Raw genomic sequence first — 72089 nt, 5'->3', positions numbered from 1 at the left:
CCTTTTATTTCTTTCTCGTGCCTGATTGCTCTGGCAAGGACTTCCAACACTATGTTGAAAAGCAGAGGTGATAGAGGACAGCCCTGTCGTGTTACTGAATTTAGAACAAAAGGCTTCAGTTTTTCACCGTTAATTATAAGATAAGCTGAGGATTTCTCAAATATGGCCTTTATTATGTTGAGGTATTTTCCTTCTATACCTATTTTATTAAGTGTTTTAATCATAAATGGATGTTGTATCTTGTCAAATGGTTTTTCTGCATCAATTGATATAGTCATATGATTTTTGTCCTTTATTTTGTTTATGTGATGTATCACATTGATGGATTTGTCGATGTTAAACCATCCTTGTGCCCGGGGATGAATCCCACTTGGTCGTGATGAATAATCTTTTTAATGCCTTACTGCATTCGATTTGCTAGAATTTTGTTTAGGATTTTTGTATCTGTATTCATCAGAGATATTAGTCCGTCGTTCTCTTTGTGTTGCCCTTGCCAGGTTTTGGTATGAGGGAAATGTTGGCCTCATAAAATGAGTTAGGGAGTACTGTACCTTCTTCAATTTTTTGGAAGAGTTTGAGCAGGATTGGTATTAGATCCTCTTTGAAGGTTTGGTAGAATTCACTAGTGAAGCCATCTGTTCCCAGACTTTTCCTTTTGGGAAGGGTTTAGATGACTGATTCAATTCCGTTACTGGTGATCTGTCTGTTTAGATTTTCTAGTTCTTCTTGGTTCAGTCTTGGAATGCTAGATATTTCTAAGAACTTGTCCATTTCTTTTAGGTTATTGAATTTGGTGGCATATAGTCCTTCATAGTATTCTTGGATGAACCTTTGTATTTCTGTGGCATCCGTGATAACTTCTTGTTTTTCATTTCTGATTTTGTTTATTAATGTCTCCTCTCTTTTTATCTTACTGAGCCTAGCCAAGGGTTTGTCAATTTTGTTAATCTTTTCAAAGAACCAGCTCTTTGTCACATTATTTTTTTCTATTTTCCTTTTGTCTCCATTTCATTTAGTTCTGCTCTGATTTTTATTATTTCCTTTCTTCTGCTTATATTGGGTTTCATTTGTTTTTCTTTTTCTAGTTCTTTAAGGTGTAACATGAGGTTATTTATTTGGGATTTTTCTTGTTTCTTGAGATAGGCCTGTAACGACATAAATTTCCCTTTTAAAATTGCTTTCACTGCAACCCAAAAATTTTGATAGGATGTATTTACATTGTCATTTGTTTCTATGTATCTTTTGATCTCTCCTCTTATTTCTTCTTTGACCCAGTCGTTCTTTAAAACTATGTTGTTTAATCTCCACGTGTTTGTGTTTTTTCCTGCTTTCTTTTTGCAGTTGATATCCAATTTCAAAGCCTTGTGATCAGAGAATATGCTTGGTATGATTTCAATCTTCTTAAATTTGCTGAGGTTATTTTTGTGTCCCAATATGGTCTATCCTTGAGAATGTTCCATGTACACTAGAAAAGAATGTATAGTCTGATGTGTTAAGATGAAGTGCTCTATATATGTTAATTATGTCCATTTCATCTAATGTGTCATTTAGGGCTGCTATTTCGTTATTTATTTTCTGTTTGGATGATCTATCCATAGCTGTCAGTGATGTATTTAGGTCTCCTAGTATAATTGTGTTTTGGTCAATTTCTCCCTTTAGTTCTGTTAGTAGTTGCATGGTATATTTTGGTACTCCCTAATTGGGTGCATAAATATTGATGACTGTTATGTCTTCTTGTTGTATAGTCCCCTTTACCATTATGAAATGTGTATCTTTGTCTCGTTACTTTTTCCACCCTGAATTCTGTTTCATCCCTAATCAGTATAGCTACACCTGATTTTCTCTGGATACCATTTGCTTGGAGTGTCAATTTCTACCCTTTCACTTTGTGTCTATATTTGGCCTTGTAGCTGAGATGTGTCTCTTGGAGACAGCATATGGTTGGGTTTAGTTTTTTGATCCAATCTGCTACTCTGTGCCTTTTTATTGGTGAGTTCAGTCCATTTACATTTAGGGTGATTATTAATATCTGAAGATTTCCTTTCATTCTGTCTTTAGTTTTCTGGTAAGACTTTGTCTGCATTGTTTTTTTTGCCTTTTTGTTTTTGTCTGTTATTTCTGTGTGGTGGTATTCTATGATGTTTTCCTCTGTGTCCTCTTTTATTACAGTATATATTTCAGTTCTGGATTTTTTTTGAGTGTTTAATCTTAAGTTTATGTAAAAGAGAGTTTGATATTTAGAGTATTCCATTTTCTTCAGCACGCTTACTTTCTCCATTCCCATATTCCGGTCCATGCCTTTACTCTCCCCCTTTTTATGTTTTGGTTGCCACAAATTGCCCCTATTGATGGTGGTAGAATAGCCTCTTTTAGTATTTCTTGTAGTGCAGGTCATGTATTAGAAAATTCCCTCAGCTTCTTTATATCTGGAATGGTCTTTATTCCTCCTTCATATCTAAAGGATATCTTTGCTAGGTATATTATTTTTGGTTCATAATTTCTCTCCTTTAATAGTTTGAATATTTGGTTTCACTCCCTCCTGGCTTGTAGAGTTTCTGCTGAAAAATCTGATGATAATCTAATGTGCTTTCCTTTGTCGGTTTCCGTCTTTTTTTCCCTGGCTGCCTTGAGGATTCTTGTTTGTTGTTAATTTTTGAAAGCTTCAATACATGGTTCCTTGGAGTAGGCCTTTCAGGGTTGAGGTAATTAGGTGTTCTATTTGCTTCTTGGATTCGAGGATCCAGTTCTTTCCAGAAGTTTGGGAAGTTCTCTTCGACTATTTGTTTGAAGATACTCTCTGTTCCCTTCTCTCTTTCTTCTCCCTCTGGTATGCCCATTATTTTTGTATTGTTCTTTCTGATGGAGTCAGAAGTTCTTGCAGAGTTCTTTTGTTTCTTTTAAGTCTCAAGTCTCTTTCTTCTTCCATCCGTGTCATTTGCAGTTTTCTATCTTTGATGTCACTGATTCATTCCTCCATCTGGTCAATTCTACTACCTAAGCTGGTTATTTCATTCTTAATTTCTTCTTTTGAGTTCTTAATCTCCAGAAATTCTATTTGGTTCTTTTTTAAAATGTCAAGCTCTTTGGTAAAATATCCGTTTTTTTCTTTGATTGTGTTTCTGAGTTAATTATACTGCTTTTCTGTGTTTTCTTGCATCTTGTTGAGTTTTTTCAGAATTGAAATCTTGAATTCTTTGTCATTTAAGTCAGATCTTTCCATGTCTTTAAGTTCATTTTCTGGAGACTTTTCACTTTCTTTCTGAGCTGTCTTGTTGCCTTTGTTATTCATAGCAATCAATGATTTATTATTTCTGTAACTATACATCTACAGGAGTGGGCTCTGCAACAGATTGATAGGATGAGGTCTTTCTTTTGTTTCCCAATACGTGTCTGTAGAATGTTTTATTTTCTCTCCTACTGCTGCTTTTTTTCTGTCTCACACTGTAATGTTATGTTTTCTCTGCACTATTCCAGCTTCTCACACAATGGGGGGATTCCCTGGAATTCGTGCTTCTCCTCTGTTAACAGTTCACCTGGGTCATTGGGCACCTCGTCTGTGTGGGGATGCAGAGAGCTTTTGAAGTTCCAAACTCTTCCTGCACCAGATTGAGAGCCCGTGTGTTTCAGTAATTCTGCTTACACCTGCAGGGATCCGTCTAGATAGGTGGAGACAGGGGTGGGGTGGGTTTTGAGAATTGGCTCAGAGCAATAGCAGTGACCACCCCCACAGCCGTTCCTGGTTCCACAGCTCCCTCCTCTTTGCCGGAACAAGTTGGAGTGTGAATCTCTGTCTGTGGACCACTGTTCTCAGAACTGTAAATATTCTGCTCTTTTGATCTGACACTGCTACTGTTCCACTTCTAGCACTGGGCAGGTGGGGGCGGGGTGAGCTCTGGGAGGGTATGGAGGGGGCGGCTAGTCTCAGTGCCTAGGGCTTCCGTTCTCTGCTTGGCAGTGAGGGCTTAAACCACTGTTTTCAGCCTTCTTCCCTCAGTCTTTTCTCCGAGGTCTCTGCCATGAGCATTGGGTTCAGCCGTGTTATGTGCTGTCCCCTTAGCCCTGTGGGCCATAAACGGAGCCCTAGCAGTCCGAGTTCATCCCTCTTCCGCAGCTGCAGTAGTTCCGGGATGCAACGAGCTTGGAGCACTGAGCTAGGTCTGAGAGGTCTGAGTCCTGTGCCTGCGTGGCTCCGTCTCTGCACTGCTCGGTTCCTCCCTCCCATGCTCGCGCAATTTGTCCACTTTTAGGTGAATTCAGTAGTGAGACTCTTTGTGCTGCCTGTCTGCTGTGTAGGGAGTCCTTTGTGGAGTTTAAGTTGTTCAGTTTGTTGTAAATTCCAGGGGAGATTTCCAGAGGCTCACCTCACACTGCCATTTTGACGATGTCTCCCGATTTTGGTCATTCTTATATTAATATCTTCAAGTGTAGTCATTAAGGTCTTATTACTTATAATACCGTGTGTGGTTAAATATAATTGGACTGATAAAAATTAATAACTGAATTTATTAAAATGATAATTACCTCTCTGCACTTTGCTATATACATTTGATTGGGAATATGTTTAATTTTCCTGCAAAAATTGGAAAAGGATGAGATTCTAATTGGCAATAAATATCTTGAAGTTTAAGTGGGAATTTCCCACAAAGGTCACATGAGAGTCAGCTTTAGAAAACAGAGGTTAAATTGAGTGATTAGGAATCATTAAACTTTATGTTTAAGTTTGAAACACACCCAGTTGTTCATCCCTAATATCCATTATAACTCTGAATCTTGGAATGATTGTGTAAAATGTTCTTGTTACTCCAAGAGTGGATATGCACCAGCATCATCAATAATCACCTGGGAACTGATTAGAATGCCTCACCCAGACTTAATGTATTAATGATATATTGCTGTGTTGCAAATTGCCACAAATTGAGCAGCTGAAAACAACACAGTACTATTTCATATATTTTTAATCCATTTTTTAAGTTTTCGTTTTCTTTTTCTTTTTTAAAAATTATTTTGAAACATACAAAGCAACATAATAGACATTTACACCCCTCACAAAGTGATAACCCATCTCCCCCAAGCTATTACCCCTCGATCTGGTTACAGCTTAGCTGGATCCTTTTGCTCAGGATGCAATCAAGGTGTCAGCCAGGGCTGGGGTCTGATTTGAGACAAGGAGTCCTCTTCCAGGCTTACATGGCTTTTGGCATAATTAGTTTCCTTGTAACCGTAGAACTCATAGAATCTTATATTTTCAAGGCCAGCAAGAGAGTCTCTGACGTTCCATCTCTGATCTCTGACCTCTGGACACTCTCAATGGGCTTACTTGATTAGGTGAGGCTCTCCCAGGATTTGGGACCTTAAATTACATTAATAGAATTCCTCATCTTTACTATCTAACATGACCTAATCAGGGGAGTGACATCTTATCATATGCTCCCGGTCTTACCCCAATGCAATGGGAGGGAATTATACCAGGCAGGTACACTAGGGGGCAGGAATCTTAGTATTCTGCTTATTATAGCTACTAAATCAGAGCCTGCATTTTAACAAGACACCCAGATAATTCATATACATATTAAATTTTGAAGCACTGTTATATATCACCTTCTAAGATATGAAAAAAACCAAAGCAACCACAAGTTAAGTAATTTATTAATGTTATAGTTTGTTAGTAATGGAACCACTTAAACCCAAGTCTTCAGTTATCAATTAATACAAAGTGTGTTCTATGTTGGGGAGCCTCCAGATAATTAAAGAAAAGAATAACGTCTCTGGGGATCTGGAGTTTATAGGAAGACACTATAAAAGAGAAGAAGCTAATATTTATTGAATATTACTATGAAGAGCCAGAAATCGCATGGTGCCAGAACCAGTGAATAAGGTGGATGAGGACATACCATAATGTTTTTATTTTTTTATTAGCTTCAGGTGTACAAAACAATATGATAGAAATCTACACCCTCACCAAGTAATAACCACCCTTCCCCAATCTACTACCCCTCTGATATTGTACATTGCTGTTACAATTCCATTGACTCTATTTCCTATGCTGTACTCCATATCCTGTATATATATATATATATATATATATATATATATATATATATATATAATAGTTGACATTCCGTATCCCATCTGACCCCTACAAAATCATTACATTATTGATTATATTCCCCAAACTGTATTTCAAATCCCCATGGCTATTTTATGATTACTAGTTTATACTTTCCAATCCCTTTACCTTCTCCCCCAACCCCACCCCCTCCCACCTTGCAATCCTCAGTTTTTTCCCCTAAATCTCTGAGTCTATTTCTGTTTTGTTTGTTCGTTTATTCTATTCTTTAGATTCCACATATAACTGATATCATATAGCATTTGTTTTTCTCCATCTGACTAATTTCAATTAGCATTATATTCTCTAGGTCCATCCATGTCATTGCAAATGGTAATATTTCATTTTTCTTTATGGCCGAGTAATACTCCATTGTATAAATATACCACAGTTTCTTTTTTTTTTTTTAATTTCAATTTCTTTTCTTTAACACAGTTTATTGGGGTGACAATTGTTAGTTAAGTTACATAAGTCTCAGGTGTACAATTCTGTAATACATCATCTATATATCACATTATGTGTTCATTCCTTCAAAGAGGACATACAGATGGCCAACAGACATATGAAAAAATGCTCAACATGACTAATCATCTGAGAAATGTAAATAAAAACCATAATGAGATATCACTTCCCACCAGTTAGAATGGTGATCATCAACAAGACAAATAATCACAAGTGTTGGAGAGGCTGTGGAGAAAAAGGAATCTTCATACACTGTTGGTGGGAATGCAGATTGGTGCAGCTGCTATGGAAGGCAGCATGGAGTTTCCTCAAAAAATTAAGAATATAATTACCATATGACCCAGCAATCCCTCTCCTGGTTATACACCCAAAAAATCTGAAAACACTTATTGGAAAACATATATGTGCTCCGATGTTCATTCCAGTTTTATTTATGGTAGCCAAGACATGGAAATGCATCTAATGTATCAAAGTGTGTTCAATAGATGGTTGGATAAAGAAGTTGTGGTATATATACCCAATGGAATACTATTCTGCCATAAGAAAAGATGAAATAGTGCCATATACCACAGTTTCTTTATCCAATTGTCTATCGATGGACATTTCAGTTGTTTCCATATCTTGCCTATTGTGAATAGCACTGCAATAAACATAGGGGTGCATATATTTTTTGAATTAGTGTTTTGAATTTCTTTGGATACATATTCAGGAGTGGACTTGCTGGGTCATAAGGAAGTCCCATTACCAGTTTTTTGAGGTACCTCCATACAGTTTTCCATAGTGGCTGCACCAATGTACAATCCCACCAACAGTGCAAGAGGGTTCCCTTTTCTCCACTGTGGCGTGCCAGCCGTCACAAATCGATCAGTACCTAAATGGGGGAGTGAGAATGAAAAAAGACACTCACACAAATGATGATGCGATAGATCGGTCTCCAGTGATGCTGAAGCACCGGGTTTGTTCTCCTTCACCAATTTATACCATCTGGGTACGTGCAGCTTAACAATCACAAATAAGCATTACCTCATTGAAAGTAAATTTTTAACTTCTACATAGAAACTACAAAATCACTGAAACTACCCCAAAGTCATTATCCCATGACAGAGCCCACCAATTATCCTGATAATCATCAGTCCTCTGTGTCCGGGAACCGGCCATTCCTACCCCATACCTCAGCAGCTTGTAAGCACCCTCCAGGCGCAGGCAAAGACAATGCCTTAGGAGCAAAAGCAGGTTAATCATAAGCCGAGCCAGTCTGTAAGGCCCAGAGTTACAAGAAACCTTGGCTCCCCACACTCCACATCCTTGCCAACACTTGTTTGTTGATTTATTGATGATAGCCATTCTGAAAGGAGTGAGGTTGTATCTCATTGTGGTTTTTATTGGCATTTCTCTAATGATTAGTGATGTTGAGCAGTTTTTCATATATCTGTTAGCCATCTGTATGTCATTTGCCCATTTTTAAATTAGGTTGCTTGTCTTTTTTGGTGTTGAGTTGTATGAGTTTTTTTTATAAAGTTTGGATATTAACCCCTTATAAGATGTATCATTGGCAAATATCTTCTCCCTTTCAATAGAATGCCTTGTTTTATTGATCGTTTCCTTTGCTGTGGAAAAATTTTTTAGTTTGATGTGGTCCCATGTATTTATTTTTTCTTTTGCTTTCCTTGTCTGAAGATATATCAGTAAAAATGTTACTAAGGGTAATGACTGCAAATTTACTTCCAAAATTTTCTTCTAGGAGTTTTATGGTTTCAGGTCTTACATTTAAGTCTTTGATCCATTTTGAATTTATTTTTGTATGTGGTGTAATAAGGTTGTCCAGCTTCAGTTTTTTTTCCTGTGTCTGTCCAATTTTCCCAGTACAATTTATTAAATAGACTATCTTTACCCCAACATAAATTCTTGCTTCTATTGCCATAGATTAAATGAACATATAGGCATGGATTTATTACTGGGCTCTCTATTCTGTTCCATTGATCCATGTTTCTGTTTTTATGCCAATGTCACGTTTTGATTACTATAGCCTTGTAGTATGATTTGGCATCAGGTAATATGATACCTCCCACTTTGTCCTTATTTATCAAGATTACTGTGGCTATTTGGTGTCTCTAAGATTCCACATAAATTTTAGGTTTATATTTTCTAGTTCTGTGAAAAATGTCATTGATAACTTCATAGGGATTTTGTTGAATCTGTATATTGCTTTGGGTAGTATGGCCACTTTAACTATATTAATTCTTTCTATCCATGAGCATGGTATATGTTTCCATTTATTTGTATCTTCTTTAATTTTTCTCTTTAATGTCTTATAATTTTCTGAGTACAGGTCTTTTACTTCCTTGGTTAAATTTACTCCTAAGTATTTTATTGATTTTGAAGAAGTTGTAAGTGGGATTGTTTTCTTAATTCCTTTGCAATAGTTTGTTATTGGTGCATACACATGCAAGAGATTTCTGAATATTAGTTCTGTATCCTGCTACTTAACTAAATTCATTTATCAGTTCTAACAGCTTTTTGATGGAGTCTTTGGGAGTCTCTCCATATAGTCTCATGTCATCTGCATATAATGCCAATTTTACTTCTTTTCCAGATTGGATGCCTTTTAATTCTTTTGCTTGTCTGATTGCTGTGGCTAGAACTTCCAGCACTATGGTGAATAGAAGTGGAGAAAGTGGGCAACCTTGCATTGTTTCTGATCTTAAGGGGAATGCTTTTAGATTATCCCCATTGAGTATGATGTTAACTGTGGGTTTATCATATATGTCCTTTATTATTTTGAGATATGATCCCTCTGTTTCCACTTTTCTGAGAGTTTTTATCATAAATGGCTCCTGGATGTTTTCAAAAGCTTTTTCTGCATCTAATGAGATGACCATATGATTTTTATTTTTCATTTTGTTAATATGGTGTATCACATTAATTGATTTGTGGATATCATACCAAGAATGAATCCTACTTGCTTGTGGTATATGATCTTTTTAATGTATTGCTGAATTCTGTTTGCTAATATTTTGTTGAGGACTTTTTTGTCTATGTTCATTAGAGATATCAGCCTATAGCTTTCTTGCTTTCTTTTTTTTGTAATGTCTTTGTCTGGTTTGGGGATCAGGATGATAGAGGCCTCACAAATGAGCTAGGGAGACTTCCCTCCTTCTGGAGTTTTTGGAATAATTTGAAGAGAATCAGTGATAGTTCTTTTTTGAATGTTTGCTGAAATTCACCTGTGAAGACATCTGGTCCTGGGCTTTTGTTAGCTGGGAGCTTGTTGCCTACTAATTCAATTTCATTGGTAGTAAGCAGTCAATTCAGATTATCTGTTTCTTCTTGATTCAGCCTTGCAAGATTCTATGCTTCCAGAAATTTATCCTTTTCTTCCAGGTGTTCTAATTCGTTAGCATATAGTTTCTCGTAGTATTTTCTCAAAGTTTTTGCATTTCTGTGGTGTCTGTTGTCACTTCTGCTCTTTCATTGTTGATTTTATTAATTTGGATCCTCTTTCTCTTTTTTTTTGATGAGTCTGGCTAAAGGCTTGTCAATTTTTTTTTACCTTTTCAAAGTACCAGTTGTTGGTTTCATTGATCTTTTGTATTTTTTTTGGTTGTTGTTTGTTTGTTTGTTTTGTTTTTGGTCTCTGTTTCATTTATTTTGGCTCTGATCGTTATTATTTCTTTCCTTGTATGCACTTTGGGCTTCGTTTGTTGTTCTTTTTCCAGTTCCTTTAGGTGTAAAGATAGACTATTGATTTGAGACTTTTCTTGTTTCTTTAGGATTGGTCTGCATCCCATAGATTTTGGGTCCTTGTTATTTCATTTTTGTTTATTTCAAGGTACTTTTGATTTCTTCCTTGATTTTATTGTTGACCCATTCATTATTTAGTAACATGTTATTCAGCCTCCATGTGTGTTTTCTGGTTTTCTTCTTGTAATTGATTTCTAGATTCATAGCACTGTGGTCAGAGAAGACGTTTGATATGATTCCAATCTTCTTACATTTATTGAGACTTGTTTTGTGGTCTACCTTGGAAAATGTTCCATGTGCACTTGAGAAGAATGTATATTCTGTTATTTTGGGATGAAATGCTCTAAAAATATCAGTTAAATCAATCCGGTCTAATGTGTCATTTAAGGCCACTGTTTCCATATTGATTTTCTGTTTGATGGAATTGTCCATTGGTGTCAGTGGAGTGTTGAAATCCCCTACTATGTTAGTGCTACTGTTGATCTCTGTCTTTATGTCAGTCAATATCTGTTTTTATATATTTAGGTGCTCCTGTGTTGGGTGCATAGTTGTTTACTAGGGTTATTTTTTCTTGTTGGATTGATCTCTTTATTATTACATAGTGCCCTACTTTGTCTTTTATTATAGTCTTCATTTTAAAATCTATTTTATATGATATAAGCATTGCTACCCCCACTTTCATCTGGTTTCCATTTGTGTGAAATATCTTATTCCATCCCTGTATTTTCAGTCTGTGTGTGACTTTTGATCTGAGTTTGGTCTCTTGTAAACAGCATATGCATAGGTCTTGTATTCTTATCCACTCACCTACCCTATGTCTTTTGATTGGAGTATTTAATCCATTTACATTTAAAGTGATTATTTATAGGTACATAGTTATTGCCATTTTATTATTCGTATTTCTGGTCTTCATTAGTTAATTTGTTTTTAAGTTTCTTCTGCTTAAAGAAGCCCTTTTAACATTTCCTGCAATACTGGCTTGGTGGTAATGAATTCCTTTAGTTTATTCTTTTCTGGGAAGCTCTTTATCTCTCCTTCAATTTTAAATGATAGCCTCGCTGTGTAGAGCAGTCTTGGTTATAGATCTTTTTTTTTTTTTTTTTTTTTTTGAATCTCTTTGAATATTTCTTACCACTCCGTTCTGGCCTGCAAATTTTCTGTAGAAAAGTAAGCTGATAGTCTTATGGGAGCTCCCTTGTAATTAACTAGCTGTCTTTCTTTTGCTGCTTTTAGGATTCTCTCTTTTTCTTTAAATTTTGCCATTTTAACTATGATGTGTCTTTGTGTGGGCCTGTTTGGGTTTATCTTGTTTGGAACTTGCTGCATTTCCTGGGCTTGCATGTCATTTTCCTTCACCAGGTTAAGGAAGTTTCAGTCATTATTTCTTCAAATATGTTCTCAATCCTTTGCTCCTTCTCTTCTCCTTCTGGTATTCCTATAATGCTAATGTTGCACTTGATGTTGTCCCACAAGTCTCTTAAATTGTTTTCATTATCTTTTATTCTTTTTTCTTTTTGTTGTTCTGACTGGGTGAATTCTACTACTTTGTCTACTAAATCACTGATTCAATTCTCTGATCCATCTAATCTGCTTGTGATTCCTTCTAGTGTATTCTTCACTTCAGTTATTGTATTCCTTATTTCTGACTTGTTCTTTGTTATGGTTTATATGTTCTTCTTTCTGCTTGCTATCTTTTTGTTGAAATCCTCACTAAATTCCTTCATCATTCTTATCATCAGTCTTTTAAACTCTGTATCTGGTAGGTTGTCTGCCTTCATTTCATTTAGTTCTATTCCTGGAAGTTCCTTCTGTTCTTTTATCTGGGACATTTCTTTGTTTCCTCATTGTGGCTGTCACTCTGTGTTTGCTTCTGTGTATTAGCTAGATCACCTATGTCTCTCAGTCTTTGCTGGGTGACCTTATGTAGCATGTGTCCTTTGTAGACAAATTGCTCACTATGAATAATCTCCTGTGCATGTGTTCCAGAGGTGTCCCTACTTTTGTGAGTGTTCTTCTGTTGTGGTTGGACTTTGATTGCTGTTGGCATGCCAGTGGGTGGGATTGACTCCCAGGCTGACTAGCTATGAGGATTGGCAATGCCCACAATGTATGAGCTGCTGTGTGAGGGCTGACCCCCTTAATGGGAGCTTCACCCCTGCAGGCACTTGTGCCTGTTGAGAATTTCCTTTGGGTATGCTGCTTGAAGGTCAAATAAGGTAATGCTCTCATTTGGGCTGAAGCTGGCCACTGGGTGTATTGTTTCTGGTATTACTTGGGTGTGGCTCCCATGCAGGGCAACTTCAGCACTGTCTGTTATCAGCCTGTGACTACCTTATAGGTGCCTCCAGCTGTATGTGATTGGCTGGTCAGAGGCATGTGGGGGTGGCCTCTCCATGAACTAAAAGTGGCTGCCTCCAATATTGGGCGTGAGGCAGCTTAGAAAATGGCCCAGGGCCCCCTAGCCCTGTTGTCACTTGTCTGTTACCTGTAAGGCCCAATTGTTGAAAGAGACTCCTTAGGAGCATGTGTCTGGCTGGTTGACCTCATATTGAGAGTGCCTTTGGCAATGCAGCATTAGCTGGGTGGGCTGGAGTTCCAGTGAGTCATGAAATGTGACCAGTGGTGTTTACAACATTAATGCCGGTTCAGATCTAATGCCTGTACCTGGCCTGTGACCACCTTATATGGTGCCCCTAGGACACTGCTGCCAGCTTCACTGCAAGCTCATAAATTCCCATGAGCTACTCCCAAATGGTTGTGGTGCAGTATTTGTGTCACTGTTCACCATTAAAATCTCACCAGGCTGTTACAGATTGTTTGTTGCTGTAGAAAACCTCTTCTGTGGTTTGTGGGGGCAAGGCCATTCATCCAGGTGCACAGAATGCCCCTAGCAATGCAGTTGTATATGGACAAGGTGAGGTTACAGGGAGATAAAGGGTGTGGTCAGCGGTTTCTGCAAATTTGGTGTAGTCTGAGCTCCTGGACCAGTGCTGGCCCCTTGATGACTCCATAAAACAAAACAATACAAACCAACAACAACACAAAACAAGTACACACTCAAAAATCACACACAACAAGCAATCAAAACAAAGAAAAACACAAAAAAAAATGAAAAAAAAACAAAACAAGAAAATAAAAGCAAAACAAACCAACAAACAACAGAAAAAAACGAAAAAACACCAGAAAAAACAAAACTAGACAAACAGAAGAAACACAACAACAAAAAGAGTAGGAAAAATAAAGAAGGAAAGAAAAGAGAGAGAGTGAGCAAAAAGAGAAAACAAAAAAGAGTTAAAAAAGAATTAAAGAGAGTGACGTCATAGGAATGGCAGCATCAGGGCACACTTTTTGAGTTTTCCTCCGGATCTCATCACAAACGGGACATATAACCCATCAAAGGACTCTCTGCTCATCACGCAGAACAGCTAAGTGACTCGTGCAAGGATTACTTGCAGGCAGGCAAATTGCGCGAGCAGGGGAAGAGGGAAGGGAGCGGAGGGGAGACGCGGCCCGCATCTGCGGCTGCGGGTATGCGGTGCGCATCTGCGGCGGTGGAAACTCAGTTTGCACCAGTGGCTGTGGGGACGTGGCCCGCATCTTCAGTTGTGGAGACACGGCCTGCATCTAGGGTGGTGGAAACGCTGCCAGCATCCACAGCTGCAGAGACGCAGGGGATCCCAGTACGGAACAGAGAACACAGAAGCCAGGAGGTGGGCTCTTTCCTTGCATCCCCCAGCTGATCTCTCCCGCAGAGGGAGCAGCATATCCAGCATTTGAGGCAATAACCTCAGCTGGGACCTCCAGTTGGGCACTAGGTCGGACAAAGGACACAGATTCCATACCTGGGCCACTCACCCCCACTCTTCCAATTCTGCCTCCGCCCTTCCAGAGACTTAAACTGGCCCCTGAACTGAGGAGTAGTGTCAGATTACAGAGGAGCCATAGTGCTCAGGCTCTGGGAAGACTGGTGGGCAGCTCTGACCCAGGGAAGAGGTTGGGGACAGTGTGATTTTTGCTGGGCTAGGAGAAAAGAGACTCCTCTACCCCCAGCCCCCACCCTTTCTGGCCTGCCTAGGGCAGGGAAAATACAACTGTGGAGGCACTCCCAGGGATCAGCAGTAAGTGGCAGATGCAGCTCCCAGCTTTCAGCATCTCAGAAATCTCCCGCCCGCTACACAAACATACACACACACACACACACACACACACACACACACACACACGGAAGAAGTGCCTGAAGGCTCACAAGAACTGGACACAGGGCTGGTGGTTCTACTCTCAGTGTGCATATATGCAGGCAAACACAGAACCTGCACTGACTTTGTAAAAACTACCATCCAGACCCCTCAGCCCAACGCATCTGAATCTGCAGTCCCAACGTCAATCTGGGCACCAGGTGACCGGCTCTGCCTGCACAATACATAGGGGACTCTTTGGTACAGCAGAGGACAAACTGGAGATTACTTGGTGGGCTTAAGCCAAGACTGGCACTGCTTTTGTTTTGTTTTCTTTTGTCTTTATAGCTTTGATATCTTTGCCAGTGTTGAGTGGGGGTTGTCTGTTGTTTTTCACATGTGAATGTATTTGATTTTTTCTTTGTTGTTGTTGTTGTGCTTGGTGATTTGCCTTGTTCTGAAATTGCCCTACCAGGGCCCAGCTTAAGAGGCACAAGATTCAACATATCCAGAGGCCAACTCCAGACCAAACCACAGTAATACTGGCTGTGCCCTACAAGTCACACACCTAGAGGGAATTCTCTACAGGCACAAGAGCCCATAGAGACCAAACCACATTTAAGTGGTCAATCCTCACGCAGCAGAACACCCTGCTGTGGGCAGAGCCAAGTCTCACAACTAGTCAGCCTAGGAGTTAACCCCACCTACTCACAAGCGAAAAGCAATTAAAGATCTTCTTGAACAGGACAATATACACAACACGAGTCACCTTTGGAGCACACACAGAGGAGAAGAAGGAAGTAGTGCAAGTCAAATATAAAGGACACATACTACAGAAGATAACCCAGCAAGAACTAAGAACTCTAGGGGATCTACCTAATACATCAAAGGAAACACAGAGAGTCAGCCAGAATGGGGAAACAAAGAAACATGTTCCAAATAAAAGAAAAGAAGAAACCTCCAGAAATGGAACCAAATGAAACAGAGGTAACCAACCTATCACAGACAGAATTGAGAACACTGATGATAAGAATGTATAAGGAACTTAGAGATGACATAAAGAGGGATGTAGAAATCATAAAGAACAACCAGTTAGAACTAAAGAACACAATTACCGAAATAAAGAACTCACTTGAAGGAATTAACAGCAGGTCAGATGAGGAAGAGTATCGAATCAGCGACTTAGAAGACAAGTTAGCAGAGATCACCCAAACAGAACAACAGAAAGAAAAAAGAATAAAAAACAATGAAGATGGTATAAAAGACATCTGGGATAACATCAAGCACAACAAAGTGTGCATCATAGGAATACCAGAAGGTGAAGAGAGGAAGCAAGGGATTGAGAACATATTTGAAGTAATAATGTCCAAAAACTTCCCCAACCTGATGAAGGAAACCAACATACAAGCCCAGGAAGTGCAGAGAGTTCCAACCAGGATAAACCCAAACAGGTCCACAGCAAGACACATTATAGTTAAAATGGCAAAGCTCAAAGACAAAGAGAGAATCCTAAAAGCAGCAAGAGAAAGACAGAGGGTTACATACAAGGGAACTCCCACAAGGCCATCAAATGACTTTTCTAGAGAAATATTGAAGGCCAGGAGGGAGTGGCAAAAGATACTCAAAGTGATGGAAAACAAAGGCCTACAAACTAGATTGCTTTATCCAGCAAGGCTATCATTTAAAGTTGATGGAGAGATAAAGAGCTTCCCAGAAAAGAATAAGCTAAAGGAATTTATTACCACCAAGTCAGCATTGCAAGAAATACTAAAAGGAATTCTGTAAACAGAAGAAAGATGAAAACAATCTAACTACAAATTTAAAAATGGCAATAACTATGTACATATCAATAATCACTTTAAATGTAAGCGGATTAAATGCTCCAATCAAGAGACATAGGGTGGCTGAGTGGATAACAAAGCAAGACCCTTGTATATGCTGTATACAAGAGACTCACCTCAGATCAAAAGACACACACAGGCTGAAAGTGAAGGGTTGGAGTAAGATATTTCATGCAAATCGAAATGAGAAAAAAGCTGGAGTTGCAATACTTATATCTGACAAAATAGACTTTAAAATGAAGAACATATTAAAAGAAAAAGATGGGCACTATATAATAATAAAGGGATAGATCCCACAAGAGGACATAACCCTAGTAAACATCTATGCACCCAACATAGGAGCACCTAAATATATAAAACAGATATTGACTGACATAAAGACAGAGATCAACAGTAACACTATTATAGTAGGGGACTTCAACACACCTCTGACAAGGGACAGGTCTTCCAGACAGAAAATCAATATGGAAACAACAGCCTTAAATGATACATTGGGCCACTTGGGTTTAATCGATGTTTTCAGAACATTTCACCCCAATGCTGGAAAATACACGTTCTTCTCAAGCTCACATGGAACATTTTCCAAGATAGACCATATGTTAGGCCAAAAAACAAGTCTTGATAAATTTAAGAAAATTGAAATCATACCAATTGTCTTCTCTGACCACAGTGCTATGAAATTAGAAATGAACTACAGGAAAAAAAACGGAAGACACACCAATTCATGGAGGCTGAATAACATGTTACTAAATAATGAATGGGTCAAGCAGGAGATCAAGGAAGAAATCAAAAGATATCTCGAGACAAACGGAAATGAAAACACGACGACCCAAAATATATGGGATGCCGCGAAAGCAGTCCTAAGAGGGAAATTCATAGCGTTGCAGGCCTACCTAAAGAAACAAGAAACATCACTAATCAACAGTTTATCTTCACACTTAAGGGATCTGGAAAAAGAACAGCAAAATAAGCCCAAAGGGAGCACACGGAAGGAGATAAAGATCAGAGCAGAAATAAATGAAATAGAAACCAGAAAAAACAATACAAAAGATCAATGAATCCAAGAGTTGGTTCTTAGAGAAGATAAACCAAATTGACAAAACTTTAGCCAGACTCATTAAAAAAAAAGAGAGAGGACCCAAATTAATAAAATCTGATGATTTTTCATTCTATTTCTTTAAAAAATGCCATTGGGATTTTGATAGGGATTGCATTAAATCTGTATATTGCTTTGGGCAATATGGCCATTTTAACTGTTGATTCTTCCAATCCATGAGCACGGAATGTCTTTCCATTTCTTTGTGCCTTCAATTTCTTTCGAAAATGTCTGACAGTTTTCAGCGTATATGTCCTTCACATCCTTGGTTAAGTTTATTCCTAGGTATTTGATTCTTTTTGCTGCAATTGCAAAAGGAATTGTTTTTTGTTTTTTTGTTTTTTTTGTATTTCTTTTTCTGATATTTCATTGTTAGTGTATAGGAATGCATTGGACTCATGTACGTTGATTTTGTAGCTAGCAACTTTTCTGTATTCGTTGATTGTTTCGAATAGCTTTTTGGTGGAGTCTTTAGGGTTTTCTATACATAGCATCGTGTCGTTTGCAAAGAGTGATAATTTAACTACTTTATTCCCAATATGGATGTTTTTTATCTTTTTCTCTTGCCTGATTGCTCTGGCAAGGACTTCCAACACTATGTTGAAAAGCAGAGGTGATAGGGGAGAGCCCTGTCGTGTTCCTGAACGTAGAGCAAAGGGCTTTAATTTTTTTAACATTAATTATGAGATTAGATGACGGCTTGTCATATATGGCCTTTATTATGTTAAGGTATTTTCCTTCTGTACCTATTTTATTAAGTGTTTTAATTAAGTGTTGGAAGAGTTTGATCAGGATTCGTATTAGATCCTCTTTGAAGGTTTGGTAGAATTCACTAGTGAAGCCATCTGGTCCCGGGCTTTTGAATTTTGGAAGATTTTGGATGACTGACTCAATTTCATTACTGGTGATCGGTCTGTTTAGGTTTTCCAGTTCTTCATGGTTCAGCCTTGGACGGCTATATGTTTCTAAGAACTTGTCCATTTGTTTTATTAACATTTATTTTATTAACTGTTTTAATCATAAATGGATCTTGTATCTTGTCAAATGCTTTTTCTGCATCAATTGATATAATCATATGATTTTTGTCCTTTATTTTATTTATGTGATGTATCACATTGATGGATTGGGGGATGTTGAACCATCGTTGTGCCCCAGGGATGAACACCACTTGGTCGTGATGAATGATCTTTTTAATGCATTGTTGTATTCGATTTGCTAGAATTTTGTTTAGGATCTTTGCATCTGTATTCATCAGAGATATTGGTCTGTAGTTTTCTTTCTTTGTGTTGTCCTTACCAGGTTTTGGTATGATGGTAACGTTGGCCTCATAAAATAAGTTAGGGAGTACTGTCTCTTCTTCAATTTTTTGGAAGAGTTTGAGCAGGATTGGTATTAGATCCTCTTTGAAGGTTTGGTAGAATTCACTAGTGAAGGCATCTGGTCCCGTGGTCTGCATTTTGGAAGGTTTTGGATGACGGATTCAATTTCATTACTGGTGATCAGGCGGTTTAGATTTTCCAGTTCTTCATGGTTCAGCCTTGGTCGGCTATATGTTCCTAAGAACTTGTCCATTTCTTCTAGGTTATTGAAGTTGGTGGCATATAGTCCTTCATAGTATTCTTGGATGATCCTTTGTATTTCTGTGGTGTCCGTGATAACTTCCCCTTTTTCATTTCTGATTTTGTTAATTAGTGTTTTCTCTCTTTTTGTCTTAGTGACTCTAGCCAACGGTTTGTCAATTTTGTTAATCTTTTCAAAGAATCAGCTCTTTGTCACATTAATTTTTTCTATTGTCTTTTTGTTCTCTATTTCATTTAGTTCTGCTCTGATTTTTGTTATTTCCTTTCTTCTGCTGACCTTGGGTTTCACTTGTTCTTCTTTTTCTAGTTCTTTAAGGTGTAACACGAGGTTGTTTATTTGGGATTTTTCTTGTTTGTTGAGATAGGACTGTAATGATATAAATCTCCCTCTTAAAACTGCTTTCGCTGCATCCCAAAAATTATGGTAGGACATATTTTCATTGTCATTTTTTCTATGTATCTTTTGATTTCTCCTTTAATTTCTTCTTTGACCCAGTCGTTCTTTAAAAGTATGTTGTTTAATCTCCGTTTATTTGTGTTTTTCCTGCTTTCTTTTTGCAGTTGATATCCAATTTCAAATCATTGTGATCAGAGAATATGCTTGGTATGATTTCAATTTTCTTATATTTGCTGAGGCTGATTTTATGTCCCAATATATGGTCTATCCTGGAGAACGTTCCATGTACACTAGAAAAGAATATATAGTCTGATGTTTTAGGATGAAGTGCTCTATATATGTCAATTATGTCCATTTCATCTAATGTGTCATTTAGGGCTGCTATTTCGTTATTTATTTTCTGTTTGGATGATCTATCCATAGCTGTCAATGATGTATTTAGGTCCCCTAGTAGAATTGTGTTTTGATCAATTTCTCCCTTTAGTTATGTTAGTAGTTGCTTGGTATATTTCGGTGCTCCCTGATTGGGCACATAAATATTGACGACTGTTATATCTTCTTGTTGTATAGTCCCTTTTACCATTGTGAAATGTCCACCTTTGTCTCTTGTTATCTTTTTCACCCTGAAGTCTGTTTCATCTGATATCATTATGGCTACACCTGATTTCCTCTGGGTACTATTTGCTTGGAGTGTCAATTTCCACCATTTCACTTTGAGTCTATGCTTGTCCTTGTAGCTGAGATGTGTCTCTTGGAGACAGCATATGGTTGGGTTTAGTTTTTTGATCCAGTCTGCTACTCTGTGCCTTTTTATTGCGTTCAGTCCATTTACATTTAGGGTGATTATTGATATGTGAGGATTTCCTGTCGTTCTATCTTCAGTTTTCTGGTAAGGCTGTATCTCCATTGTTTCTTTGCTTTTTTGTTGTTGTCTATTATTTCTGAGTGGTGGTATTCTATAATGTTTCCCTCTGTTTCTACTTTTATTACAGTATGTATTTCAGTTCTAGATTTTTCTTGAGTGGTTACCGTTAACTTTAAGTAAAAGAAAGTTTGATATTTAGAATATTCTATTTTCTTCAACATGTTTACTTTCTCCATTCCCATACACTGGTTCAGGCTTTTACTCTCCCCCTTTTCATGTTTTCGTTGCCACAAATTGTCCCTGTTGATGGTGGTCGAATAGCCTCCTTTAGTATTTCTTGTAGTTCATGTTGTGTATTAGAAAATTCCCTCAGCTTCTCTATGTCTGGAAAGGTCTTTATTCCTCCTTCATGTCTAAAGGATATCTTTGCTGGATACATTATTCTTGGCTCATAATTTCTCTCTTTCAATAGTTTGAATGTTTGGTTCCACTGCCTCCTGGCTTGTAGAGTTTCTGCTGAAAAATCTGATGATAATCTAATGGGCTTTCCTTTCTAGGTTACTGTCTTCTTTTCCCTGGCTGCCTTGAGTATTCTTTCTTTGTCGTTGATTTTAGACAGCTTCAATACAATGTGCTTTAGAGAAGGGCTGTTGGGATTTAGGTAATTAGGTGTTCTATTTGCTTCTTGGATTCGAGGATCCAGTTCTTTCCACAAGTTTGGGAAGTTCTCATCAACAATTTGTTTGAGTATATTCTCTGTTCCCTTCTCTCTTTCTTCTCCTTCTGTTATGCCCATTTTTCTTATATTGCTCTTTCTGATGGAGTCAGAAAGTTCTTGTAGAGTTCTTTCATTTCTTTTAAGTCTCAAGTCTCTTTTTCGATCTGTGTAATTTCCAAGTTACTGTATTCGGTGTCACTGATTCCTTCCTCCATCTGATCAACTCTACTACCTAAGCTGGTTATTTCATTCTTAATTTCTTCCATTGAGTTCTTAATCTCCAGAAATTGTATTTGGTTGTTTTTTAGAATTTCAATCTCTTTTGTAAAATACTCATGTTGTTCCTTGATTGCGTTTCTGAGTTCATTAAAGTGCCTTTCTTTGTTTTCTTGCATCTCGTTGAGTTCTTTCAGAACTGCAATCTTGAATTCTCTGTTGTTTAAGTCACATATATAACTTTAAGTTCCCTTTTTGGAGACTTCTCACTTTCTTTCTGAGCTGTCTTCTCGCCTCGGTTATACATGGCAATTAGTGATTTAGTATTTCTTTTTTTTTTTAATTTATTGGGGTGACAATTGTTAGTAAAATTACATAGATTTCAGGTGTACATTTCTGTATCACATCATCTATAAATTACATTGTGTGTTCACCACCCAGAGTCAGTTCTCCTTCCATCACCATATATTTGATCCCCCTTACCCTCATCTCCCACTCCCCACCCCCTTACCTTCTGGTAAGCACTAAATTACGTTCCCCAGATTAATTTTCAAAACCCCATGGCCATCTTGTGGTTACTGATTGTTTTATAATCCCCTCACCTTCCCCTTTAGCCCCACCCCCCCAGCCCATCTAGCAACCCTCAGTTTTTTCTCTTTGTCTCCAAAACTGTTTCTGATTAGTTCATTCACTTATTCTTTTCTTTAGATTCCGCATATAAGTGAGATCATATGGTACTTATCTTTCTCTGTCTGACTTATTTCACTTAACATAATGTTCTCTAGGTCCATCCATGTTGTTGCAAATGGTAAGATTTCTTTCTTCTTTATGGCTGCGTAATACTCCATTGTATAAATGTACCACATTTTCTTAATCCAGTCATCTACCGATTGGCATTTCGGTTGTTTCCATGTCTTAGCTATTGTGTATAGTACTGCAATTAACATAGGAGTGCATAAAGATTTTTGAATTGCAGTTTTGGATTTCTCCGGAGAGATACCTAGGAGTGGAATTACTGGATCATAGGGTAGTTCCATTTTCGGATTTTTGAGATACCTCCATACTGTTTTCCATAGTGGCTGCACCAATCTGCAATCCCACCAACAGTGCACAAGCGTTCCCTTTTCTCCACATCCGCACCAGCACTTGTTGTTTGTTGATTTATTGATGATAGCCATTTTGACTGGGGTGAGGTGGTATCTCATTGTGGTTTTTATTTGCATTTCTCTAATGGTTAGTGAGGTTGAGCATTTCTTCATATGTCTGTTTGCCATCTGTATGTCCTTTTTAGAAAAATGTCTCTTCAAGTCCTCTGCCCATGTTTTAATTGGGTCGGTTTTTTTTTTGTTTTTTTTTGGCGTTGCGTTGAGTGATTTTTTTATAGATTTGTGATATTAATCCCTTATCAGATATATCATTGGCAAATATCTTTTCCCATTCAGTAGGATCCCTTTTTGTTTTATTGATGGTTTCCTTTGCTATGAAAAAAATTTTTAGTTTGATATAATCCCACATGTTTATTTTTTTTTTTACTTCCCTTGCGCGAGGGGATATACCAGTAAAAATCTTACTCCAGGTTATGTCTGAGAAGTTTCTTCCTATATTTTGTTCTAGGTATTTTATGGTTTCAGATCTTACACTTAAGTATTTAAGCCATTTTGAATTTATTTTTTATATGGTGTAAAGATGTGGTCCAGCTTCATTTTTTTGCATGTGTATGTCCTGGTTTCCCAGCACCACTTATTGAATAGACTGTCTTTACCCCACGGTACTTTCTTGCTTCCATTGTCATAGATTAAATGGCCATATATACATGGATTTATTTCTGGACTCTCTATTCTTTTCCATTGATCTATGTGTCTCTTTTTATGCCAGTACCATGCCATTTTGATTACTGTAGACTTGTAGTCAGGTATTTGAAGTCAGATATTGTTATACCTCCCACTTCGTTCTTATTTCTCAAGATTGCTGAGGCTATACAGGGTCTTTTATTGTCCTATATAAATTTTAGGATTATATGTTCTATTTCTGTGAAAAACGTCTCTGGTAGTTTGATTGGAATTGCGTTGAATGTGTATATCGCCTTAGGCAGTATGGACATTTTAACTATATTAATTCTTCCTATCCATGAACATGATATTTGTTTGCATCTACTTGTATCTTCTTTCATTCCTTTCTTCAGTGTCTTATAATTTTCTGAGTACAGATCTTTTACTTCTTTGGTTAAATTTATTCCCAGGTATTTTATAGTCTTTGGAGCAATTGTAAATGGGATTGTTTTTTTAATTTCTCCTTCTGATGTTTTATTATTGGTATGTACAAATGCAACTGATTTCTGAATATTAATTTTGTATCCTGCTACTTTACTAAATTCATCTATCAGCTCTAATAGCTTCTTGGTGGAGTCTTTAGTGTTCTCTCTATATAGTGTCATATCATCTGCATATAATGATAATTTTTCTTCCTCCTTACCAATTTGGATGCCTTTTATTTCTTTTTCTTGTCTGATTGCTGTGGCTAGAACTTCCAGCACTATGTTGAATAGAAGTGGAGATAGTGGGCAACCTTGCCTTGTTCCTGATCTTAGGGTTAATGGTTTTAGCTTTTCCCCATTGAGTATGATGTTAGCTGTTGGTTTGTCATATATGGCCTTTATTATGTTGAGATATGATCCCTCTATTCCCACTTTCTTAAGGGTTTTTATCATAAATGGCTGTTGGATTTTATCAAATGCTTTTTCTGCATCTATTGATATGATCATGTGATTTTTATTTTTCATTTTGTTAATGTGGTGTATCACATTAATTGATTTGCGGATGTTGAGCCACCCTTGCATACCAGGAATGAATCCCACTTGATCATGGTGTATGATCTTTTTAATGTATTGCTGAATTCTGTTCGCTAATATTTTGTTGACGATTTTTGCATCTATGTTCATTAGAGATATCAGCCTGTAGTTTTCTTTTTTTGTGGTGTCTTTGTCTGATTTTGGGATCAGGGTGATAGTGGCCTCATAAAAAGTGTTTGGGAGCCTTCCCTCCTTCTGGATTTTTTGGAAGAGCTTGAGGAGAATAGGTGATAATTCTTTTTTGAACGTTTTGTAAAATTCACCTGTAAAGCCATCTGGTCCAGGGCTTTTGTTTGTTGGAAGATTGTTGATTACTGATTCAATTTTCCTGGTGGTAATCAGACTATTCAGGTTTTCTGTTTCTTCTTGAGTTACCCTTGGAAGGTTGTACGTCTCTAGAAAATTGTCCATTTCTTCCAGATTGTCAAATTTGTTGGCATATAGTCGCTCATAGTAATTTCTTAAAACTTTTTGTATTTCTGCAGTGTCCATTGTCACTTCTCCTCTTTCATTTCTGATTTTATTAATTTGGGTCCTCTCTCTCTCTTTTTTTAATGAGTCTGGCTAAAGGTTTGTCAATTTTGTTTATCTTCTCTAAGAACAAACTCTTTGATTCATTGATCTTTTGTATTGTTTTTCTGGTTTCTATTTAATTTATTTCTGCTCTGATCTTTATTATCTTCTTCCTTGTGCTCCCTTTGGGCTTATTTTTCTCTTCTTTTTCCAGATCCCTTAAGTGTGAATACAAACCATTGATTAGTGATGTTTCTTGTTTCTTTAGGTAGGCCTGCAAAGCTATGAATTTCCCTCTTAGGACTACTTTCGTGGCATCCCATAGATTTTGGGTTGTTGTATTTTCATTTTCGTTTGTCTCGAGATATCTTTTGATTTCTTCCTTGATCTCCTGCTTGACCCATTCATTATTTACTAATAAGTTATTCAGCCTCCATGAATTGGTGTGTCTTCCAGTTTTTTTCCTGTAGTTCATTTCTAATTTTATAGCATTGTGATTAGAGAAGACAATTGGTATGATTTCAATTTTCTTAAATTTATCAAGACTTGTTTTGTGGCCTAACATATGGTCTATCTTGGAAAATGTTCCTGATTTAGCATTTCTCTTCGTAGACATCTACAGGAGTGGCTTCTGCAACAGGTTGATAAGAGGTCTTTCTTTTGTTTTTCAGTACTTGTTGGTAGAATGTTTTATTTCCTCTCCGACTGCAGCCTTTTATTTCTCTCACACGGTAGTGGTATGTTTTCTCTGCACTATTCCTGCTTCTCACACAATGGGGGGATTCCCTAGGAGACTGGCTTCTCCTCTGTTAATAGTCCGCTTGGGTCACAGGGCGCAGTGTCCGTGTGGGTATGCAGAGAGGTTTTGAAGTTCCAAAGCTCTTTCTGCACCAGATTCAGAGCCTGTATGTTTCAGCAGTTCTGTTTACTCCTGCAGGTATCCGCCTAGATAGGTGGGGCCAGGCACGAGGTGATTTGTGAGAGGTGGCCCAGAGCAATGGCGGTGACCACCACCACAGCCAGTCCTGCTTCCATAGCTCCCTCCCCTCTGTCGGAACTATTTGGGCTGCGAATCTGTGTCTGCAGTCCACAGGTCTCAGAACAGCAAATTTTCTGTTCTTTTGATCTGACACTGCTACTGTTCCACTTCTAGCATCGGCCAGGTGGGGGCAGGGAGAGCTCTGGGAGGGTAGGGAGGGGCGGCTAGTCTCAGTGCCTAAGACTTCCTTTCTATGCTCAGCAGTGAGGGCTTAAACCACTGTTTTCAGCCTTCTTCCCTCAGTCTTTTCTCCGAGGTCTCTGCCTTGAGCGTTGGGTTCAGCCGTGTTATATGCTGTCCCTTCAGCCCTGTGGGCCATAAGCGGAGCCCTAGCTGTCCGAGTTCTTGTCTCTCCGGCAGTTGTCGTAGTTCCGGGACGCAGCAAGCTCCGAGCACTGAGCTATGTCTGCGTCCTGCCCCTGCCCGCTCAGCTCGGTCTCTGTACTTCTTACTTCCCTCCTCCCCCGCCAGCGCGATTTGCCCACCTTTTAGTTAATTCAGTAGTGGGCCCCTTCGTCTTGCCTGTCTGCTGTACAGGGAGTCCTTTGTGGAGTTATTGCTGTTCGATTAGTTGTAAATTCAAGGGGAGCTTTACAGAGGCTCACCTCACGCCACCATTTTGATGACGTATGTAATTTATATTTTTAGAGCATTTTATCACAAAGAAGCAGAATATACACTCTTTTCAAATGCACATGAAACATTTCCCAAGATAGACCACGTGTTAGACCACAAAACAAGTCTCAATATATTTAAAGATTGAAATCATATCAAGTGTCTTTTCTGACCACAGTGGTATGAAACTTGAAATAACTTGCATGAAAAAGAAACCTGAAAAACACATAAGCACATGGAGACAAAACAATATGCTATTAAATAATGAATGGGCCTACAATGAGATGAAAGATGAAATCAAAAGGTACACTGAGACAAATGAAAATGAAAACAGAATGACCCAAAATCTGTGGGACACAGCGAAAGCAGTCATAAAAAAGAAATTTATAGCAATGCAGGTCTATCTAAAGAAACAAGAAAAAAATCTCAAATCATCGGTCTATCTTTAAACTAATGTAACTGGAAAAAAAAACAGCACAGAAAGCCTAGAGAACAGGAAAAGAAATAATAAAGATCAGAGTAGAAATTAATGACATGGAGGGAAAAAAATACAAAAGATCAATGGAACCAAGAACTGTTTTTTTTTGAAAAGATAATCAAAATTGACAAACCCTTCACACAATATATCCAGCAAAAAAAGAGAGGACCCAAATAAAATCATAAAGAAAAAGAAAAAGTGACAAATGACACCACAGAAATACAAAAAAAAATTAAGAAAATGTTATGAGCAACTATATGCCAACAAATTGGACTATCTGGAAGAAATTGATAAATTCCTAGGAGCATACAATCTTCCAAGGCTGAATGAAGAAGAAACAGAAAATCTGAACAGAATATACTAATAAAATCAAATAAGTAATCAACAAGCTCCCAACAAACAAAAGTCCTGGACCAAATGGCTTCAAAGGTGAATTTTACCAAACATTCAAAAAAGAATTAACATTTATTCTCCTCAAACTATTCCAAAAGCCCCAAGAGAAAACTCCCAAGCTCACTTCATAAGGCCAACATTACCCTGATTCCAAAACTACACAAAGACATTACAAAAAAAGAAAACTATAGACTGATATCCCTAATGAAAACTGATGCAGAACTCCGCAACAAAATATTAGTAAACCAAATTCAGCAATATATTAAAAAGATCATACAACACGATCAAGTGGAATTCATTCTTGGTATGTAAGTTTGGTTCAATATCTGTAAATCAATGTGCTACACCACATAAACAAAATGAAAAATAAAAATCATATGGTTACATCAATAGATGAAGAAAAAGCATTTAACAAAATCCAGCAGCGATTTATGATAAAAACTCTCAGCAAAGTGGAAATAGCTGGAACATATCTCAAAATAATTAAGGCCATATATGACAAACCCACAGCTAATATCATACTCAATGGGGAAAAACTAAAGGCATTCCCCTTAAGATCAGAAATGAGATTTTCATCTGTAGACGTTCAGTTTCGGTCTTTAAAAAATATGTATACAAAGAGATATTTATCACCATTGGTCATTAAGGAAATGCAAATTAAAAAGGCAATGAGACATCATAGAAATGGCTGCATGAGGTGAGCCTCTTCAAATCTCCCCTGGAATTTACAACAAATTGAACAGCTGAAATTCCTCAAAGGACTCCCTGCATGACAGACAGGCAAGACTAAGAGACGTGCAACTGAAATCATCTAAAAGTGGGCAATTGGGCAAGACAGGTAGGAAGGAAGGGGGAAATGTAGAGATGCAGACCTTGTAGGTGGCAGGACACAGATCTGAGTTCTGAGTTCCCAGTATTCCACAGCTACAGCAGTCTTGGGAGAGGAAAGAATTCAGACTGCTAGCAGTCCCCTTATGGCCCACACTCCCAATTGAGGAAGCGGCATATAACACAGCTTAACCCAATGCTCACAGCAGAGACCTCTGAGCAAAGACTGAGGACAGAAAAGTGAGAAGCGTGGGTGGTTTAAACCCTCACTGCCAAGCAGAGGACGGAAGGCATAGACATGGATCCTAGCCGACCCCTCCTCAATCTCCCAAAGATCACCCCACCCCCACCTGCCCAGTGCTAGAAGTGGAATGGTAACACTGTCAGATCAAAAGAATAGAATATTTGCAGTTGTGAGAACTGTGGCCTCACAGCCACGGACTCACAGCTCAACTAGATCCAGCAAAGGGGAGGAGACTTGGGTGCAAGACTGGCTGTACTAGTGATCACTGGCATTGCTCTGGGCCGCCTCTCAATCCCACACTGCCTCTGACCCCACATATCTGGATGAATTCCTATAGGGGTAAACAGAGCCTCTGAAACACACAGGCCCTGAAACTGGTGCAGGAAGAGTTTTGGAACTTTAGAAGCTCTCCGCATCCCCCCACGGAGGCGGGGCCCTGAAACCCAAGCAATCAGCTCACAGAAGAGAAGCCCATCTTCCAAGAAACCCTCCCATTATGTGATAAGCTGGAACAGTACAGAGAAAATCTAACACTACAGAGTGAGACAGAATAAAAGGCTGTAGTCAGACAGACAATAAAGCATTCTACCAACACCTACTGCAAAGCAAAAGAAAGACATTTGCCTACCAAACTGGTGCAGAACCCACTCCTGTAGATGCCTGGGAAGAGAAATAATTATTAATTACTTGCTATGAATAACCAAGGTAACAAGGCAGCTCAGAAACAAAATGAAAAGTCTCCAGAAAATGAACCTAGAGACATGGAAATATGTGACTTAAATAACAGAGAATTCAAGATTGCAGTTTTAAAAAACCCTCAACAAAGTCCAACAAAACACATACAGGTAGTTTAATGTACTCAGAAATACAATCAAAGAACAAAATGAACACTTTACCAAAGAGATTGAAATTTTAAAAAAGAACCAAATAAATTTCTGGAGATTAAGAACTCAATCAAAGAAATGAAGAATGAAATAGCCAGCTTCGGTAATAGAGCTGACCAGATGGAGGAAAGAACCAGTGACATCAAGGATAGAAACCTAGAAATGACACACATGGAAGAAGAGAGAGATGAGATTTCAGAGAAATGAAAGAACTCTATAAGAACTTTCTGACTCCATCAGAAAGAGCAATATAAGAATAATGGGCATACAAGAAGGAGAAAGGAAGAAGGGAACAGAGAATATACTCAAACAAATAGTCAACAAGAGCTTCCCAAACTTATGGAAAGAAATGGATCCTCGAATCCAAGAAGCAAGTAGAACATCTAATTACATCAATCCCAACAGACCTTCTCCAAGGCACATTGTACTGAAGCTGTCAAAAATGAATATCAAGGAAAGAATTCTCAAGACAGCCAAGGAAGAGAATACGGTAACCTACACAGGAAAGCCCATTAGATTATCATCAGATTTTTCAGCAGAAACTCTACAAGCCAGGAGGGAGTTTAATCAAATATTGAAACTATTGGAAGAGAGAAATTATGAGCTAAGAATAATATATCCAGCAAAGATATCTTTTAGATATGAAGGAGGAATAAAGACCTTTCCAGACATACAGAAGCTGAGGGAATTTTCTAACACACGACCTGACATACAAGTAATAAAGGAGACTACTCAGCCTGAAATAAAAAGAAGCAAAAGAAAACAAAACCATGAGTAGTGTTATAAACAGGCAGACAGAAGCAGTAATAGGAACACCTAGACCAAATAGAACACTATACATTTAAACATAATATGGGGGGTAAAGAAGAAAATAAAAAGAAAAGAGAGGAAAAAACAACTTGCTACTGCAGCAAAGAAATCAATTCACAGCATAAATAGGGATCTTTTGTAACAAGAGTAAATATCTGAACTGGAAAAAGGAAATGAAGAAGGAAAGCATGCTGAAGAAAATGGAATACTCTAAATACGAAACTTTCTTTACATAAACTTAATGGTAACCACTCAAAAAATGCAGAACTGAAATACATGACATAAAAAAGAAGAAACAGAGGGAAAAAGCATAGAATACAACCAAACTGAAATAATAGGTAGCACCAAAAATGTAAAGAAACAATGGAGATACTTTCCTACCAGAAAACCTACCAGATAGAATGATAGGAAATCCTCATATATCAACAATCACCCTAAATGTAAATGGACTGAATTCATCAATAAAAGGTCACAGAGGAGCAGATTGGATCAAAAAACTAAACCCAACTATATAATTATTCCAAGAGACACTTCTCAGGTACAAGAACAAATAAAAATTCAAAGTGAAAGGGTGGAAATTGACACTCCAAGCAAATGGTATCCAGTGAACAGCATGTGTAGCCATACTGATATCAGATGAAACAGACTTCAGGGTAAAAAAGGTAACAAGTGACAAAAATATACATTTCATAATGATAAAGGGGACTATACAACAAGAAGACGTTACAGTCATCAATATTAATGCCCACAATCAGGGAGGACCAAATTATACAAAGCAACTACTAGCAGAACTAATGGGAGATATTGACCAAAACACAGTTATAGTAAGGGACCAAAATAAATCATTGACAGCTATGGGTAGATCATCCAAACAAAAAATAAATAAATAAATATCAAGCCTAAATGACACATTAGATGAAATGGACATAATTGACATTTATAGAGCACATCATCCTAGAACATCAGATTATACATTCTTTTCTAGTGTACATGGAACATTCTCAAGGATAGACCATATTTTGGGATAAAAAATTAACCTCAGCAAATTTAAGAAGATTGAAATCATACCAAGCATATTCTCTGATCACAAAGCTTTGAAATTGGATATCAACTGCAAAAAGAAAGCAGGAAAAAATCCAAATACATGGAGATTAAACAACATACTTTTATAGAACGACTGGGTCAAAGAAGAAATGAGAGGAGAGATCAAAAGATACATAGAAACAAATGACAATGAAAATACACAATATCAATTTTTTTTTGGATGCAGCGAAAGCAGTTTTAAGAAGGAAATTTATATCACTACAGCCCTATCTCAAGAAAAAAGAAAATTCCCAGATAAATAACTTCACGTTACACCTTAAAGGACTAGAAAAGAACAACAAGTGAAATCCAAAGTCAGCAGAAGGAAGGAAATAATGAAAATCAGAGCAGAACTGAAAGAAATAGCAAAAATTAGAAATACAAACAATACAACAAATAGCTGGTTCTTTGATAAGATTAATAAAATTGACAAACCTTGGCTAGACTCACTAAGATAAAAAAAGAAATGATATAAATAAACAAAATAAAAAATTAAAGAGGGGAAGTTTCCTTAGATGCCACAGAAATACAAAGGATCATCCAAGAATACTATGAAGGACTATATGCCACCAAATTCAATAACCTAGGAGAAATGGAATGTTCCTAGAAACATATAACCTTCCTAGGCTGAATTATGATTTGGAAAATCTAAATAGACCTATCAACACTAAGGAAATTAAATGAGTCATCCGAAACCTTCCCAAAAGCAAAAGTCCAGGACCAGATGGCTTCACTAGTGAATTCTACCAAGCATTCAAAGAGGATTAATACCTGTCCTCCTCAAACACTTCCCCAAAATTTAAGAGACCATACTCCCTAACTCATTTTATGAGGCTAAATTTACCCTGATAGCAAAACTTGGTAAGGATAACACCAAGAAAAGAAAGTTACAGACCAATATCTCTGATGAATACAGATGTAGAAATTCTAAACAAAATTCTAGCAAATCATATGCAACAATGCATTGAAAAGATTATATATCATGACCAAGTGCGATTCACCCCACAGGCACAAGGATGGTTCAACAAACGCAAATCGATCAATGTGATATGCCACATAAACAAAATAAAGCAGAAAAATCACGATTATATCAATTAATACAGAAAAAGCATTTGGGAAGATACAACATCAATTAATGATTAATACAGTTAATAAAATGGTTATAGAGGGAAGGACCATAACATAACAAAGGCCATATACGATAAACCCTCAGCGATAATAATGTCATAATTAATCGTGGAAAACTGAAGCCCTTTCCTGTATATTCAGGATCATGACCGGCCTGTTCCCTATCACTTTGGCTTTTCAACATACTATTGGAAGTCCTAACCAGAGAAATCAGGTAAGAGAAAGAAATAAAAAGCATCCGAATTGGAAATGAAGAAGTTACATTGTATCTCTTTGCAGATGACATGATAGAAAATTCTAAAGACTCCACCAAAAAGCTATTAGAAACAATAAAAGAATACAGTAAAGTTGCCGGCTACAAAATCAATGTACAAACGTCCATTGCATTCCTATATACTAACAATGATACCTCAGAAAAAAAATTCCTTTTGCAATTCCAACAAAAAAGAATAAAATACCTAGGAACAAACTTAACCAAGGATGTGAAAGACCTATACCCTGAACACTGTAAGACTTTTTAAAAAGAAATTGAAGACGACACAAATAAATGGGAAGACATTTTTGTGTTCATAGACCAGAAGAATCAACATAGTTAAAATGGCCGTATTACCCAAAGCAATATACAGATTTAATGCCATCCCCATCAAAATACCTATGGCATTTTTTAAAGAATAGAACAAAAAAATCATCAGATTTGTATGGAACAACAAAAGACCCCGAATAGCCAAAGCAATCCTAAGGAAAAAGAACAATGCTGGAGATATCACACTCCTTGAATTCAGCTTGGAATACAGGGCAAAAATAATCAAAACAGTACGGCATTGGCAGAAAAGCAGACACACAGACCAATGGAATAGAACTGATAACCCAGAAATAAATCCACATAATATGGACAGATAATTTTTGACAAAGAAGCCAAAAACATACAATGGAGAAAAGACCACCTCTTCAATGAATGGTACTGGGAGAATTGGAAAGGCACAAGCAAAAGAATGAAATTAGTTTGGTATCTGTCACCATTTATCAAACATAACTCAAATGGATCAAAGACCTAAACATAATTCCTGAAATAATAAACTGCATAGAAGAAAGCATTATGGACTTTGTGTTCAAAGAGGATTTTATGAATTTGACTTCAAAGGCAAGTGAAGTAAAAGCTAAAAGAAGTGAATGGGACTATATCAAACAAAAAAGCATCTGCACAGCAAAGGAACCATCGACAAAATAAAGAGGCAAAGAATAAAATGGGAGAAGATTTTTGCAAATAATGCCTCCGATAAGGGGCTAATATCCAAAATATATAAAGAACTCATACAACTCAACAAAAAAGATCAAATAATCCAATTAAAAAAAATACATAGAGGACCTGAATAGACATTTCTCCAATGAGGACACAGAAATGGCCAATAGACCTATGAAAAAATGCTCAACATCGCTAATCATCAGAGAAATCTAAATAAAAACCACAATGAGATATCATCTTACAGCAGTTAGAATGGCTACCATCAACACAGCAAATAATCACAAGTGTTGGAAAGGCTGTGGAGAAAAAGAAACCCTCATACACTGTTGGTCAGAATGCAGATTCATGCAGTTGCTACGGAAGGCAGTGTGAAGGTTCCTCAAAAAATTAAGAATAGAATCACCATATGACCCAGGAATCCTTCTCCTGGGTATCTACCTAAAAAATCTGAAAATATTAATCAGAAAACATATATGTGCTCTGATGTTCATTGCAGCTTTATTTACAGTGGCCAAGACATGGAAAGAACCATAGTGTCCTTCGATAGATGATTGGATAAATAAGTTATGGTATATACACACAATGGAATACTATTCAGCCATAAGAAAAGATGAAATGGTGCCATTTGCAACAACATGGATGGATCTTGAGATTATTATTATGCTAATTGATAAAAGTCAGACAGAAACAGTCGAGAACCATATGATTTCACTGATATGTGGTATATAAACTGAAAACAACAAAGGAACAAGGCAAACAAATGAAGAAACAAAAACTCAACACAGACAATAGTTTAGTAGAGGGTAGGTGTGAGGGGGGTCGTACATGAGGGTAAAAGGGATCAAATATATGGTGATGGAATGATAACTGATTCTGGGTGGTGAACACCAAATGTGATATATAGATGATGTATTGCATAATTGTACTCCTGAAATCTATGTAACTTTATTAACAATTGTCACCCCAATTATTTTTAATTAAAAAAATAGTAAAAGAAAAAAAAGAATAAAAGATCAGGAACAAGATAAGGATGCCTACTATCACCAAGTTTATTCAACATAGTGCTGAATGTTCTAGACACTGCAATTAGACAAGTAAAAATTATATAAATCATCCAAATGGGAAAGGAAGAAGTGAATTTTTTGTTATTTGCAGATGACATGATACTATATATAGAGAGAACATCAAAGATTCAACAACAGCAAAAAAAAAAAAAAACTATTAGAACTGATAAATGAATTTAGGAAAGTAGCAGGATACAAATTTGATATTCACTAATCAGTTGCATTTTTATATAACAATAACAAAGTATTTGAAAGAGAAATTAAGAAAACAATCCCATTTACAATTATGTCAAAAAACTCAAATAAAATACTTATGAATAAATTTAACCAAGGAAGTAAAATACCCATACTCAGAAAATTATAAGACACTGATGAGAGCAATTAAAGAATATATAAATAAATGGAAACATATACCATGTCCATGGATAGGAAGAATTAATATAGTTAAAATGTCTATACTACCCAAAAGACTATATAGGGTCAATGCAATCCCTATGAAAATATCAATGGCATTTTTCAAAGAACTACAACAAATAATCCTAAAATTTGTATGGAACCAAAAAGACCGTGAACAGCCACAGCAATCTTGAGAAAGAAGAAGAAAGCTGGAGGTATCATGCTATCTGATATTAAATTATACTACATGGCCATAGTAATCAAAGCAGCATGGTACTGGTATAAAAAGAGACACATAGATCAATGGAGCAGAATAGAGAGTCCAGAAATAAATTCCTACCTATGTGGTGATTTAGTCTATGACAAAGGAATCAATAATTTATATTTGCTTATATAACAGTCTATTTAATAAATGGTGCTGGGAAAACTGGACAGATACATGCAAAAAAAAAGAGAAAGAAAGAAATCAACTGGACCACCTTCTTATGCCATATACAATAATAAACTCAAAATGGATTAAAGAGTTAAAAGTAATACCCAAACCATAAAACTCCTAGAAGAAAATATAGCAAGTAAACTCTCAGACATTACCCTTAGTAATCCTTTTACTGACATATCTCCTTGGGCAAGGGAAACAAAAGAAAAAAATAAATGGGGCTACATCAAACTAAAAAGGTTTTTCACAGCAAAGGAAACCATCAACAAAACAAAAAGACATCCTAGTGAATGGGAGAAAATATTTGCCAATTATACATCTGATAAGGGGTTAATGTCTAAAATTTATATATAAATAAACCACGCATATAACACAACCAGAAAAAAAAATCCAATTAAAAAATGGGCAGAGGATCTGAATAGACATTTCTTCAACTAGGACATACAAATGGTAATGGAAATGTAAAAAGACATCACTAATCACCAGAGAAATGCAAATTAAAACCACAATGAGATACCACCTCACACCTGTCAGGGTGGCTATCATCAATAAATCAACAAACAAGTGCTGGTGAGGATGTGAAGAAGAGGGAACTCTGGTGCACTGTTGGTGGGATTGCAAATTGGTGCAGCCACTATGGAAAACAGTATGGAGGTTCCTCAAAAAATTAGAAAAAGAACTACCTTATGACCCAGCAATTCCACTTCTGGGTATTTATCCAAAGAAATACAAAACGCTAATTCGAAAAAAAATTATACACCCCTGTGTTTACTGCAGCACTGCTTACAATAGCCAATATATGGAAACAATCAAAGTGCCCATCAATTGGATAAAGAAATTATGGTACATTTATGCACGTTAGTATTAATCTGCCATAAAAAAGAATAATATCTTACCATTTGTAACATGGATGGACCTAGAAGGTATTATGCTAAGTGAAATAAGTCAGACTCAGAAAGACAAATACCATATGATCTCACTTGTATATGGAATCTAAAGAACATAATAAACAAGCAAACAAAACAGAAATAGATTCATAGATACAGAGAACAAACTGATGGTTGCTAGATGGGTGGAGGGGTTAGGAGGTGGGTGAGAAATGTGAAGGGATTAGGGAGTACCAATTGGTAGTCACAAAATAATCATGGGGATGTGAAATACAGTATGGGAAATATATTCAATAATGTTTTAAAGACTATGTATGGTGTCAGATGGGAACTGGACTTATGGGGGTGGGGTCACTTCATAGGTTATATGAATGACTAACCACTGTGCTGTACACCTGAAAGTATTATAAAATAATATTGAATGTCAAAAACACACACATGCATGTGCGCGAGATCTGACAATTATGTTCGCGAACTCATCCTAGAAAAAGTGCTACATACCTCATTGCTGAATATCACTAGGGTCACCTTCGAAGTACTCCCCTTGGGAAGCTATGCACCAATGCCAGCTCCTAGTCCACCCTTCAAAGCAACTTTGGAACTCTTTCTGGAATGGCCATCAGAACTGTCATCCTATTACCCTTGATGTCCTGAATGTCAATCAAAATGTCTTCCTTTCAATATTTCCTTTATCTTTGGGTAAAGAAAGAAGTCATTGGGGGCCAGATCAGGTGAGTGTGGGAGGGTGTTCCAATACATTGATTTGTTTACTGACTAAAAACTCCCTCACAGACAGTGCCGTGTGAGCTGGTGCATTGTCTTGATGCAAGAGCCATGAATTGTTAGAGAAAAGTTGAGGTCGGCTAACTTTTTTATGCAGTCTTTTCAGCACTTCCAAATAGTAAACGTGGTTAACTGTTTGTCCAGTTGGTGCAAATTCATAATGAATAATCCCTCTGATATCAAAAAAGGTTAGCAACGTCGATGCAACAAGTTTGTGAACTTAAGTGTCAGACCTCATATATAATTATATACAAATATAGTGAATATAGTCAATGGTATTGTAATAGCTATGTACAATGTCAGATGGTTAATAGACTTGGTAGGGTTATTATTCTATGAGGGGTGCAAATGTCTAATCATTATGTTGTGTTGTACACCTGAAACTGAAAAAAAACACAGTTGGACTTTGCTTATGAAAATTGACCCAAACATACTTTTTTGTGGTTGAAGTATGTAAGAAATTTAAGAAACACATCAGTCATAACACAAATGCTCAGCATATTTGGGCCCCAACAGTTTATCTGTTCCATCAAAATACACTGTGAATAATGTCTGATAAACTTGTATTTCCCATGATCAACCTACACCAGAGCTCTCATTAGCATGTATGGCCCAGGAAATGAGGATTTAATTCAAATTAGTCAAGATGTTTAGCTCCTACTCAATAAAAGTCCCAGTCCTAGACTCCTCTCAGGGGTGACATAGAGGAGAATGTGTCATGCATGAATCTTGCTGTTACTCAAGTGTCTTATAACCTACCTGGCAGCAGAGTGGAAAGAAAGAGGTAGTGGGGGCAGATATGACAAGACAAGGGTGCAGTTAGGAAGATTGTGATTTGTGCCATAGAGAAATATATATGGTGTTGTATGAAAGGAGAGAAGGTTAGGACTCCACTTTACAATGATGGAAGAGGCCCTCCGGCATGACAAAACACATATGTTTAAGGCATTGCCACATACTTCATGGAATCTAACCATTGTTTTTTATGTCAACTGTAATTGAAAAAAAATATATTATATATAATATATATATTATGAATTTCTACGTAATTTCAGAAGAGGAAAGTAGGAAGAGAAGAAGAGTTTGGGACAGGAAGGGAAATGTAGCAAATAGTTCAATGTCAGCAAAGTTTGAGGCATTGTAAAATGTAATGTGAGTAATAGAAGAGTGAGGGAAAACACAGTATCTGGTTTAAGGAGTCTGTAGTCTAATGAGAGAAATAGACTTAAGCACGACATGTGCATGTGTAAAGACCCATACTCACCATGATTGAAGTCAATATATGGTAAACAGAAACTCATACCTGTTTAAGTTCCTCCTGTGGGCCAGGCACTATACTTGACAATTTACCTATTTTCAAAGCAACCCTGAGGCTTAGTTATGGTTTCTCTGTTTTCTATAGGAGTAAACTGAGTTTCAAGGAAATTAAGAATCGAGTTCAAGATTATTTATTTAATAAGTAGCATAGGGAGTAATTTGAACCCATGATGAACAGCATTTTAATAGCCATCATTTACTGAGTTCCATGTTTATTAGATACTTGATATGTGTTAAGTTTATATTTTACAACAATTCTGCAAGGTATGTATTATGGCCATCATTTTACAGATCAGGAAACTTAGTCTGAGAGAAATTTAATGACTTTCTAAGATCTCAGCAATTATTGGAACAATTAGGATTGAAATCTGGGTCTATCTCCCTCTAAGGCCTATTTTTTACAATGAAACTGCTCACTGGAGAAACAGAAGAGATTAATTATGAAGATCTTGGTGGGGTACTTTGGGAAGGGGTAACATTTGAGACAGGCTTTTAAAATGGTTACAGCCTCAACAGATAGAATTGGATTAGACAGATACTTAAGCTGGGAGGACAAACACAGAGATGGAGCAATGTAGAGCAAGGCATGTTTTGAAGAACGGTTTGAAATGGTTTGGCATAACTAGATTGTAGGGAACCTCAGAAGAAAGAATGTAGTAAAAATAGCTAGACACTGAAATAGCTACAGTATCATAAAGAGGAGTTGTTGTTTTTTCTGTTTTTAATAAGGAAATATTGAAAGCTTTTGACCTTAGAATTGACGTGATCAGACATGTGCTTTTTCTTATTTGTTGTCTCCATGCACCACTAGATTGAGAATGCCAAGACAGCAGGGATTCTCTGTTCAGGTCATTACTGTGCCTCTAGTGACCAGAGCAGGGCCTAGCACATAACTAAGGTTGCTGTCTGCAGCCCTGAGCTTTATAAACTGCGTAATTTCAGTGGGTGGCATTCACATATACTTCAATAAAATAATGTAACCTAATGTTGCACAATTTGTAAACACTGGGCATAATAGGCACTCAAATATTATAAATTAATGATGAATTTGCTTTAGGAAAGTGAGTATGTATGGGCTTTATAGGATGTATTGCAGGAGGGAGAGAATCAGAGAACAGGGAATGTTAGCACAGTTTTTAAGTAGTCTAAGGAAAAGATAATGATCAGAACTACCTAACCGAAATAGAAAGACAGAACAGAGGCAAGACATGACTCCATGGTAGAATTCACATATTTTTTTTACTGATTTGGCATATATCAGTAAAAATATGTCTATAGAAGGGAAAGAGTTATAGGAAGGGTAAAGTGGAAGATAACTCCAGGATTTATAGCCTGAGTACCTGGGAGGATGATAATGACATTAACTTAGAAAAGGAAAATAAGGAAAACAAGCAAGTTTGGTGGATAAGGTAGTGGATGGACAATGAATTCAGAGAGGTGCATGTTGAGTTTGAGAAGGCTGTGAGATGTATATATAGACCTATCTATTTACTGGCATTTGAATAAACTGGTCTGAGACTCAGTACAGAGATCAGGGGTAGAATCATAAATTTTGGAGACTTTGAAGCCATGGAAGGAGCAAAGATGCGGAATGAGAAGAGGAGGCAAAGAAATGTAGCACCTCAACAAATGCCTAATAATGAAAAAGTGGACAGTAAAAGTGAAAACACAAGGACACCAAGAAGATGTGCTCGAGATGTAGAAGAACAGGAGCATTAAGTTTCTCAGAAGCAGGAGACATGCAGATAGCCATCAATACTGACATTTGTCAAGAAGTCAAAGAAAACAAGGACTGAAAAACAAGTTGATGGATTTATTAATTAGAAAGGTAAGTTTTTTAAAAATTTATTGGGGTGACAATTGTTAGTAAAATTACATAGATTTCAGGTATACAATTCTGTATTACATCATCTATAAATCCCATTGTGTGTCACCACCCAGAGACAGTTCTCCTTCCATCACCATATATTTGATCCCTTTTACCCTCATGTACGACCCCCCATCCCCCTTACCTTCTGGTAGCCTATAAGCTATTGTCTGTGTCTATGAGTTCTTGTTTCTCATTTGTTTGTCTTGTTTTTTGTTGTTTTTGGTTTATATACCACATATCAGTGAAATCATATGGTTCTCTGCTTTTTCTGTCTGACTTATTTCGCTTAATATTATACTCTCAAGATCCATCCATGTTGTCACAAATGTTCCTAAATCATCTTTTCTTACCGCCAAATAATATTCCATTGGGTATATATACAACTTCTTTATCCATTCATCTATCGAAGGACATTTTGGTTGTTTCCATGTATTGGCCACCGTAAACAAAGCTGCAATGAACATTGGAGCACACGTGTCTTTATGTGTAGATGTTTTCAGATTTTTTGGGTAGATACCCAGGAGAGAGATTGCTGGGTCATATGGTAATTCTACTCGTAATTTTTTGAGGAACCTCCACACTGTCTTCCATAATGGCTGCACCAGTCTGCATTCCCACCAACACTGTATGAGGATTCCTTTTTCTCCACAGCCTCTCCAACACTTGTTACTATTTGTCTTGTTGATGAGAGCCACTCTGACTGGGGTGAGGTGACATCTCATTGTGGTTTTTATTTGCATTGATCTGATGATTAGTGATGTTGAGCATTTTTTCATGTCTATTTGCCATTTGTATGTCCTCTTTGGAGAAATGTCTCTTCAGGTCCTCTGCCCATGTTTCAGTTGGGTTGTTTGTTTTTTGTTGTTGAATTTCATAAGTTCCTTGTATATTTTGGATATTAGCCCCTTATCGGAGGCACTGTTTGCAAAAATCTTCTCCCATTCAGTTGGTTGCCTCTTTATTTTGTCGATGGTTTCTTTTGCTGTGTAGAAGCTTTTAAGTTTCATATAGTCCCATTTGTTTATTTTAGCTTTTACTTCCATTGCCTTTGGAGTCCAATTCATAAAATGCTCTTTGAACCCAAGGTCCATAAGTTTAGTACCTATGTTTTCTTCTATGCAGTTTATTGTGTCAGGTCTTATGCTTAAGTCTTTGATCCATTTTGAATTGATTTTGGTACATGGTGACAGATAGCAGTCCAGTTTCATTCCTTTGCACGGGGCTTTCCAATTCTCCCAGCACCATTTATTGAAGAGACTGTCTATCCTCCATTGTATGTTTTTAGCTTTTTTGTCAAAAATTATCTGTCCATATTTATGTGGTTTTATTTCTGGGTCTCAATTCTATTCCATTGGTCTATGTGTCTGTTTTACTGCCAATACCATGCTGTTTTGATTATTGTAGCCCTGTAGTACAAGCTAAAGTCAGGGAGTGTGATACCTCCAGTATTGTTCTTTTTTCTTAACATTGCTTTGGCTATTCGGAGTCTTTTGTGGTTCCAAACAAATCTGATGATTTTTTGTTTTATTTCGTTAAAAAACGTCATTGGAGTTTTGATGGGAATTGCATTAAATCTGTATATTGTTTTGGGTAATATGGCCATTTTTATCTATGTTGATTCTTCCAATCCATGAGCACGGAATGTCTTTCCATTTCTTTGTGTTTTCTTTAATTTCTTTCAAAAATGTATTATACTTTTCAGCATATGTGTCGTTCACATCCTTGGTGAAGTTTATTCCTAGGTATTTTATTCTTTTTGCTGCAATTGCAAAAGGAATTGTTTTTTTTTTGTATTTCTTTTTCTGAGATTTCATTGTTAGTATATAGGAATGCAATGGACTTTTGTACGTTGATTTTGTAGCCAGCAACTTTACTGTATTCGTTGATTGTTTCAAATAGCTTTTTGGTGGAGTCTTTAGGGTTTTCTATATATAGCATCATATTATCTGCAAAGAGTGATAATTGAACTTCTTCATCCCCAATGTGGATGCCTTTTATTTCTTTCTCTTGCCTGATTGCTCTGGCAAGGACTTCCAACACTATGTTGAAAAGCAGGAGTGATAGGGGAGAGCTCTGTCGTGTTCCTGAACATAGAGCAAAGGGCTTCAGTCTTTCACCATTAATTATGAGATTAGCTGAGGGCTTCTCACATATGGCCATTATTATGTTAAGGTATTTTCCTTCTATACCTATTTTATTAAGTGTTTTAATCATAAATGGATGTTGTATCTTGTCAAATGCTTTTTCTGCATCAATTGATATAATCATATGATTTTTGTCCTTTATTTTCTTTATGTGATGTATCACATTGATGGATTGGGGGATGTTGAACCATCGTTGTGCCCCAGGGATGAACACCACTTGGTCGTGATGAATAATCTTTTTAATGCATTGTTGTATTCAATTTGCTAGAATTTTGTTTAGGATTTTTGCATCTGTATTCAGCAGAGATATTGGTCTGTAGTTTTCTTTTTTTGTGTTGTCCTTACCAGGTTTTGGTATCAGGGTAATGTTGGCCTCATAAAATGAGTTAGGGAGTACTGTCTCTTCTTCAATTTTTTGGAAGAGTTTGAGCAGGATTTGTATTAGATCCTCTTTAAAGGTTTGGTAGAATTCACTAGTGCAGCCATCTGGTCCCAGACTTTTGCTTTTGGGAAGGTTTTGGATGACGGATTCAATTTCATTACTGGTGTTCGGTCTGTTTAGATTTTCCAGTTCTTCATGGCTCAGCCTTTAAAGGCTATATCTTCCTAAGATCTTGTCCATTTGGTCTAGGTTATTGAATTTGGTGGCATATAGTCCTTCATTGTATTCTTGGATGATCCTTTGTATTTCTGTGGTGTCCGTGATAACTTCCCCTTTTTCATTTCTGATTTTGTTAATTAGTGTTTTCTCTCTTTTTGTCTTAGTGACTCTAGCCAACGGTTTGTCAATTTTGTTAATCTTTTCAAAGAATCAGCTCTTTGTCACATTAATTTTTTCTATTGTCTTTTTGTTCTCTATTTCATTTAGTTCTGCTCTGATTTTTGTTATTTCCTTTCTTCTGCTGACCTTGGGTTTCACTTGTTCTTCTTTTTCCAGTTCTTTAAGGTGTAAAATGTCCGTGTGGGTATGCGGAGAGCTTTTGAAGTTCCAAATCTCTTCTTGCGCCAGATTTAGAGCCTGTATGTTTCAGCAGTTCTGTTTAGTCCTGCAGGGATCCACCCAGATAGGTGGTGCCAGGGGCAGGGTGAGCTGTGAGAGGTGGCCCAGAGCAATGGCGGCGACCACCACCACAGCCGGTCCTGCTTCCACAGCTCCCTCCCCTCTGCTGTTACTAGTTGGGCTGCAACTCTGTGTCTGCGGTCCACAGTTCTCAGAACAGCAAATATTCTGTTCTTTTGATTTGACACTCTTACTGTTCCGCTTCCAGCGCCGGGCAGGTGGGGGTGGGGTGAGCTCTGGGAGGGAGGGAGGGGCGTGTAGTCTCAGTGCCTAAGGCTTCCAGTCTCTGCTCAGCAGTGAGGGCTTAAACCACTGTTTTCAGCCTTCTTCCCTCAGTCTTTGCTCCGAGGTCTCTGCTGTTAGCGTTGGGTTCAGCTGTGTTATATGCTGCCCCCTCAGCCCTGTGGGCCACAAGCCGAGCCCTAGCAGTCCGAGTTCTTCCCTCTCTAGCAGCTGCAGTAGTTCCAGCATGTAGTGATCTGTGAGCACTGAGCTAGGTCTGCGTCCTGCGCCCACCCACGTGGCTCGTTCTTTGCACTTCTCCCTTTCCTCCTCCCCCGCTTGCGTGGTTCGCCCACATTTCGGTGAATACAGTAGTGGGCCTCTTCATCTTGCCTGTCTGCTGTGCAGGGAGTCCTTTGTGAAGTTATTGTTGTTCGATTAGTTGTAAATTCCAGGGGATCTTTACAGAGGCTCACCTCACGCCGCCATTTTGATGACCTATATCCAGAAGGTCACTTCTATAGAAAATCAGTAAGATAGTGAGGTTAGAAGCTAGATTGCAAATTATTAAAGAGTGACTATCAGGTAAGAAAATGGAGACAGGAAATGCAGATTACAAACAAATAGTTAAAGAAGTAAGAAAGATCGGATTGTAACTCGGAAAAGGATCAGGGATAAGGAACCATTTTAAAGGACACAGGGATATTTGTGTGTGTCTTCTGATTAAGGGAAAGGAATCAATGAAGATATTTAAATGGAAATGATTGATGAGGTGAAGTGCCACAAAAAAAGGAAGAGATGTGAACAAGAGCACAGCAAAAAAGATTATTCTTGGAATATGGAAAGGACACTTCTTTCAAGACAGGTGGGAATAGGAAATATTAGGTAGAGATATTAATAGAAAATATAAAATGAAGGCAAGGCAATTTTAGGAGTTCATGGTTGGCGGCCTCAATCTTCTCTATAAAGTAGGATACAACTCCGTCTGCTAAGCTATGGACTCTTTCTTTTCTTTTGTTCCCCCCAATTTTTCCGCCTCTCCCCAGACTCCAGTTCAAGCCGTTGTTTCGCAGTCTAGTTGTGTAGGACACAGCTCCCTGACCCATGCTGGTATTATGAGCCTTGCGCTCCCTCTGGCTGAGGCAGTTGGTTGCTGGTCGTCGGTCGGCCTCTCACAGCAGCTGATGGCAGCTCTTACCAGCTACTGGCCAGTCACGCTAGCCATGGGCTGCTCATGGCAGGACATGGTAGCCCACGGCAGCACACAGCAGCCCATGTCGACCTCTGGCTGCTCATGGCAGCTCAGCTCAGGGAGAGCTGTTGTTTACAATCTTAGCTGTAGAGGGCACAGCTCACTGGCCCATGTGGAAATCGAATCTGTGACCTAAGCGTTCGGAGCATGGTGCTCCAAGCACCTGAGCCACCAGGCTGGCCCTATGGACTCTGTCTTAGAATAAAAGCAGTCTTCAGTTATTAAACTACAAATACCCTTAGGGTTATTTGCATTTTGACAATGTTTGGTGAACTTTATATTTATTTCATAACCTTACTGAATTCTGCTTGTGTTTTTTTAAAAGTTTTGTTTTAGAAAGCTTAGTTTGGCAACTTTACGCCTATTATCAGAAAGCAGTCATATCAGAAAGCAGTTTTATATTGAATCCTGTGTGATGATTGCCATGGAAATAATTGAATACAAACTTTATATAACACCCAGCTAAGCTATTGATCAGGTGGGAAGGAGAGAGTATCAAATCATTTCACTCAGGAGAAGAAAAAAGAAACACTAGAGAGGTTGTTAGGTGAAGAGAAACCTTTGGCTGGGAAAAACACAATTACGGTTTTCACAAATGCAAATGTTGGGCATAGATGGTTGGGACTTTATATACCTGTTTTAAACAAGTAAATGTGTTCGAATCATGAATGCTCAGACTCAAGCAGAGAAGATGACATGAGGCCTTATACAGAGAGTAGTAATAGATAAAAACCTGGCTCACCGAAGTGAAGAAAGGACTAGGACTGGTTCATTAAATCCAAGTGAAATTAGAGCAGAACCAATACTTGGGTTTCAAAATCAAATACTCATGGAGTAACTATGTAAGAAAGAGGCAGACAAAGTGGCAAAGGTAGAAAACAAAATCTTATTTAACTGGAATACAGTTAATGTAAATCTCACATATCCTTGACCTTTTTATACTCTCATGTTATAAAAAAAGATATCAAGTAAAAATAAGGTTATTGAGTTTTATAACGGACTGCAGCTAGGCTTTATACAGAGGCAGCTAAATCCCCTATACTTTTCTGTCTGTAGGTTTAGATGATGGTAGGGTGTTTGTGGAACAGGTTGGCTATAGTTAGGGAATTGCAATTCCATCCATCCATGTTCTTGAAATAGAATTTCTCCAAGACTGGAAATAAATGAATGTGAACTCAGTTCATTAGTATAGACCAAGGGGTGGAGGGATGTCAGTTGGAAAGGGGACTGATCAGTTATATCAGTTTAGCAACAAAACAGTCACAGACACAAATTCCAAGGAAGTCACAGTAATTCAATCCCATATAAAACTACCCTGTATTAAATCCATGCTCATCACAAAAACTCATTTTATGGATATTCTATCATTCAGGTATTTGCACACTATAAAGGTCATATACAAAAAGTATAAAAAAAAAGAGACATCATCAAAATGGCGGCATGAGGTGAACCTCTATAAATCTCCCGTGGAATTTACAACAAATGGAACAACCAGAACTCCAAAAAAGACTCCCTGCACAGCAGACAGGCAAGACGAAGAGCCCCACTACAGAATTCACCTAAAGGTGGGCATATTGCAAAAGCAGGGGAGGTGGGAAGGGAGAGGTACAGAGACAGAGCCGCGCGAGATCAGGACACAGACCTAGCTCAGTGGTCCGAGCTCGCTGCATCCTGGAACCACTGCAGCTGTGGGAGAGGAAAGAACTCAGACTGATACAGCTCGGTTTATGGCCCACAAGGCTGAGGGGACAGCATATAACACGGCTGAATCCAACGCTCATGGCAGACACCTCAGAGAAAACACTGAGGGAAGAAGGCAGAAAATGGTGGTTTAAGCCCTCACTGCTGAGCACAGAATGGAAGCCTTAGGCATTGAGACTACCCACCCCCTCCTTACCCTCCCAGAGCTCGCCCCACACCGACCTGCCCAGTGCTAGAAGCTGAAGAGTGGCAGCGTCAGATCAAAAGAACAGAATATTTGCTGTACTGAGAACTGTGGATTACAGACACAAATTCACAGCCCAACTAGTTCCAGCAAACGGGAGCGAGCTGTGGAAACAGGACCGGCTGTAGTGGTGGTCCCCACCATTGCTATGGGCCACCTCTCACAACTAACCCCGCCCCTGGCCCCACCTATCTGGGCGGATCCCCGCAGGAATAAACAGAACTGCTGAAACATACGGGCTCTGAATCTGGTGCAGGAAGAACTTTGGAACTTCAAAAGCTCTCTGCATACCCATACGGACACTGCGCCCTGTGTCCCAGGCAATTATTAACAGAGGAGAAGCCCGTCTCCCAGGGAATCCCCCCCATTGTGTGACAAGCTGGAATAGTGCAGAGAAAATATAGCACTACCATGTAAGAGACAAAAAAAAGGCTGCAGTTGGAGAGAAAATAAAACATTCTACCAACAAGTACTGGAAAACAAAAGAAAGACCTCTTCCTACAAACCTGTTGCAGAAGCGACTCCTATACTTGTCTAAGAAGAGAAATAATAAACCAGTAATTGCCATGAATAACCAGGGCAACAAGACAGCTCAGAAAGAAAGTGAAAATTCTCCAGAAAAGGAAATTAAAAATATGGAAATATGTGACTTAATTGACAGAGAATTCAAGATTACAATTCTGAAGAAACTAAACAAGATGCAAGAAAACACAGAAAGGCAGTTTAGTGAACTCAGAAACACAATCACAGAACAACATGAGCATTTTACGAAAGAGATTGAAATTTTAAAAAAGAACCAAATAGAATTTCTGGAAATTAAGAACGCAACAGAAGAAATTAACAATGAAATAGTCAGCTTAGGTAGTAGAGTTGACCAGATGGAGGAAAGAATCAGTGACATTGAAGATAGAAACCTGGAAATTACACAGATGGAAGAAGAAAGAGACTTGAGAATTAAAAGAAATGAAAGAACTCTACAAGAACCTTCTGACTCCTTCAGAAAGAGCAATATAAGAATAATGGGCATACCAGAAGAAGAAGAAAGAAAGAAGGGAACAAAGAATATATTCAAACAAATTGTCGATGAGGGCTTCCCAAACTTGTGGACAGAACTGGATCCTTGAATCCAAGAAGCAAATAGAACACCTAATTACCTCAATCCCAACAGATCTTCTCTAAGGCACATTGTATTGAAGCTGTCTAAAATCAACGACAAAGAAACAATACTCAAGGCAGCCAGGGAAAAGAAGACAGTAACCTACAAATGAAAGCCCATTAGATTATCATCAGATTTTTCAGCAGAAACTCTACAAGCCAGGAGGCAGTGGAACTAAACCTTCAAACTCTTGAAAGAGACAAATTCTGAGCCAAGTACAATATATCCAGCAAAGATATCCTTTATATATGAAGGAGGAATAAAGACCTTGCAGACATACAGAAGCTGAGGGAATTTTCTAATACATGACCTGCACTACAAGAAATACTAAAGGAGGCTATTCTACCACCATCAACGGGGACAATTTGTGGCAACTAAAACATAAAAAGGGGAAGAGTGAAGTCCTGAACCGGAATATGGGAATAGAGAAAGTAAGCGTGCTGAAGAAAATTGAATACTCTAAATATCAAACTTTCATTCACATAAACATAAGGGTAAACACTCAAAAAAATCCAGAACTGAAATATATACTGTAATAAAAGAAGAAACAGAGGGAAACATCATAGAATACCACCACTCAGAAATAATAGACAACAACAAAAAGGCAAAAAACAATGGTGACACAGCCTTACCAGAAAACTAAAGATGGAATGACAGGAAATCCTCACATATCAATAATCACTCTAAATGTAAATGGACTGAACGCACCAATAAAAAGGCACAGAGTAGCAGATTGGATCAAAAAACTAAACCCAACCATATGCTGTCTCCAAGAGATACATCTCAGCTATAAGGACAAGCATTGACTCAAAGTGAAAGGGTGGAAATTGACACTCTAAGCAAATGGTACCCAGAGAAAATCAGTTGTAGCCACAATGATATCAGATGAAACAGACTTCAGGGTGAAAAAGATAACAGGAGACAAAGATGGACATTTCATCATGATAAAGGGGACTATAAAACAAGAAGACATAACAGTCGTCAATTTTTATGCTCCCCATCAGGGAGCACCATAATATACCAATCCTGCTCACACTCTTCAAAAAAATTGAAGAAGAGACAGTACTCCCTAACTCATTTTAAGAGGCCAACATTACGCTGATACCAAAATCTGGTATGGACAACACAAAGAAAGAGGACTACAGACCAATATCTCTGATGAATACAGATGCAAAAATCCTGAACAACATTCTAGCAAATAGAATACAACAATGCATTAAAAAGATTATTCATCACGACCAAGTGGGGTTCATCCCCAGGGCACAAGGATCGTTCAACATCCACAAATCCATCAATGTGATACATCACATAAACAAAAGAAAGGACAAAAATTATATGATTATATCAATTGATGCAGAAAAAGCATTTGACAAGATATAACATCCATTTATGATTAAAACACTGAATAAAATAGGTGTAGAAGGAAAATACCATAGCATAATAAAGGCTATATATGACAAACCCTCAGCTAATCTCATAATTGATGGTGAAAAACAGAAGCCCTTTGCTCTATGTTCAGGAACACGACAGCACTGTCCCCTATCACCTCTGCTTTTCAACATAGTGTTAGAAGTCCTTGCCAGAGCAATCAGTCAAGAGAAAGAAATAAAAGGCATCCAAATTGGGAATGAAGAAGTTAAATTTTCACTCTTTGCAGATGACATGATGCTGTATATAGAAAACCCTAAAGACTCCACCAAAAAGCTATTAGAAACAATCAACGAATACAGTAAAGTTGCTGGCTACAAAATCAACGTACAAAAGTCCATTGCATTCCTATATATGAACAATGAAATCTCAGATTAAGAAATTTAAAAACAATTCCTTTTGCAATTGTAGCAAAAACAATAAAATACCTTGGAATAAACTTAACCAAGGAATGTGAACGACCCATATGCTGAAAAGTATAAGACATTTTTGAAAGAAATTGAAGAAGACACAAAGAAATGGAAAGACATTCCGTGCTCATGGATTGGAAGAATCAACATAGTTAAAATGGCCATATTACCCAAAGCAATATACAGATTGAATGCAATCCCCATCAAAATCCCAATGGCATTTTTTAAAGAAATAGAACAAAAAATCATCAGATTTGTTTGGAACCACAAAAGACCCCGAATAGCCAAAGCAATCTTAAGAAAAAAGAACAGTACTGGAGGTATCACACTCCCTGACTTTAGCTTTCACTACAGGGCTAAAATAATCAAAACAGCATGGTATTGGCAGAAAAACAGTCACATAGATCAATGGAATAGAATTGAGAACTCAGAAATAAAACCACATAAATATGGACAGATAGTTTTTGACAAAGAAGCTAAAAATATACAATGGAGGATAGACAGCCTCTTCAATAAATGGTGCTGGGAAAATTGGATAGCCACGTGCAAAAGAATGAAACTGGACTGCTACCTGTCACCATGTACCAAAATCAATTCAAAATTGAATAAAGACTTAAGCATAAGACCTGACACAATAAACTGCATAGAAGAAAACATAGGTACTAAAGTTATGGACCTTGGGTTCAAAGAGCATTTTATGAATTTGACTCCAAAGGCAATGGAAGTAAAAGCTAAAATAAACAAATGGGCCTATATGAAACTTAAAAGCTTCTACACAGCGAAAGACACCATCGACAAAATAAAGAGGCAACCAACCGAATGGAAGAAGATTTTTGCAAACAGTGCCTCCGATAAGGGGCTAATATCCAAATTACACAAGGAAATCATGAAACTCAACTACAAAAAAACAAACAACCCAATTAAAAAATGGGCAGAGGACCTGAAGAGACATTTCTCCAAAGAGGACATACAAATGGCAAATAGACATATGAAAAAATGCTCAACATCACTAATCATCAAATCAATGCAAATAAAAACCACAATGACATATCACCTCACCCCAGTCAGAATGGCTATCATCAACAAGACAAATAGGAACAAGTGTTGGAGTGGCTGTGGAGAAAAAGGAACCCTCATACACTGTTGGTGGGAATGCAGACTGGTGCAGCCGTTTTGGAAGGCAGTGTGTAGGTTCCTCAAAAAATTACGAATAGAATTACCATATGACCCAGCAATCCCTCTCCTGGGTATGTATCCAAAAAATCTGAAAACATTTATCCATCAAGTCACGTGTGCTCCAATGTTCATTGTATCTTTGTTTACTGTAGCCAAGACATGGAAACGACCAAAATGTCTTTCGATAGATGAATGGATAAAGAAATTGTGGTATATATACTGTCGTGCAGAGAGTCAGGCAGGGTCTCTGCTCCCGCTCCCCACATAAGAACACAGGATATGGCTAGGCCAAAAGGGAATATCCACGGAGCCATAGGTAGGGGAGTTATACCACTATCATCTCACTGGGGGCTGGATTCCCATAACGTGCGACCTGCTGTCCGCTTTTCTGCCAACCGACCGACTCTCCTCTAATCCCCAACATAGCCGCAGCATTTATATTAGTGGCCAGTGGCTCAATGGTTACAGCTGAGGGCCAACTGGCCACAGCTGACGGCCATCTACTACCCGAGCCAGCACCCCTCCATGTGAGGCCAAGAGCCTGGAAACTGCTCTCTGGGGCTCTGTCCCCACACTCCACCCCTACAAGTTCTCGCCTTACAATCTACGCGACAAGCGTCTTCTGTGAGGGGCCCTGTGGGAGGAGCCTGGAGGTGAGTGCAATATCCTGGACACAGCCAGGGTCTCTGGGCACAGTCCGTGTTTCTCAGGGCACCACCAGTCCTTCTGGGCACAGCCAGACTTCCTGGACTTCTTAGCGTACCACTAGTCTCCCCGGGCACAGCCAGAGCCTCTCAGGGAACTGCCACTCTCTCTGGGCTCAGCCAGACTTCCTGGACTCAGCCAGGGCTCTCAGGGCACTGCCACTCTCTGGGCCTCTCAGGGCACCGTGCTGGAACAACAGCAACTCACAGTCAAGGTGCTTACATATTATCGATGGCGGCCAGTCAAGACACAAAAGCAACCATCCACCAGTTCCACTACATGGTGGCATGTTCCCAAACAGTCAAGTGTCCATTAAATTAGAGATGGAAGGCAATTCCCCATAGTACACAGTCATTCGCCAGGGCTGTCCTGGGTGTGAGGGATGACCTTGACCTCATCCTCAGCTCCCATGGAGGACTAAGCAAGCGTTTCCTCCTGGGACAAATCCTGCATCTGTGCTGCGTCAGCAAGTACTTCCCAGCCCACAGAGCCGCAACAATCTTCGCTTTCTCTGGCCTCTGCTGGTTGGGGAACAGTCCACGTTTTTCCACCCCTCCACGGGGATCGAGCTCTCCAGCAGCTGCTACTTCTGGTCTTCCTGAGACTGAGTGTTCATACTCACAAACTGCTCCACTGCCCTTGGGAGATCTTTGGCCGGCACCGTATCCTGCTCGTTGTGCCATGTGTCATGCAGGGTGGCCTGCGGGGTCTCAGCTCCTGCTCCCCACATAAGAACGCAGGATACGGCTAGGCCAAAAAGGAACACCCACGGAGCCATAAGTAGAGAAGTCATACCACTATGGTCTCACTGGAGGCTGGGTTACACGATGTGCGACCTGCTGTCCGCTTTGCTGCCAACTGACCGGCTCTCCTCGACTCTCTTTCACTCTCCTCCGCTCTCCTCCCCTCTCCTCCGTAGCCGCGGCAGTTATATTAGTGGCCAATGGCTCAATGGTTACAGCTGATGGCCAACTAGCCACAGCTGACGGCCATCTACTACCCGAGCCAGCACCCCTCCACATGAGGCTGAGAGCCTGGAAACTGCTTTCTGGGGCTCTGTCCCCACATATACATAATGGAATACTATTCAGCGGTAAGAAAAGATGGTATAGGAACATTTGTGACAACATGGATGGATCTTGAGAGTGTAATGCTAAGCGAAATAAGTCACACAGAAAAAGCAGAGAAACATATGATTTCACTGATATGTGGTTTATAAACTGAAAACAACAAAAGAACAAGACAAACAAATGAGAAACAAAAACTCATAGACACAGACAATATTTTAGTGGTTACTAGAGGGTAAAGGGGGTGGGGAGTGGGAGATGAAGGTAAGGAGGATAAAATATATGGTGATGGAAGGGGAACTGACTCTGGGTGGTGAACACACAATGGGATTTATAGATGATGTAATACAGAATTGTACACCTGAAATCTACGTAATTTTACTAACAATTGTCACCCTAATACATTTTTTAAAATGCCAATAAATAAATAAATAAATAAATAAATAAAAGATAAACATTTAATGAAATTAGATTTCATCTAAGGGATAATGTACAATGCTAGATTTCTTTTTGTAAATATTTGATATATTAGAGAAGCCTAGGAAAAATAGTTCTCTGGGAAAATTTGACATTGCATACATAGTCATTTTTACACATTGGCTCTGACAAATAGGCATGTCTTACTCCTTCCAGAGAAATGCTAAGTGTGTATTACTGAACACAGTGATAAGACAAAATAGTGATTTGGGAGATCTTCTGATTTAATTTTCAGAAAGTTTTGTTATTCAGTGATTCAAATTACTGATGTACTTTGAAAATCTTTGGGGGGGAATAAAATTGCACATAACCTGTCTTTAACTAATCAGATCCTTTAGCATGATTTCGAGACATGTTTGATGATTTGTGAATCTATATAAAAATGATGCACTAGTAATTTGAAACAGGGTCTGACCTTGAGAATGGAGACTCCCTATAATTCAGAATATGTGCTTCATCATAACCTAGCATCAGTCAGTCTAACCAACACATTTCCTACAGTGCTCTGGATTTGGAAAGGGCATTGCATGATATGAGACACAGTGGGGTCTGTTTTACCGTGTCCATAAACGTGAGTGTGCTAGGAAGTAGATGGAGGAATTGATATTATCAATATAAAAGAAACTAATGATTCACTTCTATAAGAAATGCCTCCTATTGTCTTTGCTTCTTCCATTACTTCAAGCATCATGCTGCTTTTAACAGAACAAATAGAAAGAATGGTTACTCATGGTGAAAAAGTTTTCATTGATGATAATTAGTTAATAAACAAACAAAAGGGCATTCCCCTTCATGTGAGGCACACAAAAAAGACATTATGAATAGACAATGAAAAATTACCCATGATTTCTATCACTTTTTATATCTTATGACTGGTCTTTTTGTCTTAAAGAACTGTGTCAAATCTGGTCTGGTTTTTCCCACAATGTGCCTACTGTGTAGAGTCCACTTTATGTAGCCAAAAAACATGAATTTTAGAAACTAATTTGAGCTCTGCCACTGTAAGCTACTGGGCAAGTTTCTTAACTTTTTTCTGAGACTGTGTGTGTGTGAGTGTGTGTGTGTGTGTCTGTGTTTATTTCACTTGTGAAATAAGAGTGAGGATATAATGAACTCTACATCATTAGTTTACCATGTGTGAAATTGTATTGCACATGGATATACTTCTGTTTACCTGTTCCTCAGCCATAAGAATTTCGGGTTAAGTATTTATCTGAATTTCAAGTCATACTTGATTAGAATAATATAAAGAGGGGGAACTATGTATTAGACATGAGAAAGCTAAGTAGTGACAGGATCAAGGAGAAGTTTTAACCCCTCCATAATTTTCACTGGCCTCTCACATACATGAAGTTACCCCTATCTTGTACCTCTCACAAAAATTAACTCAGAATGGATCAAGACTTAAACATACGATGTGATATCATAAAACTCCTTGAAGAAAATTTAGGAAAGAATCTCCTCAACATTGGTCTTGGCAATTATTTTTTTGGATATAATTATTTTTTGGACACCAAAATCACAAGTGACAAAAACAAAAGTCAGCAATTGGCAGTTACAAAATAGTCAAGGTGATGTAAAGTACAGCATAAGGGATATAGTCAATAATATTGTAATAACTATGTGTAGTGCTGGGTGGGTACTAGACTAATTGCGGGGATCACTTCATAAATTATATAAATGTCTAACCACTATGCTATATACCTGGAACTAACATAAAATAATATTGAATGTCAACTTTAATTAAAAAAAAAAGAAAAATATATCACAAAAAAAAAAAAAACAACAACAACTTCTCAGTAGATTTTTTTTTTAAAGTCTTTTTGGCCAGATTCCATAGCCATCCTGGCTTCAGAGGAGGTTAGGAAATCAGGGGAAAATATTGTCATGATTGATTAGCATGATCCATCACTAGGGTACCATATTGCTTCTGTAAATAAAATCATAATTATGTTAGCGATGAAGATGGGGAGAAGGATGTCAGCAGAGAAATAACAGTGTCTTCAATAGTTAGTTATTTTGACCCAAGTGGCACAGTAAAATAGGTTGCTAGGGCTCTCTCTACTTAGGTGTAAATGTGCTGCTTCATTGCCAGATTGTTTATGATAGCCTTAATAAGTGAACATGTAATCTAAAGGGATGTGAAAGTTCAATTAAAAATAAAATTTCTCACATAATTTAAAAAATGAAATGTCAGCATATGGGACTACATCAAACTTAAATGTTTTTACACAGCAAAACAATTAACAAAATGAAAAGGCAACCTACAGAATGGGAGAAAAATTTTACAAACTATACATTGGATACAGGGTTAATGTCCAAAATATATAAACAGCACACACAATTCAATATGGAAAAAAAAATTCATTTAAAAAATTGTCAGAATAACTAAATTGATACTTTTTCTAAGAAGACATCCAAATGATCAAGAGGTACATGAAAAAATGCTCAGTGTCCCTAATCATCAGGGAAATGAAAATCAAAACCACAATGAGATACCTGTAAGAATACCTCATACCTGTAAGAATTGCTATCATCAAGAAGACAAGAGGTTATAAGTTCAAGATGGTAACATAAGAAGATCCTGAACTCACCTCCGACCAAGAATACTGAATGTACAGCTATATATGGAACAATTTCCTCTTGGAATAAAACCCTAAAATATAGTTTAGTAATTCCTACATATAAGGCAAACAAGAAAAATTCCTCATCAAAGAGGGCAGAACAGGCTAAGATACAATCTTGCCACAAACCCCACCCTCAGCATGGTGACCCACAATTGGGAGAGAACTTAAATCTGGTGGTTCTCCCTGAGGAGTAAAGGGTTTGAACCCCATAATGGGCACCTGATCTTTTAAAGCCTGCACCTGAGAGACTAACCCCCAAAACATCTAACTTTGAAAACCAACATTGCTCACACCCATGACACCCACAAGGCCACAGGACACTGAGAGACAGCTCTTAAAGGGCTTGTATGCTCAGACTCTTCTGCTCTAGGGCTAAACATAGAAGCAGCAAATCAACGATCCCAAATAGACCCACACCAAGACACATTATAATTAAATTGTTAAGAAGTAAAGACAATGAAATAATCTCAAAAGCAGCAAGAGAAAAACAATTTATGTACAAGGGAACCCCCATAATACTATAAGCAAATTTTTTTTCAGCAGAAATTTTGCAGGCCAGAAGGGAGTGGCATGGTATATTCAAAGTGCTGAAAGAAAACAAAATTTCCAATCAAGAATATTCTACCCAGCAAAGTTATCATTCAGAATTGAAGGAGAGAGAGCGTTTTTCTAGACAAGCAAATGCTAAAGTAGTTCATTATGAGACAGACCTTACAGAAATGCTAAAGGGACTTCTTTAAACTGAAAAGACAGGGCATGGAAAACATATGAAAGTATAAATCTCACTTGTAAAGGTAAATACATACAGTAAAGGTAGTGTATTAGTTACTTACAAAGCTAGTATGAAGGTTAAAAGACAAAAGTAGTAAAAATAACTACAATGATAAGTAAAGGGATATACAAGATACAAATATATAATAAAGTGTGAAATCAAAAACATAAAATGTGTCAGAGGGAGAGTAAAAATGTAGAGTTTTAGAATGTGTTCAAACTTAAGTTGTTATAAACTTAAATATGGCTGTTATAAATATAATGTATATGTAACCCCTATGGTAACCACAAAGCAGATATACAAAAGATAAAGAGAATAGAATCTAAGCATCCACTAAACCATAAAGGAAGAGAGCAAGGAAAAAGAAAGGAACTGAGGAATTACAAAGCAGCCAGAAAACAACAAAATGACAATAAGTACATGCCTATCAATAATTTCTTTTGATGTAAATGGTGTGAATACTCTAATCAAAAGACATAGAATGGCTGAATGGATAAAACGGAAGACACACCTACATGCTGCCTACAAGAGACTCACTTCAGATATAAGGACACACACAGACTGAAAGTGAGGGGATGGAAAAAGATATTCCATGTAAATGGAAAACAAAAGTAAGCTAGGGTAGTTATACTTACATTAGACAAAGCAGACTTTAAAATAAAGTCTGCAATTAGAGACAAGTATTAGTTGCTAAAGCAGGAAATGAAAGCAATTATTATGAAAAATGTTTGTATTCTTTTTGCACAGTGACATGGGAAACTCTCAAAGAAGGTGAGAATTGCAAGATGAAAGGTAGTACTAGAAAATGTGGATTAGGATCAATATAGTTGAATTTCAGAGAATTGATTATTAAAGTTTTGAAAAAATCACTCACTCAGCAAAGACATTGGAAATGGGAAAGATGAACATTTTCATATATTAATTGTATTACTTTGAGTAAGTCGTTTTCCCTGTCTGAACTTCAGCTTCCTCATTTAATAAATTAAGTGGCTAGACTAGATTATCTTTTCTTAAAAAAAATAAACTATTTATTTTGTAATAATTTTAGATTTATCAATAAGTTGCAGAGATAATATAGAGCATTCCCATATATTCCTCATACAGTTCCCTTAATTGTTAACATTTCACATCAGTATGGTAGATTTGTCAAAACTAAGAGACCAACATTGGTAGATTACTATAAACTCCAGGCTTTATTCAAATTCTACCAGTTTACCACTATTATCCTTTTTTAGTTCCAGGATCCAGTCCACAGTGGTTTTAATCATCATGTGTTCTCCGATCTGTGAGAGTTTCTCAGTCTTCCTTTGCTTTTCATGACCTTGATAGCTTTGAGAAGCAATGGTCAGATGTTTTCAATAATGTCCCTCATTTGGAGTTCATCTAATATTTTTCTTATTATTAGACTGAGGTTATGGGATTTTGGGTAAGGACAGCACAGAGGTGAAGTTCCCATTTCACCACATCATAGCTGGGAGTACATTATATCCACATGATTGATCGATCATTTGTGATATTAATCGTAATTACTTAATTAAAATAGATCTCTAGTAGTTTTCTATGACAGACATAACAGATTGTCAAAACTCAGTGGCTTATAACAAAACAAATGTATTACCTTACAGTTCTGGAGTTCACAAGTCTGACATAGATCTGACTGAGCTAAAAACAAGGTGTTGACATGGCTGCATTCCTTTGTAGAGTCTAGAGGAAAATCCATTTCCTTGACTTTTCTAACTTCAAGGGGCCACTTGCATTCCTTGGCCCACTGCCTTCTTCTATCTTCAGCCAGCCACTGGGGGCTGAGTGCTTCTCACATTGCATTATACTGACATTACTTCCATAGTTACATCTGCCTCTGACTGCCTCTTTTGCTTTCCTCTTCCCTATTTAAGGACTCTTGTGATTATATTGGACCCAGCCAGTTAATCCAAAATAATATTACTATATTAAAGTCACCTGATTATCAACTTTAAGTCCATCTACAGTCTTCATTCTCCTTGCAATGTATAATAATATATTCCAGATTCCTGAGATTGGGACATGGACATCTCTGGAGGTGGAGGGCATTGTTCTGCTACCACAGGTAGTAGTAGTTGCCAAATGTCTGCACTGTAAATGTATTGTTTTTACTTTTCCATACTCTTTTCTTTGGAACTGAATCATTAAGTCCACACTCACAGGGGAAGGGAGATGAAGCTCTACATACTAGAGGGGGATTATCAAGCACACATGCACATATGCATGCACACACATGCGTACAATTTGGAATTCTTCTATAAGGAAGATTTGTCTTTTCTCTGTTTGTTTATTAAAACCTTTGTGTCTGTCAGTATTGGCTGAGAGAGATTTGTTTTATTCCTGGGTTATGATCCAAAACTGTGTTTGTTTGTTTATTTGTTTTAATTTTGTTGCTTAACTGATCATTTCTTTAATTTTGTTGTTCAAATTACAAAAAATCATGCACAATTCTTAGTTTCAAAAATGATCAACATAGATGTGGACAGTAAAAGTCTCTTGATACTTTCTCAATCTTAATCCATGGAGATAACCATTATTATATACATCTTTTAGGCTTTTTAAATAAAAGTTATGTAATTATTTGGCTTTAATGTATGCAGATGCTTTTTTATCACTTTATGTAAGGTTGTAATTCACATAATGGTATACAACTTTCTTTTCTCATAAAACAAAATATCGTAGTATATTTACACATAGGAGTATGCCCACTTTATTAATTTAAATGGCTATACAGTATGCCCCTAGTATGTACGTATCTTATGTACATAGTTGGCTCTTGATGTACCCATGGGTTATTTCCAGTTTTTCAGTATTGCAAGCAATACTTCAATGAACGTTCTTACATATTTTGTATAGTGTGCTAGCATTTCTATGTAATTAAAAGCTTTCAGATCCTTTCTAGCTCTGATTCTTTTCTTCAACATGTATTTTTAGAAAGATACAAGCAGAAATGGCATTAAAATATAATTTTCAAAGAGTTAAATCATGACGTTCATGTAAGTAAAAAATGAAAATGTGTCTAAGTTTTTACTCACATAATTAATTAATTATTAAACGAAGCAGTGTCATTTTAAGATTAGTTCAAGAAAGAAGTTGGAAGATAAATAATCAGGAATGCTTAAATGAATTTACTTGTAATTGCAACACTTTTTAATATAAAATGTAGTGTTTGAGATTTTCTTTTCTACAGGACAGAATCTCTATCATACAAAATATATTTGCATACCTATGGTCAGGAATAATTTTCATTGCTATGAGTTTTCTACAACTAACAGTTACCCCCACGACATTGTAAAATAGCAAGTTAATTGAAAGTGGCTACAAGTATGGAATCAGATAAACCCTAGAAAATCCACTACGTAATGTAACTCCTAGCATTCCTCTGAAATGATTCTCTAACCTATTTTTTGCTTATTTCAAGTTTCGGACAGTTATTTCTAACACTGGAATTGGATTATTAAACCACAGAGATTGGATAATCATGCCTGCAAGCATGAACTATTGTTCAATCACTCTTACAAGAAGAGAAATTGTGCTCCGAACTCAGCTAGTGGCAGCTGAGTGTTGAAACTCGGCCCCATCTCAGCCTTGAGGTTCGCCTTAATACCCACCAGGTGTCACAACACTCCGCATATGGGAAGTTGCGCATTTTCCCTTTCCAACTTCAGCATTCCTTCCCTGCAGGATGGAGTTGCCGGCTTTCTTCTGTAGATCATTGGCTCAGAGAGGCCATGATCCTGATGCTAGCTTCGCGGGTGCTAGTGGTCAAGCACCCGGATATCCTGCTGGCACAGAATCAAATGGCGAATAGTGAATGAAGGCGAAGTAACCACCATGCACCAGGAATCGTTAGACTCAAGTAATCACAAAAATGATTGGAAATACAGGTGTATACCCAACATAGAGGTTTTTTGTTTGTTTGTTTTTTTGTTTTTTTTAAGTTCAGGACTTGAAATCTCCAATCACATCTGCTCATTCATCATTCCAGACATTTTGACTTTCTCCAAATGGTGGGAGAGATGGCTGTCTGCAGCTCTAGGCATAGATTTTCTCGAAGCTGGCAATCCCAGCAACAGAAGAGTGCCTTTCCTTCAACATTGTTGGCATATGTCCCAAAGAGGACTATATTACCCATGCTTCGTCCCTCCTCATGGCCCATCCCTGCTGCCACAGGTTTGGATGTTTCTTATGTCAGTATTTACTTGATATAGTCGGCAGGATTCTGAAGAGGCCCAACCAGGACCAACTTTCGGACATGAACCTGGTGCCAGGTATAAGCAAGGACCCATTGATCCCCACCGGCTCCCCACTAAACATTGGGTGAACTTGGAAAAGTCTGTCATGGTATCAATGATCTACTCCAAACTGAATAGGTTTGCCCTTGTGCCTGGTAACAGCTGTCATCCTGGAATCTCCCTTCATCATTATCCTGGAAAAGGTAGAAAATGAAGGTGTATCAGAGCAAGTTTGCTATATTTTACCAGACTTGGTCAGCACCTGATTGTGATAAATTAAAGATGCATACCATAATTATTCCACAGAGCAATCAGTAAGAAAACAACTCAAAAGATAGCTTTGAAATGAACAAAGGAATAAAATGGTACACTGAGGAATATTTAATGCAAAAGAAGGTAGTAAAATTGGAACAGAGAATCAGAAAGGACATGAGACATAAAGAAAACAAGTAGAAAACTTAAAGGCGTAAATCTAACCATACAAGTAATGACATCAAATGTAAATGGATTAAGTACTCAAACTAAAAGGCAGAGATGTAAAATAAAAAAGATCCAACTAGATTCTGTCTATAAGAGACACACTTTGGATTTATAAATACAAATAAGTTAAAAGTTAAACGATGCAAAAAGTAACCATAAGAAAGCTGGAGTGGCTATAATATCTGACACAGTAGACTTTAAGATAAAAAAAAAATTGTTACTACAGGGAAAATGGACATTTTATAATGATAAAATGATCAGTCCATCAGGAAGATAAATAATTATAAACGTATATGCATTTGACAGTGGAGCTCCATATATATGAAGCAAAAACAGAGAATGGAAGAGAAAAAATACAATTCAATAATAATAACTGGAGACTTTGATATCCTACTATCAAAAACTAAAATAATAACTAGACAGAAAATCAGCAAGGTTATAGATGTTGTGAACACTATCAACCAATTTGACCTAAGTGAAATCTATAGATTTCCACCAAACTAAAGTAGAATATACATTTTTTTCAAGCACATGTAGAGCATTCTTTAGGACAGACCATATCCTAGATAATAAAATAAGTCTCAATACATTTATAAGAATTGAAATTACACAAAATATGTTCTCTGAGCACAACAAAATTAAATTAGAAATCAATAATGGAAGGAAATTTGGAAAATCCACAATAGTTGAAAACTAAACAAACATTTCTAAATAATCCATAGGTCAAAGAAAAAATCACTAGGGAAATTAGAATGTATTTTGAGCTGAATTAAAATGCAAACAACACATCACAATTATGGAATGCAGCTAAAGCAGAGGAAAGTTTATACACTTACATAGCTATAATAGAAATGAAGAGTAATCTCAAAATGAAAAACCTAAGTTTCCTCCTTAAAAATTTAGAGTAAATCAAACTGAAAGCAAGCAGAAGGAAGGAAATAATAATGATTATAGAACAAATAAATGAGATAGAAAACAGCAACAACAACAAAAAAAAAACAGAGAAAGTAAATAAAACTAAAATTTGGTTAAGAAAATCAACAAAATTGACAAACAATGAGCTAGATAGACTAAGATACAAAAGAGAGATGATAGATTACCAAATCCAGTAAAGAAAGATGGAACATAACCACTGACACTATAGAAATAAAAAGATCATACAGAAGTATGATGAAAAGCTTCATGTCAACAGATTAGATAACCTAAATGAAATGGCCAAATTCCTAGAAAGACACAAGCTAACAAAACTGACTCAAGAAGAAACAGAAAATCTGAATAGATCTGTAACAAGTAAAGAGATTGGCTTAGTAATCAAAAAAATTTCCACAGATAAATGCCCAGGTCCATTTACTGATGAATTCTATCAAACCATTTAAGAAGAATTAATACAAAGCCTTCACAAACTCTTCCAAAAATAGAAGAGGAGAAAACTTACCAACTCATTCTGAGACCACTGTTACCTTGATACCAACATGAGACAAAGATATCCAAGTGCAGACCAATATCCCTCATGAACACAAAAATTTACAGCCAAATATTAGCAAACCAAATCTAGCCATATATAAAAAAGATTATGCACCATTGCCAAATAAAGTTTATCCCAGGAATGTAAAGTTGGTTTAACATCCATAAGTCAACTAAAGTAATACATTAATAGAATAAAAGGACAAATTGTGATCATCTCAATAAACACAATAAAAGCATTTGGCAGAATCTTGAATCCATTCTGAATTAAAACAAATTTTCAACTAACTAGAAAGAAGCAAACTTTGTCAATCTGATAACAAACCTCTACAAAAAAACCTACATATAACATTATATTTAATGGTGAAAGGCTAAATATGTTTCCCCTAACATAGAAAATAAGACAAAGACATCTGCTCTTATCACTTCTATTCAAGATTTAACTGGAGAGTCCAGCCAGTGCAATCAGGCAACAAAAAGAAATAAATGTCAGCCATACTGGAAATGAAGAAGCATGAAAAAAAAAATGAAGAAGGAAAACTGTCTTTATTTGCAAGTGACATAACCTTGTGTATAGAAAACCTTAACAAACATACAAAACTAAACTATTGGAACTAATAATGAATCTATCGAGGTAATAGGATACAAGATCAGTATACTAAAATCAATTGTATTTCTGCACACTAACAATGACTATCTAAAGTGAATGATGTCATTTATGACTTCAAAATGAATAAAATACTTAGGAAAAATTACAAAAGAAGTACAAACCTCATACCCTGAAAATTACAAAACATTGCAGAGGGAAATTAAAAAAGATCAAAACAAATGGAATGGCATTACATGTTGACTCTTGCAATTCATTAAAAAGAGACCAAACAACTCAATTAAAAAATAAGTAGAAAAAAATGAGTAGAAGAACAGATATTCACTAAAGGAGCTATATACATGGCTAATAAGCTCATGAAAATGTACTAAACATCATGAATCGTTAGGGAAAAGCAAATTAAAACCACTGTGAGATACTACTACACACTCATTAGAATGGCTATAATAAAAAAGACAGCCCATTCCAAGTGTTAGTGAGGACGTGGGCAAAGGGGAACTCATACATTGCTGGTGGAATATAAAATGGTACAGCCACTTTGGAAAACAATTTGGCAGTTACTTAAAAAAATTAAATGAATTTACCGTATCATCCAATAATTCCTCTCCTAGATATTACCCAAGGGGATTGAAAGCATCTGTCTACACAAAAACTAGCATGTGAATGTTCATAGCTGCATTATTCAGAATAGCCAAAAGGTGGAAACCATCCAAAGTCCATTAGCCAGTAAATGGGTAAATACAATGTGTATATCCACACGACAGAATATTATTCAGCAAGTAAAAGGGACAAACTACTAATACATGCTACAGCATGCATGAACCTCAAAAAACATCACGGTGTGTGAAAGAAACCAAACACCAAGACTACATATTGTAGGATTCCATTTACATGAATGTTTAGAAAAGGCAAATTTGTAGAGACAGAAAGCAGATCCATGGTTGTTCAGAGCTGAGGATCGGAGCAGAGACTAACTGTAAATAGCACAAGGGAACTTTTCAGGGTGATGGAAATGTTCTAAAACTGAATTTTGGTGATTGTTGCACAATTCAGTGCATTTACTAAAAACTGTTAAAATGGGTGGAGTTTATGTTGTGTAAATTATGCCTCAATAAAGTTGTTTAAAAATTTTTTTTTTAATTAAAAAAGAAGAGAAATTTCCCCCTAATTAGCCTCTATAAAATTAGTAATAACTTCTTTGGTCTGTATCGTTATATATTTAAGTTCACTTTATATATTTAAGTCGTCACTTTATATATTTAAGTTCAGGTATAGGGCAGCAATAGTCTTTTCTTAAGAAGTTTGCTTGCAATTAAGGCATGGTATCACTAGGCATTGAATGGTATATTGATTAGAGCCTGCCATAATGTGGTTAACAGAGAGAGAAGTTAGATGTTGGTTTTCTTCTGTCTTAACCATGGCTCCTTGTCCTTTGATACTAGTTTTAACAGAATATCAGTATGAACTATATGATGTATACCAAATGAGATATAAACTTGCTTACAGTATTCCACCAAATTAGCAAATAACCTTTGCTATAACACACAGAACATTTTAAAATAGCAAGACTTTAAAACAGATATAAAGTATAAAACATCTATGATGACTCCAAAAACAGAAAAAATATTGAAACTGCATTATTTGATTTAATTCCCCCAATAACCCAATGAAGTAAAACAAGTACATGTTTACAGATGAGAATGTGTAGGAGTTGCAAAGTTATGTTACTTTTCCGTGGTCACACAATGAGTCAGTTTTGAAATTGTGATTTTCGAAGCTCAATTTCTTGACTACTAATTGACTCGATGCCTTTTCTATTGTATATCAGTTGGAAGTTATTCTTCAAAAAATATATACCTTATAGAAAAATCTTTCAATGCTTTTCATGTAAAATCAGATGACTATTTAAGCACCTTTTTTTTTTTACTATATCTAATCTATCAAAAATATTCATCAAGTACTTAATAAGAGAACACTCTATTAATGCTGAGGGTGATGTGTAGAGATACAGAAAATGGTTTTTCATTCAAAGAACTTGAAAATCTAGGTATGCACATAATAATCATTAACTTAACAAATGCTTATTGAGCACCAACAATATGTTGGGCATTGTTCTAGGCAGTGGAAGTATATTAAAGATCTTGTCACAAGGTATGAAAGTCCAGATCACAAATTTGCATGTCTATAGGTGCTAACAGGTAAGATACAGAAGTGAAAGTGTCAAAGACAATGGCAATAAAAGAATGCATATGGGACAGAAGCTGCTCAGTTCTAGCCACACGTGGGAAGGAAGACAGAATTGCCAGTTCTTCAGATTTTTTAGAAAAGAAGGAAATCTGGATTTTTACGTGAAACATTGGAAACTAAGTTCATTATTTATAAAATGTTGAGTGGCCCAAACAAAACACATCTGTATGCCAAATCTGGCTCATTTGCTGACAACTTGTGACCATTGCATTAAAGGATCATAGCCCAATGAAGAACACAGACAATCAGCACTAATGGAGTACCAAGGAAAAGACAGTAACTTGAGCCTGGGTTAGCCAGGGTAGATTACATAAAAGAGGGGGGTATTGAGCAGGAAACTGAGCACAGAATGAGGGAGTCCTGGCTTCAAAACACTTCACTTACCTCGGTCCTTTTTTGTTAATTGAAATTGCCATGAATCAATGGCATCCTGTAGCTACAATGAGAGTAGTATATTATCAGAACACAAGGACTGATGATACCACCTCCTCTGCCAGGGACACAGGCCAAATCTGTGGGGTCAGGTTACACCTGGAGTCCTCCTAGAAGAGAAATATTGAAAAAATGGAACATACCCAGATTCAGGTAACCAGACTAGCAAAAGAATTGGAAATGATGAGGGACAAATACGTACAGTCAGAATGAGCCCTTAAATATTTGGCTCATGTATATGGTTCATACCACCCTCTTACTTAAAATCTTTCCAGGGGGTTTTCAGGGCAGTATACTTAACAATAAAATTCAAATTTCTTATTATGACTGACAAGGCCCTAAAACTCTGTCTCCCATCTACCTCTTTACACTCATATTACACCATACTGGCCATCACTCACTATACTCCACCTAAAATGGCTTTCTTTCCATTCTTTGTAATTTGCAAACATTTATATATGCTGTTCCTTCTGCCTGGGACAACTATTAACCATGTGTGGTTGGATTTTTTCTTTTAATAACTTATTTGCTTTCATGGTTCAAGTCTTAGCATAAATGTTGCTTTTTCAGAGATCTTACCTGATGACTGTATCTCATGCAGCTTTCTCCCCCTATTCTCTGACAAAACACCATCTTATTTTCTTTCTTAGTTCCAGGAGGGAAAGTACTTTGTCTACTTGTTGCCTGTAAAATTCCAAGCACATATTACAATGACTGGCACTAAAATAGTTGTTGAATGAAGAAATGACTATGAATAAATGAAGTAGGAGTACTTCTTCAAATGTTTGAGAAGTTATTACAAGGAAGATGGAATGCCTCATGATTATGGCTCCCTTCACAGTACATGTAGGGTGCTGCCCTAGAAGACATATATATGTAGAAAGCAAGTACAACAAGCAAAATAGTGGGTGGAGAAATGGCTGAAAATATTGCTGGGCTCTGGACCCTGTTAACCATACATTCATGCAATAAACTGTCTCTCATAAAGGGGAAGAGATTTCTTTTCAAACGTAGATATAAGAAGGAGAGAGTTTGATCATCTCTTTTTGTCCCTGTGAAAATAATATTTAATTACACTAGCAGAGTAGGTATTTTTACCAAAAGCATTTTTATTAGTTATCATAATTAGGTTCAGTTCTGTCCGGCAAACACTTTCCCAATCCCCATCCTCAAGGAAATGCAATGACAGCCTCCTACCTGCAATCCCCATCAAAATCCCAATGGCATTTTTTAAAGAAATATAACAAAAAATTATCAGATTTGTATGGAACCACAAAAGACCCTGAATAACCAAAGCAATATTAAGAAAAGAAGAAGAATGCTGGAGATATCATATTCCCTGACTTTAGTTTGTACTACAAGACAACAATAATCAAAACAGCATGGTATTGGCAGAAAAACAGACATATAGACCAATGGAATAGAATTGAGAACCCAGAAATAAAACCACATAAATATGGACAGATAATTTTTGACAAAGCAGCCAAAAACATACAATGGAGAAAAGACAGGCTCTTCAATAAATGGTGCTGGCAGAACTGAAAGCCACGTGCAAAAGAATGAAACTGGACTGCTATCTGTCACCATGTACCAAAATTAATTCAAAATGGATCAAATGTTTAAGCATAAGACCTGAAACAATAAACTGCATAGAAGAAAACATAGGTACTAAACTTATGGACCTTGGGTTCAAAGAGCATTTTATGAATTTGACTCCAAAGGCAAGGGAAGTAAAAGCTAAAATAAATGAGTGGGACTATAACAAACTTAAAAGCTTCTGCACAGCAAAAGAAACCATCGACAAAATAAAGAGGCAACCAACTAAATGGGAGAAGATTTTTGCAAACAGTGCCTCTGATAAGGGGCTAATATCCAAAATACACAAGGAACTCATGCAACTCAACAACAGAAAAACAAACAACCCAATTGAAAAATGGGCAGAGGACCTGAAGACACATTTCTCCAAAGATGACATACAAATGGCAAATAGACATATGAAAAAATGCTCAACATCACTAATCATCAGAGAAATGCAAAGAAAAACCATAGTGAGATATCACCTCACTTCAGTCAGAATGGCTATCATCAACAAGTCAAATAGTAACAAGTGTTGGAGAGGCTGTGGAGAAAAAGGAACCCTCATACACTATTGTTGGGAATGCATACTGGTGCAGCCATTATGAAAGGCAGTGTGGAGGTTCCTCAAAAAATTACGAATAGAATTACCATATGACCCAGCAATCCCTCTCCTGAGTATCTACCCAAAAAATCTGAAAACATTTATCCATAAAGACATGTGTGCTCCAATGTTCATTGCAGTTTTATTTGTTGTGGCCAAGATATGGAAACAACCAAAATGTCCTTCGATAGATGAATGGATAAAGAAGTTGTGGTATATATACAAAATGGAATACTATTCGGCTATAAGGAAAGACAAAATAGGACCATTTGTGACAACATGGATGGATCTTGAGAGTATAATGCTAAGCAAAATAAGTCAAACAGAAAAAAGCAGAGAACCGTATGATTTCATTGATATGTAGTACATAAACGAAAAACAACAAAAGAACAACATAATCAAATGAGAAACAAAAACTCATAGACACAGACAATAGTTTAGTGGTTACCAGAGGGTAACGGGGCGAAGGGGGTGGTAGATGAGGGTAAAGGAGATCAAATATATGATGATGGAAGGAGAACTGTCTCTGGGTGGTGAACACACAATCGGATTTATAGACGATGTAATACAGAATTGTTCACCTGAAATCTATGTAATTTTACTAACAATTGTCACCCCAATAAACTTTAATTAAAAAGAAAATAAATGACTAAGCGATTGGAAATTGGTGCATCCTCTATGGAAAATGGTATAGAGATTCCTCAAAAAAATAAAAATAGAACTATCATATGACCCAGTAATTCCACTTCTGGGTATTTATCCAAAGAAATTGAAACACCAATTCAAAAAGATATATGTATCTCTATGTTCACTGCAGCACTATTTACAATAGCCAAGAAATGGAAGCAAACTAAGTGCCCATCAATAGATGACTGGATAAAGAAGAGGTGGTACATAAATATAATGGAGTATTCCTTGGTTATAAAAAAGAATGAAATCTTACCACTTGCAACAACATGGATGGATCTTGAAGGTATTTTGCTGAGTGAAATTAGTCAGACAGTGAAAGAAAAATACCATATGATTTTACTTATATGTGGAATCTAAAGAACAGAATAAATTAAAAAACAAAACAGAAACACACCCATAGAAACAGAGAACAAATTGATGGTTACTCGATTGGAGGAGGATTGGGGGCAGGGTGAAAAAGGTGAAGGGATTAAGAAGTACAAATTGGTAGTTACAAAGTAGTCATGGGGATGTGAAGTAAAGCATAGGAAATATATTCAATAATATGGTAATGACTATGTATAGTGCCAGATGAGTACTAGACTAGTCAGGGGGATCACTTTGTATTATATATTTATCTAACCACTATGCTGTACACCTAAAATTAATATAAAACAATATTGAATGTCAACTGTAACTGAAAATTTTAAAAAATAAGGGGAAAGGTGAAGGGGGATAAGAGGTTCAAATTTCCAGTTATAAATCAGGTAAGTCATGGGATGTAATATACAGTATGAGGAATATACTCAATGATATTGTAATTGTGTGGTACAGAGTCAGATGGCTGCTGAATTTATGGTGATCACTTGTTAGGTATAGAAATGTTGAATAACTATGGTGTACACCTGAAACTAATATAATATTGCATGTTAGAAATATTTTAATAAAAATCTTTGATAAAAGAATAAATGACTGATAAAAAGTTTGTTTCCATATACAAAGTACACAAAGAAAGCCAGGAATGAAATGGAGCTTTGTTTCCCATTTCATAGAAAATATGCTGGGTTCATTTATTTATGATTACTCACTGCTGACTTAGCAGATGAGATTAGCTGGCTATAGACTTCCACTCAAAAGGTTGACATCATGGGTTTGAATGCTTATTTACCCCCACAACCCATGCATTCATATACAAAACTATGAATGAGGATCTGAATATAGTGAAAAGTGTATAGGACCTAGAATTAGAAGACGTGGCTTCCAGTTGAAGCTCTAACACTTACTCATTTTAAGTGGCTTGACACTGGACAAGCAACTTAAAATTTCTGAGCCTCATAAAACAGGTATGGCCACAGCTTTTCTGCCTGGCTTACAAAACTGTTGAGATAATAGATATGAAAAAGTTTTGTAAACTGTCAAATGACACTCAAGTTCTACCAGTACACATCAAATACTTCATAAAGAAGTCAAGTCAATTGTGGTCCATTTTCACATGGTCTATCATGCTGGACATTAGGCAAGGGTATAATATGAAGATTGGGCTGGAAGAGCTAAGATAAAGGCAGTAAACAAAGGAGAAGGAGGAAAGTGTGTCTTGTGTCCATGGAGTACATAAAAGCAGGATTTTTATAGAAGCACAAAATCCAGAAGATTCAGTATTTCCTGCAAAGACAAGCCTTCCATTGCGATCTTGATTCCCATGCTTTTCCATCTTCCTCACCACACTCTATTATTCTCTCCTTTCTCCCATATCTTCAAATCAATCTCTGCTAGATATTTTTCCTCAGCCTTATAAACATGTTTCAGTACTTCCCACCATCCTAAGAACAAAGCTCACATTTTAATGACACAAACAAGCCTTCCGTGACCTGGATTCTGTCTTTCTGTTTGGTGTTTCATTCTTTGCCACTACCTGAACCTCTGAATTGCTTGTAGTTTTCATTGCACGTGATGTTTTCTCAGTCTTGTTGCCTCATACTACTGTGTTTCCCCGAAAATAAGACCTAGCCAGACTATCAGCTCTAATGAGTTTTTTTGGAGCAAAAATTAATATAAGACCCAGTCTTAATATATTATTAATATATTAAATATAATATATCATATTATATAAGAATCGGTCTTATTTTAAAATAAGTCTTATATTAAAATATATAATATAATATAATAATATAGTATAATATAATATAATATAATATAATATAATATAAAATACCAGGTATTATATAATATACTATAAGACCGGGTCTTATATTAATTTTTGTTTCAAAAGACGCTTTAGAGCTGATGGTCTGCCTAGGTCTTATTTTTGGGGAAACACGTTATATCCATTCTGCTTAATCTGACCTTTACCTTCACTTCACTTGGCTAAATCCTACTTCTCAGATGTAGTTCATATCTTTTCTTTTAAGTCAGCTTCCATGGCACCTCAAGATTTAGTTAGGGCCACTTCCTCTATAACCTATTGTGTCTATTATTGCAAATATATTGTATTATACTAATGATTTTTTTAAAATTAAACTTTATTGGGGTGACAACTGTCAGTAAAGTTACATAGATTTCAGGTGTACAATTCTGTAATACATCATCAATATACCACATGGTATGTTCAGCACCCAGAGTCAGTTCTCTTTCCTTGCCATATATTTGATCCCCTTTACCGTCATCTACCACCCCTTTTCCCCCTTACTCACTGGTAACCAGTAAACTATTGTCTGTGTCTATGAGTTTTTGTTTCTTCATGTATTTGTCTTGTTCTTCTGTTGTTTTCAGTTTCATATCCCATGTATCAGTTAAATCATAGGATTCTTGACTTCTCCTGTCTGACTTATTTTGCTTAGCATTATAGTCTCAAGATCCATTCATGTTGTTGCAAATGGTACTATTTCATCTATTCTTATGGCAGAATAGTAGTCCATTGTGTATATATACCACAACTTGTTTAACCATTCACCTATCGAAGGACACTTTGGTTGTTTCCGTAAACCACCGTAAATAAAGCTGGCCGTCTTGGCCACTGTAAATAAAGCTGCAATGAACATAAGAGTACATATGTCTCTATGGATAAATGTTTTAGGTTTTTTGAGTAGATAACCTGGAGAGGGATTGCTAGGTCATACGCTAATTTTACTCTTAATTTTTAAAGGGACATCCACACTGCCTTCCATAGTGTCTGGACCAATCTGCATTCCCACCAACAGTGTATGAGTGTTCCTTTTTCTCCACAGCCTCTCCAACACTTGTTACTCTTTGTCTTATTGA

General features: G+C 37.1%; 1 non-coding gene across 1 annotated transcript; it reads left to right on the top strand.

The window, feature by feature from the left end:
- Positions 1-37728: 37728 nt before the first annotated feature.
- LOC117030467 (U6atac minor spliceosomal RNA) lies at positions 37729-37854 on the top strand. The gene has a single exon (XR_004424401.1). It is a non-coding gene; the product is annotated as a U6atac minor spliceosomal RNA (small nuclear RNA).
- Positions 37855-72089: the final 34235 nt, after the last annotated feature.

Source organism: Rhinolophus ferrumequinum, chromosome X, assembly GCF_004115265.2.
Source record: "Rhinolophus ferrumequinum isolate MPI-CBG mRhiFer1 chromosome X, mRhiFer1_v1.p, whole genome shotgun sequence".
NCBI lineage: Eukaryota > Metazoa > Chordata > Mammalia > Chiroptera > Rhinolophidae > Rhinolophus > Rhinolophus ferrumequinum.
The sequence above is the reverse complement of the archived record's forward strand: the minus strand, read 5'-3'. Positions and strand labels throughout refer to the sequence as shown.